The sequence below is a fragment of the Myotis lucifugus genome, unplaced genomic scaffold (genome assembly GCF_000147115.1).
Source record: "Myotis lucifugus unplaced genomic scaffold, Myoluc2.0 scaffold_1196, whole genome shotgun sequence".
NCBI lineage: Eukaryota > Metazoa > Chordata > Mammalia > Chiroptera > Vespertilionidae > Myotis > Myotis lucifugus.
This window is the reverse complement of record NW_005872244.1, coordinates 15,887-71,645: the sequence shown is the minus strand read 5'-3', so window position 1 is coordinate 71,645 and position 55,759 is coordinate 15,887. Positions and strand designations below refer to the sequence as shown.

At 48.7% G+C, this 55,759-nt stretch overlaps 4 protein-coding genes across 4 annotated transcripts; 2 read left to right on the top strand and 2 right to left on the bottom strand.

The window, feature by feature from the left end:
- The first annotated feature begins 18,734 nt into the window (after positions 1–18,734).
- Positions 18,735–28,430, top strand: USP49 (ubiquitin specific peptidase 49). Its single transcript, XM_023748207.1, is given in 6 exon segments — positions 18,735–19,464; positions 19,466–20,096; positions 21,507–21,711; positions 25,575–25,683; positions 26,234–26,439; positions 27,441–28,430. Coding segments are annotated over 6 exon segments (2,049 nt in total). The 5' UTR covers positions 18,735–18,757; the 3' UTR covers positions 27,632–28,430.
- Positions 28,431–32,393: 3,963 nt separating this feature from the next.
- Positions 32,394–35,236, bottom strand: TOMM6 (translocase of outer mitochondrial membrane 6). The gene is made up of 3 exons (XM_006107446.3): positions 35,035–35,236; positions 34,453–34,557; positions 32,394–34,238 (listed from the first exon to the last, which is right to left on the bottom strand). The coding sequence occupies exons 1-2, from the start codon at positions 35,160–35,162 to the stop codon at positions 34,461–34,463; spliced, it is 225 nt and encodes a 74-aa protein (XP_006107508.1). The 5' UTR covers positions 35,163–35,236; the 3' UTR covers positions 32,394–34,238; positions 34,453–34,460.
- Positions 35,237–35,743: 507 nt separating this feature from the next.
- Positions 35,744–42,586, bottom strand: PRICKLE4 (prickle planar cell polarity protein 4). The gene is made up of 7 exons (XM_014449455.2): positions 42,485–42,586; positions 39,165–39,308; positions 38,519–38,626; positions 37,686–37,823; positions 37,237–37,440; positions 36,537–36,741; positions 35,744–36,438 (listed from the first exon to the last, which is right to left on the bottom strand). The coding sequence occupies exons 1-7, from the start codon at positions 42,584–42,586 to the stop codon at positions 35,744–35,746; spliced, it is 1,596 nt and encodes a 531-aa protein (XP_014304941.2).
- A 358-nt stretch (positions 42,587–42,944) lies between these two features.
- On the top strand, positions 42,945–50,838 carry FRS3 (fibroblast growth factor receptor substrate 3). Its single transcript, XM_006107448.3, has 8 exons — positions 42,945–43,282; positions 44,020–44,163; positions 45,130–45,218; positions 46,163–46,349; positions 48,224–48,381; positions 48,544–48,559; positions 49,146–49,303; positions 49,620–50,838. The coding sequence occupies exons 3-8, from the start codon at positions 45,153–45,155 to the stop codon at positions 50,529–50,531; spliced, it is 1,497 nt and encodes a 498-aa protein (XP_006107510.1). The 5' UTR covers positions 42,945–43,282; positions 44,020–44,163; positions 45,130–45,152; the 3' UTR covers positions 50,532–50,838.
- The last annotated feature ends 4,921 nt before the right edge of the window (positions 50,839–55,759 follow it).

Sequence of the window (55,759 nt, the reverse complement as noted above, 5' to 3'; positions counted from 1 at the left end):
GATTTAATTGTGGTATTATATAGCTGAGTAATCTTTCATTGTATATATGTACCACAGCTTTTTTTTAATTGTCACCCGAGAGTATTTTTCCATTGATTTTTAGAGAGATTGGAAGGGAGGGGAAGAGACACAGAGAAAGAAACATTGATGCGAGAGAAACACATTGATTGGTTGTCTCTCACATGAGCCCCAACCAGGGGCTGGGGATCAAGCCTACAACTGAGGTACATGCCCTTGACTGGAATCAAATCCAGGATCATTCAGTCCGCGGGCCGGCGCTCTATCTACTGAGCCAAACTGGCTAGGGCATACTCTCTACTCTTAATTCCTTCCTACCTATTTAATCTATATCATTGTATAAACTTTTTCTTTGTTCACACTTTGTTAGCTTCTCTGGTTCTTAAAGCAATAATTGTCTATACATTTCAATGCCTTCCATTTTCCACACTTAAGTAACCTATCAAAACCAAATTGCAATCAAGTTGGCTTTTATTATTGCATTTCAGAATCTTGTAATGGAGGTGCTAATGGCATGGCATTTCTCAGAGCTGGCTAAAATCTCCCCTGCATGCTAAATGTGTACTTATCATTCTTCCATCTACTCATCTCCTCATTCTAAAGACATTATTAAGCCTTTGCTACTTGCGGAAGTACCAAATAAGTATAAGACATAACAACCCATAAAGCTGTGCTCTCTAACCTAAGGAGTGTCCCTCTGATGGTGGGTAAAGACTCTGATTGAAGACTGTAGAGTGGTTTCATTTCAGAATGGTGCCATCTTCCCAAGAATCACCACCACTTCTCTTTTCCTTGCCTACATCCCCCCATTACTACTGTTACATTACTTTTTTCCTTCCTATCTCTTGGATATAGTCAAGTATTATAGAAGTTGAAGATAGGATTAAGGAGTACTACATTTGAATCTTGGCTCAACTGTTTTCTAGCTGTGTGTTCTTGAGAAAGTTATTTAACACTGCTGAATCTCAGGATCCTCATATATTCAATGAGAATAATAGTACCTGGCTGTTTTAGGACTAGAGAAGTTGTGAAAAATACTTGCTATTTTGTGTACCTCACTAAATACTATTGCTCTTATTATGTACTAGAGGCCTGGTGCATGAAATCCGTGCATGGGTAGGGTCCCCCTAGGCCTGGCTGGCAATCAGGGCCGATCAGTGGGGCACCCGGCGGGATGATCAGGGGGGCCCCCCGCTGGCAACCACCTTGGCTGGCCTGGGGCCTGCAGGCTGGGGGCAGCTCTTGCATTGAGCATCTGCCCCCTGGTGGTCAGTGTGCATCATAGCGACCGGTCGTTCCACCGGTCGTTCCACCATTCGGTCAATTTGCATATTAGATTTTTATTATATAGGATAGCCATTGTTTACATTTCTCAATAGCATGAGAGCTTTCTTAGACAGTATTCGATGTTATAGAGTGAAGTAAAGTATGAAAATCATATGAATGAAGTACATAGTTCTAAACTTGAGAATCATGGGGTCAGACATCGCAAGAACATGGAAAACCTAAGAATGCTCCATACTACAGAGGAACTCATGAAAACCTATGATGGAGCAAATTCTGTTAGTTGTCCACTTCGTTTTCTTCCTAGTGATGTACATGCATGTTTTAATATATTTTTAAAAATATATTTTTATTGATTTCAGAGAGGAAGGGAGAGGGAAAGAGAGATAGAAACATCAATGATGAGAAATAATCATTGACTGGCTGCCTTCTGCACGCCCACTACTGGGGATTGAGCCCGCAACCCAAGCATGTGCCCTTGACCGGAATCAAACCCATGACCCTTCAGTCCACAGGCCAACACTCTATCCACTGAGCCAAACCGGCTAGGGCCGTTTTAATATCTTTAGCTATTGAAATATGTGAGCATTTGACTTTAAAGCCCTGTTTGTCGATATGCCTGAGAACCTGCTACATAATCAACACATTTTTCTAATTCTGTGATCATTTTAGCATCATTGGCAGTGTTTTATCAAAAGGGCAGAATTCTACAACAGTTATTTACTTATTTAATCCTCATCCAAGGATATGTTTTTTATTGATTTTTGGGAGAGAAGAAGGGAGAGAGAGAGAGAGAGAGAGAGAGAGAGAGAGAGAGAGAGAGAGAGAGAGAGAGAAAAACATTGATGTGGGAAAAACATCAGTTGCCTCTACTGGGGATTGAACCACAACCTGGGTAGTGCCCTGACCGGGAATTGAATCCACGACCCTTCAGTGCAAGAGATGACATTCCATGACTGAGCTACAACAGCTTTTTAGGAGACTGCCAAGTCAGTTTTTAAATCAGACACTAATTGCCTGGGGTAGGTTATTAATAAACTAGAGGCCCGATGCACAAAATTCATGCAAGAGTAAACCTTCACAACCATGGCGGCTGCCTGGATCCCTCCCTTGCAGCCGTGGTGGCTGCCTCGATCCCACGGCTGCAGCCCCCAGCTTCGTCAGGAAGGATGTTTAGTCTAATTAGCATATTACGCTTTTATTATTATAGACTAGAGGCCCGGCACATGAAATTCGTGCACGTGTACTGTCCCTAGATCTGGCCTGCGATCAGGGCCATCTTCCCCAGCTGCCTGCAGTTGACCCCCACCCCCTGCTGCCACCCACCCCCAGCTCCCCGTTTGCCATCGGGTGCTCGGTGCCTGACAGCTGGGGGAAGGGACCGAGAGGTCGGCTGTTCCTGCCCGCTCGCCGGCCCCACCCCCACTGCGAGTGGCCATCAGGTGATCAGAGCCTGCCATCAGGTGATTCAGAGCCTTGCTAGCTGGGGAAAGGGGACCAAGAGGGGGGTCCAGTGCGCCCTCATAGGTGACTGGTCCAAGCGGGTGGTTCTGGGTCGGTTCTGCCCATTAGGGTCAATTTGCATATTACCCCTTTTTATTATATAGGATAGAGGCCTGGTGCACGGGTGGGGGCCAGCTGGCTTGCCCTGAAAGGGGGCCTCAGATTTGGGTGGGAAGGTCCCCCGCTGAGGGCGGGACCGGGTCTGGGCAAGGGGGTCGCAGGTGGTTTACAAGCCAGCCACCCCCCTGATCATGGTGGGGGTCCCCGCTGGGGGGCGGGGCCAGCCTGCAAACCCCGTGGCCCCTTGCCCAGGCTGGCCCCGTCCTCAATCAGGGTGGGGATCCTCACTGGGGGCGGGGCCAGCCTGGGCGAGGGGCCATGGGCAGTTTGCAGGCCGGCCATGCCCCCAGCTTTGTCCGGAAGATGTCCGGTCTATCCAGTCTAATTAGCATACTACCCTTTTATTAGTATGGATGGGTTTTTCCAGATGAACTGTCAGCCTACTTTTTGTCACTTGGCTCCTTTGGGGATACAGGAGTCTTGCTACTATTTCTTACATTTCCCCCATACCCATAGTGTGATAATCTTGTTCACTTCTATCTTATTTGAGCCCAGATTCTCACCCATGATGAATGGCAGATATGAGGAAATATCTCTCATACCAATGATAACTAGTAAGAGAGAAGCCTCAGTAGGTTCTTCATATAGAATTTTTGCAATTGTTTTTGAATTTCAAAAATGAGTCACTTTCCAAAATCGTATATTGTTAGAGTATGAGAGAACCTATGAAACAGTGTTGCATGTCAGTGCTTAAACATTTTATCACCTGTAATAATTCTTAATTTATTATTATCATTTGTTGTTGTTGTTGTTAACCCTCACCCGAGGATATTTTTTCCATTGATATTTATGTTTTTTAGAGAGAGTGGAAGGTAGGGAGTGGGGGGAGAGAGAGAGAGAGATTCATGTAAGAGATTCACACTAATTGGTTGCCTCCTGCACGTGCCCCGACCAGGACCGGGGATTGAACCTGCAACCCAAGTATGTGCCCCTGACCAGGAAACGAACCCGCAATCCTTAGTGCAGGCTGATGCTCTAACCATTGAGAACACCAGCCAGGGCTCTCAAATTATCAATCATTTATTTCAACTATGAGAATTAATGAGGAAACATTTTATATTCAATAACAAACAACAAAAATATACTTCCCAAAACATAAGTCTAAATTTTTCTTAAACTAGAATTCAAGTAAAAGGCAATTTCCCCACTCTCCACCCCTCCAACCCCCCAAAAAAGGGGAGCAGAAAAGGTAGCTGGAAGTACCATAGGATCTTCAGTCACAAAAGAGTAAAATATATATTTAATTATATTTATTCTAGTATTTTAGGACATCAAAGTAGTCGATAGTTTTCTTCAAAAGTTTTTAATTCGATGCAATACCAATCAAAATTTCAAAAGGATTTAATTTTACAATTTTACAAGTTCATCCTCAATTTCATACAGTAAAGAGGCAAGAATGGCCAAGACTAGTTTGAAGTATAGGTTGGCCAGATTTATAGAACTTGTCTCTGTAGTAATCAGAACAGTGTAATCCAGGCTATTTAAATAGACCAACTAAACAGAATAGGAAAAAAATCCAGATATATTAATAACCTAATTGTAAAACTTTTAGAAGAAACTATAAAGGACTATCTTTATTACCTTGAGGTAAGAAAGGATTTCATAAAATATAAAATAAATAAATTACATCATATGATTATATTAACTAAATCTTATCCATGACAAAAGATACCTTAAACCAAAGAAAAGCCATAGACTGAGAAAGGATGTTTATAACACATCTAACCAGCAGAGTCCTTAAATACAAAATATATAAAGAACTCTAATCATTTAATAAGGAAAAGACAACCCAGTCAAAAAGCAGGCAAAGGTTCGTTGATCTCTTGGAATATGTAATTGCCTATTATTTTATTTCTGCCAATATTTTTTTTTATTTTTTATTTTTTAAAAACATTTTGTTTTATTGCTTAAAGTATTACAAAGAGTATTACATATGTCTTCTTTTTTTTTTCTCCCCTTGACCTTCCCCTGGCCTCCCCTACCCCCAGTGTCTTGTGTCCATTAGTTATGCTTTATTTCTGCCAATATTAAATATATTTTTATTGAGAGCATCTTCAAAGCACTTTAGTTCATACTGATTCTGGAAAATTCCTATTTGAGTGGTAGGTATAGAGCAGTGATTCCCAAAGTGGGCGCTACCGCCCCCCGGTGGGCACTGCAGCGATCCTGGGGGGAGGTGAAGGCCACAGGTGCATTTGGGGGCGATGAGAAACTGCGAAAAAAATTTAAAAAAAATTAATTTCCAGGGGCTGAGTAATATTTTTTCTGGAAAGGGGGCGGTAGGCCAAATAAGTTTGGGAACCACTGGTATAGAGAAAACAAAGATGACCAATGTATGGAGATGTTCAGCCTTAGTCTAATCAAGAAGATGAAAACAAAAAGATCTTACAGCTCAGCCATGTACCAGCAATGTGACCTTGGATAAGTTTCTTTACTTCTCTGAGCTCCTTTTTATGTTTTAAATGGGGTTTAAAAGTACTACCTCAGCATGCATATAAGCCTAACCAATGGACACAGACAACAGTGGGGTGAGGGCATGAGTGGGGGGTAATGGGGGGATAAGGACACATATGTAATACCTTAATAAAGAAATTAAAAGTAAAAAAAAAAAAGTACTACCTTATCAAGTTGTCATAAAAGATAAGTGATAATATGTTTTAGAACAGGCCCTGGATGTAGTAAGTGTTCAATAAATGAGAGTTGACTTAATTATCTAGAATGCAAGTTAATTATAAAAATACTGAAAAATCTAGCCTCAGCCAAATTTTGTTCATCTGTATTCTACTTGGAGAGATCCTAAGTAGAGCACTACCCCTGAAATTGCCTGCTAGTTAGCTTTTTACTTCAAGCCCTCTCAGGTGGCATTAGCTTGAAGTCATAACCAGGGTCTACACCTTATCTCTAAAGGTTCAGAATGTCAATTTTGTGAGAAAAAAATATGGTGACCAGTTTTTTAGGAACTGACTTATATGGTCAAAATATTCAGAATGAAGCCTCATTTCCAGTGAAAAATATAACCTTTAAGCATATTCATACTTGAGTCTTGGTGGTTATTGCATTCTCTCCCTGAAGGCAAGCAACATGGAAAATGAATGTTGGTTTTCTGAGTAAGGAATCAGTGCATAGGGGCCTGCTGAACGGTTTTAGTGTCTAATGGCAGCATCAGACCCCTATATGATATCACCAGGCTCAAGTAGTGATATTTATGAATTGGGGGACCTGCTCCCTTCCGCGATGTAGGAAGGGGACTACCTAATTATTGCTCTGAGGATGCCACCCTTCTGCTGGCTTTCAGTCGGTAGTCAGGCATCCGCTGACAGTCCTCAGTAGTCATGTTCTCCCTGGCTCTCTGAGTTACACCTCAGCTACATTGATTGAGTTTAGGGGTCCCAGAATTCTGCAGTCACTCAGACTTCAGATTTTTGTTATTTTTAACAGATGGATCATTGTGTCCACTCTATTTTTTCCTTTCAAACTTCAATCTCAGAAGATAAGCCTTCTCTCCTATTTTAGAGACATTTTATGTCATTGGCATACACGAGCATGAAGTGACGAGTCCTTATTTCTTGAACCTGCTCAATGGCAACAACGCCTTGATGGTTCTACCCCCTTTTCCAAAGCCAATTGAGGTCCAGATTGTATCTGGAAAATTTCTGTAAGATATTTCCTTTACTGTCAGACTCATAAGCTGGCCTCTTAGAATTAGTAATGAATTCAGTGGTCCCTTAGAGGTCTGTTGGTTAGTCTCTTTGAATATGTAATGTATATTATTTTGCTTCTGCCAATATTGATATGTTTTTAATTGATAGTTTCTTCAAAGTGGTTTAGTTCTTATTAGTTCTTTGTGAGTGGTAGTTACAGCAATAATGCATATATTTTGTTCAATTGGCTATAGCTCAGTTAGGTGGTTTGATGGGGACTTTATTTGCCCTTGGCCATAGGCTGTTAGTGACATTAACTTAAAAATAATAAACTGAAATTTACTGAGATGTCAGGGTCAGACAGTATATGTTCATAAATGAGAGGTTTAACTTTAGAATAATTACTGTTCTAGTTATTCATATGTATTACTCAGTGAATTACATGTATGCCTTGTATCATTATGCCTCACTGGTATTACAATTTGATGAGTATGTGCAATGTTCAGCACAGTTACTACAGGCAACATGGGATAGATGCTGGAAAAAATTATGAAGTCACTGAGGCTTTTTTGTGTGCGTTCTCATATTTTTTTAAGGGACCTCTCTTTTTTGTGTCCATTACGCCTTGACACTCCAGTCTTTCTTCTATGGTGTCTCAGGCAGTTATTCATACTTTTCTCTCCCTCTAGTTTCTTCCTCACTGCATGTACCTGTGCAGTATCCTGTCCTTCAGAGCTCTGCTTTCCACTGCCTGCTGTGGAAATTCATCTGCACATAGTTACTAGTGGTGTGGTTGATGGGCTTTGTGTGTTTACCATATAAGATTCTATATTAGCCCTGGCTGGTGTTCTCAGTGGTTAGAGCATCAGCTCACACACTGGAGGGTCTCAGATTCGATTCCTGGTCAAGGGCACATACCTGGGTTGCAGGTTCAATCCCCAGCCCTGGTCGGTGCACATGTGGAAGGCAACCAATCTATGTGTCTCTCTCATGTTGATGTTTTTCTCTCTCTCTCCACCTTCCTCCCTTCTCTCTAAAAATCAAAGGAAAAAAATATCCTCGGGTGAGGATTAACCAAAAAAACAATTCTGCATTTGCCTTTAATGGGATGTCAGTGCCTTAATCCAAATGGTGGGACTGACTGGCAGGCCAGGAGGGTTGATGTCGTTAAAATAGGAGCAGAGGTGTCTGGGATGTATGGGATTTGAACTACATGAAGTTCATTGCCTGGATGTGCACTGGCCCTCTTTTCTCTTGTGCCTGTTCACTATAGTTGAGTTCCCAGAAGTACTTCTGCTTTATTCTTATACGAGAGATGAGGGTTCATGCACAGTTCACGTCTTTGAAATGCTTTCTGTGCCTCATTGAAAGAAGGCCCCTTTTATGTGTTTGCCATGCAGCACATTCTGTTGGACCTGTAAGTATTCAATGGGCATCCCCCCACTGGAGAGTGAGCTGAGACTGATTCTGCTTCCTTAATTCAACTGCATTTTATGGTTTGTTTTTAACATCTTAATTGGACTTTTACTATCCTTGCACTGTGTTGATATTAAACACAATTTTTAAAGACTTAGGAAAAAATACTAGAAAAATCCTTTAATTTGCTTTGGAAAGAATGATTTTTCTCATTTTTAATATGAAAGAATCCTCTAATGTCTTGTTTAACATTATTTTATTATGAATGTTTTATTAAGTGAATCTAGATAAAACCAAGACCATATAGTCACTGTAAGCTGCTCAATTAGCCTGCCTGACATTAGGCCCTTCGGAGGAAAAATAACTATTTTCAGGGATGGATGACAAGATGGCCAACTTAGCCAATACTTTGGTAAAGCCCGTCATTTTCAGAGTGCCGTTACACAGCCATCTCATTTGAGCCTTCCTCAGAACAACTCTTTGAAGTAGGTATTATTGCTCCCCAATTTTATAGACGGAGAAACTGAGGCATATAGGCGTCCTTCACATTCAGCTGATTACCTTCCCCATCCTCCACATTCAGCTGATTACCTTCCCCATCCTCCAAGACACACACTGTCACACTCATCCTCCGTCAGAGAGATTGGCTGGGTGTTAAGAGAGATTTTGCTGAAATTGGAATAATGTTAGGAATTGTTCCATGAAGGAAGCTAAGATCCCCTTGAAAGTTGGGAAAACAGTCTGCCCACAGAATTCACTTCTATGGACAGTTTTCAGTAGTGGCCCCTGGGGAAATAGAATAGAAATTACTATCTTGGTACTTTGGCTGATATGAAATTTCAGATGATTGACACTTGACTGACTGAGGCTCTCCTATATTGCCCCTCTGCAATAAGCCAAGGAGGTCTGCACTTTGCGGGTCATAAGCTTATGAAAAAAGTGTTAGGGGGGTTCCTTTTCCATTGATTAGTGCTTGTAGAATGTAATTCCTTATGTTCTCCATAAACAGTAAATATCATCAGATTGTCTATCTCTAAATCTTATTTTCTAATGAAAACATTAAAAAACCATATATGCTGTGTTTATCTGCAGTCATCTTGCTGATGCCTGAATTTTCAGATTGTTGAAACAGTCTCCTTAGTGTTATGACTTTTTAAAAAATAGATAACAGCCCTAGACAGTTTGGCTCAGTGGGTAGAGTGTTGACCTGCAGACTAAAGGGTCCCAGGTTCGATTCCAGTCAAGGGCACATGCCCAGGTTGTAGGCTCGATCCCCAGTGGGGGGCATGCAGGAAGCAGCCAATCAATGATTCTCTCTCATCATTGATGTTTCTATCTCTCTCTCCCTCTTCCTTCCTCTCTGAAATTAATAAATATATTTTAAAAAATAAAAAATAGATAACATGATTTCTTCTCTCCACCCCCAAAGGTACAAAGGTTGAATCTCCTTTTTGTCCATCTCCACCCCCATTTTGCTACCACAGGACGTGTGGTGTTACCAGTTTCTTGTTTATCCTCTTAGTTGCATGAGGGAGGGAGGGAGGGAGGGAGAGAGAGAGAGAGAGAGAGAGAGAGAGAGAGAGAGAGAGAGAGAGAGAGATTGATTGATTATGTGTAGTATTGTTAGTCATATGGCATATTATATACCCCATTCTGTCCATTTGCTTTTTTCACATACTGTATTTTGAATTGTGTAACACATAGCCCTGCCTCTCTACAAACAAAACAGAAAACTACAGGTAGTCTCCGTTGCATGGCCAGTTTATAATTTATTTACCCTGTTCTCTATTGAAGTGCTTGAGTGTCTCTGTAGCTTCCCATTTTCTCCTTTTGTGTGTATGTAACAAATACCCCTTCGTATTTGGTCCCTTCTTTTTGGACATTTGTCTTCTTTGCTCTTGAAATAAAGTGCTCAAAAGTTGTGTCTCCATTCATGCAAAATACGATGGAAATCCATCCTCTCAGATGCACTTTGGTGTATTGTTGGGGAGGACACGGGACTAAATATTACTGCTATCATTTTAAGAAACAGGCCATCAGGAAGATGAGTTCCCATTCCTTAGCCACTGAAATAACCAACACTGCATCTAATCCTGACGATCCATTAGTGAATTCTAGTCAGATTTATTTTCTATTCACAGAAATTGTTCCTTTTTCCTCAGTGCGGCAGTTCCTAACGTATGTATGTGTCTTCCATACAAATGGCCATGTGTGGGAAGCCCTCTGCTGCCATATGGGGAAAGTGGGAGGAGGGAGATTCCCAATCTCACTGCAGCTGGGAAGACAGTTCTTGGCGTTTCAAGTTGAAACTTTGAATTAATCTTCTCAGAATAACACATTTGGTAGTTGGCTTCCATAGTAGTAGCACGAGTGTTCTAGTACTGCACTATAAACACATGGGGTCAAAAGGCTTTTCACCTGGGCCAGGTGCTACTCATAATATTTCTATGGGAAACATGTTCCAGAGTCTCAACTGGAAATCAACCTGTTGGTCGATGTTTATGAGTATTATATTGGACATATCTGGCCAAATTTTCTTCACTAAACATCATGTGGGCTGAGAGTAACCTTCATCTGACTGGGGTGAGAGAAACAAAAATATTTGGATTGTTTAAAGTATAATTTTTGTGCTACCGTTTGTTGTGATCAGTTAGACTTAGAAAAGTATAGGATGAGCCCTGGCTGGGTGGCACAATTGGTTGGAGCATCGTCCCGTACACCAAAAGGTTGTGGGTTCGATTTCCAATCTGGGCACATACCTAGGCTGCAGGTTTGATCCCCAGTTGGGTCAGTTACGGAGCCAGCTGGTCGTTGTTTTCTCTCTCTCTCTCTCTCTCTCTCTCTCTCTCTCTCTCTCTCTCTCCTCCCTCCCTCTCCCCATTCCTCTTTCTCTAAAAATTAATAAACATATCCTTGGGTGAGGATTTTTTTAAATGAAATAAATAAATACAAAAAGCATAGGATGAGCTCTTTACCACCTGGATGATCAGAGTTAGTGAGGAAGAAGCAGAATGGTGAAAAAATTAGAGATTTTTCTTTCCCAATACAGGACAAAGTTTCAGAGAGAGAAATCATTAGACTAAGCAAGAACCTTTTAACAGACTGACTAAAGTGGCTTTTTGTCCCCAAAAGACAAAGATACTCAGAAGATTTTTGTGGGGAAAAGTCTGGTGAAGTTATTGAAAGAAATTTTGGGAGGCTGCAAAGAAGTTGCCATCTGAGTCCAAAGGGTATACTTGAGACTCAGACCAAAAAGACTACGTTAGCAATCTCTGCGACTAACACTGTTGAGAAAAACTGCATTGCTTCGATTTCTTGTGTGTCTATGGGAAGTGGGGAAAGTGCATTTCAAAGTAAAGCTAGAAGTGATGGTAAATGATAGAGATGTCTTATAACTTGTCTGATTTGTGAATGGGTTTTTTCTCTTGCTATCAGAGAGTATATTGTTTGCTTTTTTTCATCTTAAAAATTTTATGGAACTTTATAAGCAAATATAAAAATAAAGAGAACAGTATAATGAACTATACATTTCCATCAACCAGCTTCAACTATTATGAACGTTTTGACAGTCTAGTTTCATCTATCTTCCTGCCACTTTCCTTCTAGAGCAGCGGTTCTCAACCGGTGGGTCGTGACCCCTTTGGGGGTCGAACGACCCTTTCACAGGGGTCGCCTACGACCATCGGAAAACACATATATCATTACATATTGTTTTTGTGATTAATCACTATGCTTTAATTATATTCAATTTGTAACAATGAAAATACATCCTGCATATCAGATATATACATTACGATTCATAACAGTAGCAAAATTACAGTTATGAAGTAGCAACGAAAATAATTTTATGGTTGGGGGTCACCACAACATGAGGAACTGTATTAAAGGGGCGAGGCATTAGGAAGGTTGAGAACCACTGTTCTAGAGTATTTTAAAGCAAATTCCATACATCATAATATTTCACCTAAGAATACTTCAGAGATATCTCTAATATATAAAGACTAAAAAAATACAACCCACAGTACCATTGTCACATCAGCCTAATAATAATTTCATGTTATCTAATACTTACTGTATGTTTAAATTTCTCTAGTTATGAACCTGGAGTGGTGGGCGGAAGGGTTCCAAAGGGGCATGAACAAACATTTGGGGGTAATGGATGTGTTCATTATTTTGATTGTGGTGATTTCACAAGTATATGTCATATGTCAAAACTTAACAAAGTGTACACTTTAAATGTGAGCATTTGATTGTATGTCAATTATACCTCAATTAAACTGTTAAAAAATATAGTGGTATAGCCAGAGGCAGGCAGTATTTTAAAACATTTCCCCCCCAGTTATCTCAGAATATCTTTTTATAGTTGGTTTCTTCAAATAAGGATCTAGCCCGACTGGTGTGGCTTAGTGGTTGAGCGTCTGCCCATGAACCAAGAGGTCATCGGTTTGATCAATTCCCGTTCTGGGCATGTGCCCATGTTGCTGGCTTGATCCCCAGTGGGAGGCATGCAGAAGGAAGCTAATCGATGTTTCTCTCTTAACGATGTTTCTAATCTCTCTATCCCTCTCCCTTGCTCTCTTAAAAAAATAAGGGTCTAAATAACCACACGTTGGATTTGGTTGATATGTCCTCTAGGTTTTTATCATTCATAGTGGATAGTAAAGCCATCCATCCACCCACCTACCCCCTTTTTTTCTTCATGCCATTTATTTATTAAACTCTCCAGATCATTGATCCTGTAGCATTTGCCACACTCTGATTTGGTGATTTGGCTAATTGCAGCCTTGCAATAGCATGTTCCTATCTCTCATTTTTTTTTACAACCTGGTATTAGATACAAAGGCTCCATTGGATTCAGGTTCAGTGTTTTGTTTGTTTGTTAATACTCTTCTGAGGATCTTTTTCCATTGATTTTTTTTTTTTTTAGAGAGAGTGGAAGGGACGGGGAGAGACACAGAGAGAAACATCAATGTGAGAGAGACACATGGATTGGTTGCCTCCAGCATGGCCCCAACTGGGGCTGAGGACTGAGCCTGCAACCGAGGTATGTGTCCTTGACCAAAATCGAACCTGAGCCCTAGCCGGTTTAGCTCAGTGGATAGAGCGTTGGCCTGAGAACTGAAGGGTCCCAGGTTCGATTCCAGCCAAGGGCACATACCTGGGTTGCAGGCTCGATCCCCAGTAGGGGGCATGCAGGAGGCAGCCAATTAATGATGTGCACTGACCACCACAGGGGTGGAATCTCCAACTGGTAGGTTAGCTTGCTGCTGGGGTCCGGCCGATCAGGACTGGGCGAGACAGGCCAGACATGCGCTGGAGCTCTCCCGCAGTCCCACCCTGGCCTGATCGTGCACCGGTGGGGTCCCTCAGCCTGGCCTATGCCCTCTCACAATCTGGGACCCCTTGGGGGATGTCAGAGAGCCAGTTTCAGCCCAGTCCCCACGGGCCAGGCCGAGGGAACCCACTGCTGCACGAATCCGTGCACTGGGCCTCTATACTAATAAAAGCCTAGGTGGCCCTTGTGGGTGACGTTATTACAAGATGGCCACCACAAAGCTGGCCATGTGTACAGCCTAGGTGGGGCCCGGCATCTGCTCTGCATGGTGAGGCCTGGGGGTCCCACGGCTCCGCACAGCGTGGAGGAGGTGGATCCTGGCAGAGGAAGCAGGTCGCAGCAGGGGAGGGCAATTATGGGCGATCGGGCTGACAGGGGAGGGCAGTTGGGGGCGATCAGGCTGGCAGGGGAGGGCAGTTGGGGGTGATCGGGCAGGCAGGGGAGCAGTTAGGGGGCAATCAGGCTGGCAGGCAGAAGCAGTTAGGGGCAATCAAATCAGGCAGGCGAGCGGTTAGGAGCCAGTGTTCCCGGATTGTGAGAGGGATGTCCAACTGCTGGATTGGGCCTAAACCGGCAATCGGACATCCCCCGAGGGGTCCCGGATTGGAGAGGGTGCAGGCTGGGCTGAGGGACACCCTCTCCCCCTCCCTAGTGCATGAATTTCGTGCACCGGGCCTCTAGTTATCTAATAAAAACGATACTTGACGTTCTAGTAATAGATGAAATCACTGAGAAGAGAGCCAAGGACAGAACCTTAAGGAAAGCCTAAATTTCAAGGAAGAAAGGTACATATGGAAACAGAAGGTGTGATTACAGACATAGGAAGAAAACCAGAAGAGAACAGTAGCCTGAAATGCAGGAGTGAATGTGTGCAGTGTCTAGTGCCAAATAAATGCGGATGGGGACTGAGAAGAGGCTAATAATGAACTTAGCTGTAAGGAAATTGCTAATGACCTCTTGAGAAAATAGTTTCCATGAATTGAAGGTGTTAAGGAGTGAGTTGTGAGGAACATGAAGCTGCACATTCTACTTGCCAGAAATAAGTAGGCAGACGAAGAGCTAGAGTGTCAAGGACAGTCTAGAGCAGCGGTTCTCAACCCGTGGGTCGCGACCCCTTTGGGGGTCGAACGACCCTTTCACAGGGGTCGCCTAAGACCATCGGAAAACACATATATAATTACATATTGTTTTTGTGATTAATCACTGTGCTTTAATTATGTTCAATTTGTAACAATGAAATTGGGGGTCACCACAACATGAGGAACTGTATTAAAGGGTCGCGGCATTAGGAAGGTTGAGAACCACTGGTCTAGAGGCAGGGCAAACTGGGGTCTGTCTGTGTCTCCTGACAGGAGAGGCTTGAGTGTATTCATACCTGGAGGGGAAGGAGGCAAACAAAAGAACAGAGACCAAACGTATAGAGTGGCCCAGCTCTGGCTCTTACATGGTTAGCGAAGTTGGTATTCCATACAGAGCAAAGCATTTGTTAGAGAAGTTGGTATTGGGTACAAAGCAAAAGCATTGCTGGTTGTTCTGTTTGTCATTTCCCTGCTCTGCAGCAGGCATACCCCCCTTCCCCAGGAACCCAGGGTGTTGTGTGCAGCCCTGCCCCCTAGATGAACTCTACTCTTTTTTTATTGAAGAAAGTGCACTAATGCAAGTAAGAGATATTATCATATGGGCATAACCTTAAATATGTTGCTTAGACAAACTCATTCTTGAACATCAGCACTTGATTATTGACGCCAAATGAGTGACAGCACGGCTCTCGGGGCTCTGGCACACCCAGCACATCAGCATACCATCACCTGTGGCCAAGAGCCGATGTTCAAGTGGCCATTCCAGTTCTCAGGTCAGAAAACTCAGCCTCTCCAGGGGTCTGTGAGCTGCCCTCTGACCTGTAGATTATCTCTTATCCACACACCCACACCCACACCCACACCCACACCCAGGGAGAATAGTAATGAGGGAAGGGAAGTGCAGCAGCCTGGGAGGACACTGCACCCCTTCGCCATCCCCAGCCCCACGCTGCCCCTTCACAAAGGCCTTCTGAGCAGTTTCTTTTCCTATCCTCACCCTGTCTGTCTCTGCCCCTACTTTTTATTAGTTTGTGTTTTTTAAATTTTAACCATATTATAAAAATTCAAAAGGCTGGTTTCATTTTTCTTATAAGACAGCCTTTTAAAGCCCTATAGAGTATTCTAAAATGTAGCATTCTTCCCTTTAGGGTTATTAATTGCATCTTAATATGATTTCTGTGTCATTTGAAAAAACCTTTTTCTTAACTGTTTATTAATGTTATGTTATATTTTCTCATATCTCTTGGAAATAAAATGTTATCCAAAAATAAAATTCATTTTTTAGCACTTGTTATTTGTAAAAATATATTCACTGTGTCTCTTCAAGTAATCTTTGCAGGTTTTGTGGTACATGTAATTTAGGGTACATTTAGTAAGTTGAAGGGTTAAAATATCCTGTGCTGTCGCATATGGCAGTGAGCAGAATCGCAGATGTTGATGATACCACATAATTAGTATTCTTTTATGTAAATGAAGGCTGTCAGCATGTTACCATAGTGTCTACTCTCTCTGAAGCTGGAATTTATGCCACTTGGTCTCACCAAGACCAGGCAGGATTATTCCACTGTCCTTAGTTAAGAACTGAAAAGAGATTAATGCAATGAGAGAGAAGATATGGAAATTTCCTTAAAGTAGATAAATTCTCTTTATTTTTTTTCCTATTTTGCTTTTGCTTATTCCCCCCCCTCCCCGCCCCCAGAAATTTTATTTCTGGTGATGCAAAAATGCATTTAGGATGAGCTAAGAAATTTCCTATTTGAGAATAATTGGAATAGTTCAATTAAAAGACAAATCATATTTTCAAGCTATAGATTTTTGAATGATTATAGTGTTCAGTCATCTCATACAGAATTTTTTTAATGACGTGATAAATCTAGAAATGTCTCATCAGAACAGAAAGGAAGAATTGAAAAGATTTTATCTTCTTTTAATTTATTATTTTAGAGATAATAACCATAGTATGATACTTTTAAATAATCATAGTTTTTAGCTCCAGTTGATTCCGATTTTTAAAATAAAACTGTGGTAATTAAGGGAGCAGACATTCATATTTTATCAGGTTTACTTTATATACAGACAGATCCAAGGTGTGCAAGACATTTATTTAAAGTTTCTGATCTACCTAATGACCGAGAACAGTTCAAAGCACATCATGTTTTTTCCCAGTTACACTGCAAGTTTCTCTCCTTCGGGTTTTGGGTGCCTGTCACACTGGAAAAGGTGTACATGTCAGAAACATGTAAAATAGAGCTCCTTTATGCCTGTGGGTGTTAGGCCTTGTTCTTAAATAAAGTGGAAATATTGTCTTTCTTGGACTGAGTAACCTGAGATACTGTGTTCTGCTTATTCTCTATTTTGTGTGTTGATTAAGGTGGCTTCTTTTTTGTGTGTCACTTTTGGGTGATTTCCGTTTTATGATCAGATATGTTTTTCCTCTAGAGAAGCTAGTCTGCCCAGCTGAAATCAGTGTGGTGAGGTGCAAAGTACCCCTGTGTTCTCCTGAATGGATTTACTCTGCCATATGGCAGGTTAGTAAGTCCCCACGACAGATTTGTAATGGGAAAAGGGCTGTGCAGGAAAGGATGTGCGTGATCAGCAAATTTATAGATCAGAAAATGAAATCAGAAGAAAGTGTTTCCAGAGCGCCCTTTCCATTTGATGGCTCTCCATGGAGAGAGTATGGAATGGTCTTTTTAGTGTTTTTCTACTTTGGCTTTTAGTTATTCCAGCATATTTTTTCTAACACAGGAGTTGATTTCATTAAGGCCTGTGTTCTGGTGTTGTGTTGCTGTATTCCCATTCACGGAAGTATTCTCTGTAGGATTTGAAGTTGTGCTGTGTTTCATGTGATCTCAGTAGCAATTAAATTCCTAAAGACACATCAACCCTCCTATTGGCTAAAATATGGGGACTTGCCAAGTTTTGAGCTATAAGAAGCTATTCTGATATGATTCAGTGAGTAATGAACCTTTCACAGGAAAGAAAACAAAAAGAGAAGCTGAGTGAGCTAAAGATAGTATGTCCTGGTATATTTAAGTCTGTGCTATCTAATATTGCACTTACTAGCTACATGTGGCTTTTTAAATTTAAATTAATTAAAAGTAAATAAAAGTTCAATCCCTCAGTCTCACTAGCCACATTTCAAGTGCTCAGTTGGCTGATTAGTACAGTATTGGGCAGTGCAGATAAAGAACATTCCACCATTGCAACAAGTTCTTTGGGGCATTGCTGGTCTAACTGGAAGATTTTGAGAAAAACAGTTCTTTCTTTGATTTCTATGAGGAGTTCTTCATTCCTATATAATTTACTAGATTTAGTGCAGCTGTTTTAAGGTTTTAATGTACAAATGAATCATCTGTAGACCCTGTTTAAAATGCAGATTTTAGACCCCTCCCCAGACTCTTGATTCATCAGATTTGGAGTCATGACCAGAAATCTGTACATATAAGTACCCTAGGGAATTCTGATGCTCACAGGTGGTTTAGGAACTACATCGATTGGGTGCCTCCTGCACACCCCGACCAGGGCCCCTGCGGGGGAGGAGCCTGCAACCAAAGTTGGGAATCCAACTGGGGACCCTTTGGTCCCCAGGCCGAAGCTCTATCCATCCACTGAGACAAAACGGCTAGAGCTGTTCCTTCATACAACCAGAATCTTGATTAGTATTCCCTCCAGGACATCATCATTTCAGAAATGGTTTGGAATACAAGTTTCTTTCCCTTGTTGACCAGTTGGGTGCCATGTGAAATAAGGGTAATGCCTTTCCTATGGAACACAAAATCAGCCTCACATAAAAATTAGTTGATAGGCCGTAGCCGGTTTGGCTCAGTGGATAGAGCGTCAGCCTGTGGACTGAAGGGTCCCAGGTTCGATTCCGGTCAAGGGCATGTACCTTGGTTGCGGGCACATCCCCAGTAGTGGTTGTGCAGGAGGCAGCTGATCGATGTTTCTCTCTCATCCATGTTTCTAACTCTCTATCCCCTTCTCTTCCTCTCTGTAAAAAATCAATAAAATATATTTTTTTAAAAAATTAGTTGATAGCCAAGAATGAAAACAGGCTTAGAAAATTTGAAATTTCAAATTGGTGGTAGGCCCTTCCTCCTGTATTTTATAATTCTTCGTTTTTAGGGGACTTCACTGTCTTTCTGTAATTCTCATTCCATATTGAATTTGCTTTACTTTTTAAAAAACTTACTTCCAAAGGAACCAATTTTGAATTGAAAACTAATAAGCATTGAGTTGAAAATGCCAGTTGCAAGCCTTTTTCTAGGAAAATATTTTGCTGAAAGCTTTTATTTCTCTTTCTCTCTTTTGGGGGGCCCTGTTGTGCCAGGTTGAAAGAGTGGAGCCTTCTGTGAGACATGGATAGATGCAAACATGTAGGGCGGTTGCGGCTGGCCCAGGACCACTCCATCCTGAACCCCCAGAAGTGGTGCTGTAGGGAGTGCACCACCACCGAGTCGGTGTGGGCTTGTCTCAAGTGCTCGCACGTGGCCTGCGGTCGCTACATTGAGGACCACGCCCTGAAACACTTTGAAGAGACTGGACACCCACTAGCCATGGAGGTCCGGGATCTCTATGTGTTCTGTTACCTGTGCAAGGACTACGTGCTCAATGATAACCCGGAGGGGGACCTGAAGCTGCTGAGAAGCGCTCTCCTGGCGGTCAGGGGCCAGAAGCAGGACCTGCCGGGGAGGCGAGGTCGGACTCTGCGGTCCATGGCCTCGGGCGAGGACACGTCCCCGCCGCCACGCACTCCTCAGGGACAGCCGCAGATGCTCACGGCTCTGTGGTACCGGCGCCAGCGCCTGCTGGCCAAGACGCTGCGGCTCTGGTTTGAGAAGAGCTCCCGCGGCCAGGCGAGACTGGAGGAGCAGCGGCGGGAGGAGGCCCTGGAGCGCAAGAAGGAGGCGGCCAGGCAGCGGCGGCTCGAGGTCAAGCGGCGGCTGCTGGAGGAGCTGGCCAGCGCCCCTCCGCGCAAGAGCGCACGCCTGCTGCTGCACGCGCCCCGCGCCGCTGCCCAGCGCCCCGCCGCCCGGAGGCGCACACCCACCGGGGGCCGCCTCCCACGCCCGGGCACCGGCGGTGGCTCCGGGCGTCACTGGCCTGCGCAACCTGGGCAACACCTGCTACATGAACTCCATCCTGCAGGTGCTCAGCCACCTCCAGAAGTTCCGAGAGTGTTTCCTGAACCTCGACCCTTCCAAAACGGAACAGCTCTTTAACAGAGCCGCCAACGGGAAGGCCCCGCTCGCGGGCAGGCTGGCCAGCAGCTCAGCCACCGAGCTGTCGCCAAGGAGCCACAGGGCTGAGTCTTGCGAGCGGGATGGTCTCTTCTGGAATGGCGGCGCCTCCATCACCAAGAGCCTAGAACTCATCCAGAACAAGGAGCCCGGCTCAAAGCACATCTCCCTCTGCCATGAACTGCACACCCTTTTCCGAGTCATGTGGTCCGGGAAGTGGGCCCTGGTGTCACCCTTCGCCATGCTTCACTCCGTGTGGAGTCTGATCCCTGCCTTCCGCGGCTACGACCAGCAGGACGCTCAGGAGTTTCTCTGCGAGCTGTTGCACAAAGTGCAGCAGGAACTCGAGTCGGAGGGCACAACGCGCCGGATCCTCATCCCCTTCTCCCAGAGGAAGCTCACCAAACAGGTCTTAAAAGTGGTGAACACCATATTCCACGGGCAGCTACTCAGTCAGGTAGGTGTGTGTCCATCCTAACCCCAACTCTACCCATCACATTGGAGGCAAGCTTGTATGTTAGCATTTGGGCTTCTCATGAGTGCCTCCTGCAGGTTGTTGGGTTAATGGGGTAACCAACAATGGCTATAATTATTCATAATGGAGGGTGGCCATTGTACCTTTCATTGTACTATACACTGTGATGGCCTTGTTGGTGAACTTGCCTCCTGTCTCTTTCTGGGCAGATTTTCAGTGTAACTTGCTATATCGCTTCATTTTCAATGAATGTCTTTACCCTTTAATGATGATATGGATAATCTAATATTCTCTTTATAATTAAGTACCCATGGTTGGCATGACATCTTTGATCAGTTTTAGGAAACTGAACAGTTTGCCTGTAACCCTGGTTCCATGATATTTTGAAAGGGTATGTATTCTTACTAACTTGATATTCTTTACACACATGGAAGCGGAGTGGCTAGGAGGATGCCAAAGGCCTAAACAAGCCTCCCTCCTGTTCCCCATTACCTTTCATTTACTGGGTCTTCAGCCATGTACAGACAGAAGCAGTGACTCATAGATAAGGCTTTGTGAGAATATGCAGAAAGAGAATTTTTATTGTGAGAATATGCAGAAAGAGAATTTTTAAAGTTAAAAAGGTGGGCAACTTAAGAGATTCAAGTAAAACCTCTATACTATGCTACTGAGGTTTGTGTTTTGGCATTTAGGGTTTTAAAAGAATGATGTGTAGGATGGGAAGAGAAAGTTTATTTAAGCTTTTAGCATTTGAAAGGGGAGTATTTATGGGCATTTACTTTATCCCTTGAGGGTCAAAGTAAATTGTAGAGAACAATTTAAAATAGTAAATTGTTCTCTATGAAGAATCAGGACAAAGGTACATCTGGGAAGGTTGTAAAGGTGCATCTGAGGAGGTCTGATCACAAGGTACTTTGAGGCTGTGTGGACAGGGATCAGTGTAGGGGTGCTGCAAGAACCAGGGGCAAAAAGAGAGGCAAGTTAGGATCGCATGGAAGGGGCAAAGTCTGGAAGAGGAAGGAGTATAAGAAAAGCAGACAGGAATCTGCAAATTCTCCATCTCAGACTGATTCCCTGATAACTTGCAGTCTGTACCACAGCATTGAGTCTGGTAGAGCATGCTTTGGGTGAGAAGAGAGAAAGGTGTAGGTAATAACCACTGTGCCGGATGGTTTTCCAGTTCCAGCTAGCATTACATAGTTAGAAATATATACAGAAGTAGCATGCTCTAACTCTCTTAAAGTTATATTTATTATTTAATATTACAAATAAAATATTTTTTAAGACTGTATACTTAGTTTTGATCAAGTTATGTGTCTTGTATAAAGCAAGCAAAAACATATGTGGGAAGAATGGAGTTATATAACCTGTAAGTCATGTTTTTCATTCTAGGTCACATGTATATCATGCAATTACAAATCCAACACCATTGAGCCCTTTTGGGATCTGTCCCTGGAATTCCCTGAACGCTATCACTGCATAGAAAAGGGGTTTGTCCCTTTGAATCAGACAGAGTGCCTGCTCACTGAGATGCTGGCCAAGTTCACAGAGACAGAGGCCCTGGAAGGGAGAGTCTACGCTTGTGACCAGTGTAACAGTGAGTGCCGGGGTTGGAGGGGAGAGTGGGGGTGTGCGACTGGAATATCAGTTTAAGGTGCTTTTTTTGCTCCTTTTAGTCAAAAGTAACACTGATAATATTGAGTGGTTCTAAAGCATGTTTTAAAGATTTTTTTCTTCCCATTTTACTGAAAATAAGCATATGGACATTATATATTAAAAAACAAAACCGTTCTGGCTGATATGGCTCAATTGGTTAGGCATGATCCTGTGCACCAAAAGGTTGCCAGTTCGATTTCCAGTCAGGGCACATACCTGGGTTGCAGGCTCGATCCCCGGTAGGGGGTGTGCAGAAGGCAGCTGATCGATGTGTCACTCTCATATCGATGTTTCTCTCTCTCTCTCTCTGTCTCTCTCTCCCCCTTCTTCCTTCTTCTCTCTCTAAAAATCAATAAAAATATTTTCAAACAAACCTAGGAGTGGTGCCTCCTTTGACTTCTGCTGTGATTGACATTAGCTGTTATTTTGGGAGGCATTTGAACGTATGGATCCTGAAATGGGGACTCTAAGAATGTGAATACTTCATAGTACTGCAGAGGTCCTCATGGAACTCATGAATGTAGAATCTGACAGATCTTACTTAAGTTCAGGTGGCATAGTCTGTTGGAGGGCTGTGGCATCAGAAAAGTGTACTTTGGTATTGAATTTGTAGATTTAAAGTGTTAGGAGTGGTGCTGCAGGTCTGCACAATAAGGTCAAGGAAGCAAATCGTAGGGTGCATTGCTCTCTGGAAGTACATTCTGCACTTGTTTCTTCACATGCTTGAAAGGTTGGCACTTTGGAGGCCGTCAAAAGGAAGTATTTCTCTATCATGACATTAATTTAAAATGTTTAATTTTTTTAAAATCCTCACCCAAGGATATGTTTTATTGATTGATTGATCGATAAATAAATAGATAGGGGAGGAGGGAGAGAGAAAGAGAGAGAGAGAACCATTGATGTGAGAAACATTGATTGATTGCCTCCTGTACACTCCCGACCGAGGATCAAACCTGCAACTATTTTGGTGTATGGGACCATGCTCCAACCAACGGAGCCACCCAGCCAGGGCTTGTGGCTTTAATTTAAAAGTGGAACTCATCCTCGCCGGTTTGGCTCAGTGGATAGAGCGTTGGCCTGCGGACTAAAGCGTCCCAGGTTCGATTCCAGTCAAGGGCATGTACCTTGATTGCAGGCTCCTCTCCGGCCCAGGCCCCGTTGAGGGCTTGTGCACGAGGCAACCAATTGATGTGTTTCTCTCACATCGATGTTTCTGTCTTTCCCTCTCTGACTCTCCCTAAAAATCAATGGAAAAATATCCTCGGGTGAGGATTAACAACAAGAAAAAAAGTGGGACCTTTTCCATGTGGTTACATGGGCATCTTATGCAGGGCCCCTTCTGTCTTGCCACACTAAAGCTCAATACTCTGTTAACTCAGCATATACAGAGGAAATGCAGAGCAGATGTTTAGAAGCTCATGTTTGGGTTTTTTGGCATATAAGGATTTGGAAACTAAAATTAATGGATTGTGCAGAGATGTAGAAATCAACTTGCAGCCATATAATACAAGTTTTGTGAACAAAAACCTTAATATATTATTTGCATACGGTTTTTTAAAAATAGCAAATTGTGGGAAACCTGTTCTCTATGAAGAATCAGGACAAAAATCAAAAGTAATACTTGATGTTATTTTGCTATTTTAAAATAAAAATTGAAATGCTATACTTGGTTAACTGTAGACTCACATGACCTGTTTCCCATTATATATAAAGGCAGTGACTTAAATGATCTTATTAGAGCAGTATCAGTTTTGTTTTTTAATATTGATTCATAAGCCTTTTACTTGTAAGGAACAGCAAAAGGATGTTAACAGCTTTAATTTCATCATTCTCAGACATGATAGATAAGGCAAGAAATACTTTTATTTATTTTTGCAAGAAAGGGTTGTTTTTCTGGTTTCCAGATGTTCCAGTTTACCAGGATTTCTCTAGGCAAGTTCAAATAATAGCAGGGAAGGAAAGCTATGGCAAAGGGATGAAATGAATTGATCTTTTGCTTGTGAATTTTCAAAACTATCAGCTTTCTACCTCTCTGTGTGGCCAGCTTAATCAAATGGAGACAGAACTGATCAATCTCAATTGAATCAATAATTTCTTTTTCTTTGTGAATTTCATTTTAGGGAAACAAAGCCAGATTCTATGGTCTTCATCTTAGCTCACACACTCCCTCTGCTGACAGTGGCAGTCACTGCCAGGATTACCAGGCAGAGCTGCAATAATTTTTAAAATCTGCTGGTGAATGGGAATGTAAAATAAGGCCAGGCCCTGCTCTGAATTCTCTTTCTGTTCATGCCTCCACATATCATGACCGCCAGCCCTACTAAATGCGATGGCACATTCATTCTGCGGCAGTCTATTAGAGAAGCTACAGCTCCACATTCTACTGTCACAGAAAGCTCCATGATACATCATCTGCTTGTGATTTGCTACCTTTCACGAGTGGTCTAGAGAGGACTTGGAATCAGATCCCAAGCTCTGAGACCATGATATCAACAGCTCAAAGACAGTCAGCAAGCAGCACAAGTGGACCACTAATTTTACATTCCCATCCATTCACCGATTTAATTAATAGCAGAGCAGTCATCGGTAAATAGTTATAGAGAAGGTTTCTAAAGGACAATAAGAGAACTTTATTTCCATTGTTTATTTGCTGTAAATAAAAAAAATGCATATCCTAAAATTCAGTGGCTTTAGAAACAAAATTGAAGTCTGAACACTGATTCTGCTTTGGACTGGGTGAATTTGTCCAGCATGTCCAACAGTGTGCTTTTATCCAAGAAACATGTTTCAGAAACTAGGTACAGCATAAAAATATAAAACCAGAAAAGGTTATTTTCTAAATATTTGTATATGCCACAAGCATATCATGTTGGAGGGGAAAAATCTGTGTAAATACTTTGTCCTTTAGTAATACTGTATCCTCTTATCTTTTTTTTAAGCCTGAAATACATGCAGCATTCCCCATTTTACAGGAGAGCAAACTGAGATTCAGAATTTGAATAACTTGTCCAATAGCATACAACTATCTATGAACAGGAAATAGAATTAGGCCTTTCTGATGAAAACAAAAAGCCTTTAAGTTTATATTATGGTGCGTCATAATTTAAGTTATAAATACATATTTACTAGTAAAGGCATAGAACCCTAACATGTGCCTCTGTGCATATTATTGCAGTCATCTTGTATTATATTCCATTAATAAGCCCATGACATCAGGAGTGCACCATCCTAAACCCATACCAATTTTGGAAATTGCTGATGGCAAACATTTGAAAGTAGAAGTATCAGGATTAGGTTTAGTTGCTGGTAAGTCAGATCAACTAACAATAAATTAAAACGAGAAGTAATTTTTTTTCCTTCTGTTACATAATAAAGTCCAAAGGACCTTCCGGGGCTTGCATGGTTTTGGGGATCCAAGCTCCTCCCATCTTTCAGCTTTACTACCTAAGTTCAGATCTTCATCCTCAAAATTACCTCATGGTCCAAGGGCAATTACAACAGTTGCAAACAGTGGGAAGGACAAAGGATGCACCTTACAACTGAGTCAGCCTTCTTTAAGCTGCCATCCCAAGAGTACCACACAATCATTCCTTTTATCTGGGCTAGAACTCCCATGGGCACAGCATGCAGACGTGTGGGGCTGGGAAATGCAGTCCTACAGAGGGCCATAGAGCTGCCCCAAATAAAAGTGAGGTTCAAATACTAAGACATAAGAAGAATGCATATTGAGTGGCAAGTCATTGTCTGCCACAGGAGAGAATGAAATCCCTCACTGTCTGTCTTATACCTTCCCAAACCATATAGGCAAACGACGAAAATCCAATCCAAAACCCCTTGTTCTGAGTGAAGCTAGAAAGCAGTTAATGATCTACAGACTACCTCAGGTCCTCCGGCTGCACCTTAAAAGATTCAGGTGAGCTTGCCCTCGGGAGTCCCACGTGGCTGTGAACTGTAGGAACAGCTGCTTCAAAGGCAAATGGTGAGGGCAAATGTCTGCTGTTGGGAGGGGACGCAGGTTCCTTGGGGACCTTGTGCTTTCCGTGGAGATTAAATGAGTCATGCCCAGTGAGACAAGATGTTGGGGCCCACCAGGACTGGGCTGCTGCTCTCATGGCCCCTTTTAATTGGCTAGCCTGCACCAGGTGTCTGTGCTTGAAGGTTTTCTAGCCTCGTTTTGGCTTATATAGAGTCATCTTCAGAATAAAGTATGAGAGAATCTGTGAAAAGGGCAGGCAGTAAACTGTAAAAGATTATTGCCTGGATTGCTTCTTCAGGGATCTGTAGCTTCAGAGTACCTCATGGAACATTCACCAGAAGTATATGTGGACAGTAATTACTACCGTTCTATTAATGTGAAAACCAAAGCTGAAGGTTAAGTTTTCTCAGTTCCCAGTTCTGCCTACCTCTACCTATGATCACTTACGACATCTTTTACTGATAAGAAGTTTCTATCTATGTTCTAGGTGGTCTGGCCGTAATCATCGAGAGAAGATTGGGGTCCATGTCGTCTTTGACCAGGTATTAACCATGGAACCTTACTGCTGCAGGGACATGCTCTCCTCTCTTGACAAAGAGACCTTTGCCTATGATCTCTCCGCAGTGGTCATGCATCACGGGAAAGGGTTTGGCTCAGGACACTACACAGCCTATTGCTACAACACAGAGGGAGGTGCGTGCGCTTTACTCTGTAGGGTGGGGGACACGGAAAAGGGTGGTCTGTCCACATTTCATTGCTTTCCTTTTCATCTCTAGTAGGATAATACATACATGTAAATCCAGTTGGAAGAATTATGGAAGTTTAATTCAAATTTTTGATAAATCACTAAATAATAACATGAGATTCTGAAAATTAACAAGAACTGACACATGTAAAAGTGCTTATTAGCACGGTGCCTAGCACATTATGCTCAATGTTAGAGGTTATCATTATTATTAATACTTCTGCTGCAGACCTGTTTCCTTTTTGGTTGTGCAGAAATTATATGACCCATCTAGCCTCATGGAGGTATTGCATGAATCTCACTAGCCTCGGCTTATAATAAAGTTGAGGACATTTTCTGAGTATTCACTCTATCCTTACTACATCCCTGACCATGGGAGGTGTGGGGATACAAGGGCCCCTCCCGTCTTCAGTCCTTGTCCCGAGAGCAGAGCCTCCCATCTACTGCGCTGGGGCAGGTGCGCTGCGAGGTCTTTTCAGCAGTGTACTGATCTTGAACCCCTCAGCCCTTGGGGCAGCCAGAGTGAGCCTATGAACAAAAACCTTTTTATTCCTTCTAAATGTTCCTTTATCACTCCTCTCTATTTACATATCCCCTTTCATCCTCCTCCTTTTCCCCTCTCTTCGCCCTCAGTCTCTTGGCTGTCTTTGTGGAAGGCCCTAATGGGGAATGAAAAAGTCTGACTAAAATAAGGATAAAATTCCAGTCAGGTGATACTGTAAGCAGTATTGTGGGGTTTGGTGGGGTTAAAGCTAGTGGTTACAGGGAAGTCTCTTGGTTTCATTTACTTGTCTCCCCTGCACTCCACACCACCACCACCACCACCACCAATAGTCAAGGGTTGGCTCTATTCACACTTCTCTGTCCCTTTCTTCATCTCCTGGTTTTGCCTGCTGATTGGAAATGTAAGTTGGTAGTCATTTACTCTTTCTTTCCTTTGGTTTCCTAGGTTTTTGGGTCCACTGCAATGACTCAAAGCTGAATGTATGCAATGTCGAGGACGTGTGCAAAACTCAAGCCTACATCCTCTTTTACACTCAAAGAACAGTTCGGGGCCATGCAAAACCCCCCGAAACCCACCTCCAAGCTCAGGTGCAGCCCAGCAACAACCACGAGGGCAGACCACGGACCTTCCCCTGAAAGGGAGGCAGATCACAGACTGGCTTGCTTTTAAACTATTGGTGTCGGTACATCTTTCCTGATAGGAAATGAGGTTTACTGCAGGAACAGGTTACTGGGTTTGCCTTACTGGGTCTAGAGCAGAGGTAGCAGGTGACTCATATGCTATCATAAAATATGTAGTCACTTTGTTTTGAATGGATTTGGAAAGTCCCTCCTTTGATAAACAAATCAAAAGTAGTAACTTGTATGAAGCTTCATCAGTTACTTCTGAATGGAGAGGGATCTGGGTAGAGCAAAAAGGGAGTAAGCTGATCACATCCAGCCAGGAGAGCAGCCATGTTTTCTTTCCATTATGTGATTCCCCTGCTAATCAGGGCCTCCTTGCAGCACCAGAAAAATCCTCCTGATGTAAGCAGTCCAGGACAAAGCACATGAGGGGGGCCCTGGGCTAGCAGCTTTCCTGATGGGATTGGTTCCGAAGCAGCAGGTAAAGTGTAAGGAATTGTTCCTACAAAGGAAGTTATCTTCAGGGGTTGAAAACTTGCAGACTTAAAGAGTGGAATGAGATGCATGGAGCAAATTTCCCCATGCAAAATGGGAGGCTTTTCACGTGTCATACCTTCCCTGGGGCTTCTGAGACTGGCATGAACATCCCTTCATTCTAAAGGAGAGGTGCATATAGGGAAGCAATAAACTGGCTCGGGACATGTTCTGCGTAGCCTAAAGGACACTCCTGGCTACTCAGTTCGGTAGTGAATCCCTGGTTCAGGTCAAGGTCTAGGACAGTGGTTCTCAACCTTGGCTGCACATTAGAATCACCTGGGAATCTTTAAAATCCTGATTTCTGGGCCTCATTCTCCGGAAATTCTGTTTCTTTGTTACTAATGTTGTGGCCTCACCCCATAATAAAGAAACAGAATTTCCGGAGGGTGAGGCCCAGAAATCAGGATTTTAAAAAGATTCCCAGGTGATTCTAATGTGCAGCCAAGGTTGAGAACCACTGGTCTAGGGTTTAGTTTAATAGCCAGTGGTCCAGGGCTTATCTGAATGCCTGTCACCTGGTCTCACCTGGTGCAGCATGTAGCTTTTCTTAGCTCGCAGCTTCTTTCTTGCTCCTGGAGGGCTAGAACATTACTGTTCACCACAAATTTTGGGAAATTTTGCTTTCCAAGGGCTTAGGAAGCTGCCCCCCATGTGTCTGGAGAGTTTACTGCTGGTGGCTCTGGCTTGTTTCCTCCCAAATCTGATCATCCTTACTGTTTCTTTACCCAGCCAGAGTCCCCCAGAGAAAGCAAGGGTGCCGGGGCCTTCACTCCAGAGCTAGCAAAATAGCCTTTCTACACGGGGTCAGTTTCTAAGTGGAATGAAATAGCCCAGATGGAGACCTTCCTCCTCATCAGGCACCACTGACCTTCCCTTCTTAATCCTTCACTTAAGACTCACCAGTACAGTGAATGCAAACCGAAACTCTTGTGGGGTTGCTGTAGGCTGCCTCAGCTTGTCATATGAATGCTCATCTTTTGACTGAGTATGTCATATAAACATTTCAATTCAGGTAGAAGTAGAGTTGTCACTTGAAGGGAGTAGATATGGAAGGGAGTTTGGGGAGGGATGGGAAGTTGAGAAAAGAGAGGGTAACAAATAAGGGTTGTAGCTTTAGCGCTACTGACGAGCCACATTCTGGAGCAGATCTGGAGCATTTGCTTTTTACCTCTTTTGAGATCAACTCTCCTAGGACCTGCCAGACAGCACTGAAACATGGAGGAAATTCAGAAAGAAAATGGCTCACCCTGCTAAGAAAGGGAGAGTTCCTATATTTTAAATTACACTTGCTTTTTCCAACACTGTGAGGTTTCTGTAATATTTAGCTTTTATTTGGAAGCGATAGCGTATGGCATTTTTTATGCTGTTTGGTTTATATTGTCTGCTGCAGGCTTCTTTGTATAAGCTTGGCCTGGGCTCACCTTCTCCTGGACACTGTTTTAAAGTGTCACAGCTGCATACGCTGCCAGAGGCTCTGATGTGAAGCTATACTCTCCAGATCCACATTTTAAGTCGGAATGATTGGTGATGACTTTTTGTGGCAATAGAAAAGCCCATTAACTAAAAACAATCTGGGAGAGTAAAAAGAAAAGGAAAATATAAATTGTGCCTCGTCTTTCATTGAATGCTATATTTATTGTTCTAGAAAAAGATAATTTACAAATGGAGAACTAATAGAGCATCTACTTCATCCCTCAGGCTGTCCAGGGGGAAATATTTGAGAGAAAAAAAATGAACATTTAATGGAAAATTAAAAGATCTTCAAATTTAATTTTTAGAAATAGTTTTATACCAAATATTATAAGGCATATTACGCAGATTAAAACTGTAAAATAAGGGCTTACCTTAGCTGAACACCCCTGTATCAAATTAACAAAATTGTTCAAAGTGAGTTGGAATAGACACCCATATCAGAATCCTCACTGAGCTGCACATTCATGGAGGTGCCCCTGCAGCCGCAGACTCCTCAGGTACCAGAGGCAGCAACACTAGACGCTATTGAGAAGTTAGTATTTATGAAGATTTTTATTAAAGAGTTCCCTGCTACAGAAGTCAACGGCTGTTGTGAGGGAACTGTCCCTTTGCCTTTAATTTATTTACATATTGGAAGTAGATGAATTTCTTAGTTGCATCTTTAAATTGAAACATTCTAAAAGAGAAGAAAATAAGAACCAGGTAGAAGTTGACTAGATGCTGCCAAATCAAACCCAAGTTATCTTAACTGAACCGTGCGGACCTGCTCTCTCCCAGACAAGTAGTTAGCATCCTGTTCCAAGAGCCCTTAGCAATTGGCTGGTGTGTTTACTTTCTGTTGTAGCCAGCCAAGATGGATGCACCCTGGCCCTCAGAAAGGATTTTTACCTCAGTCTAGCTTGACCTTCATACTTGTGGTTGCCTCGGAGATGAGCATTCATACTAGCGTAAAAAATATTAGGAATGCCCTCAACAGCTAGAAACAAGCTCTATTAAATGGTGGGCAGAGCTCTTGCCAGCTTTGATCCAGCCCCTCAGACTGAGGGGGGTGGTGCCACACCATAAAGAATTTCCAGATGTTTCTTTCAATGTTATGAATAAAATTGGAAACTGTAGAAGTGTTAATGTGTCCTATGGACTCAATAGCAGAGTTTATTTTTGTTTTTAATGACAAGGCTTCTAGTAAGTGAGCATCTGAGTTCCCTTCTCTGGCTTACAGTTCTATCCTATTCCAAGAACTCATGGGGCGAGTTGGCTGGCAGTGGGCATGGCCCTAGAGGCCCCAGCATAAGCCGAAGAGAGGTGGACAGTAGTGCAGAAGGAAACTGGTCGGGTGTGGAGGGTGGGATGTGGGTGGGCAGGCAGGGAAGGAGAAATGGAGTTTGTTTTCTTACTGATAAAGCTTTGTGAACTAATTTTATATAATTCATAAAATTTGGTGCCTTGTACCCAATTATGGTTTGCATGGGATTGAAAAGATTAAGGGAAAGGAATCCTTCTTGTCAAGTGGCATATTGGTCTGTATAGTGTAAAGGACATTTGGTATCAGACTTTTTAAAAGTGTTTCATGTCTCATGTGTGAAAGCAAATTGTTCTTACCAGCAAGATCTGAAATTTTACTGTAATGTTCAAAATATTTGTGATTATTCATGAAATATCTGCTTTTCGAGGCAGACTGTGTATCCCATTCTTTTTCACCACCCCTTTTATGTTCAAAACATGAACTCAAGCCTTTTCAATCAGGCTGGGAGGGCCCCCCTTCTTAACCATGTACTACTCCCCTATCTGGGTTATATCAGGAGCGGAAGGTTGCTTTTCCAGCTGGTTGGGAGAGCACAAATGTTCAGAAGAGGCCTTTTTGTTTCTCTAATGCTGGACGGCTTATGGTAGGAGTCAAACAAAAATGGGTCCCTTGAAGTACTACCTTCATTAATTCTAAATTTCTTTTGCAGAAAATTTCAGAAAGCAATGTAGAACAGTCCCCTGTATGTGAACCTTTGATTTAGGTTGTAAGGCAAGCCAGTGCACTGTGTAATTTGCAAAAGAGAAGGCTCAAAGAACCTGCCACAGCCCTCTTTCCCGGCAGGTGCTGCCTGGGATGGTGCTGAGTGGCTGTGGAAGGTGAGACCCAGCCTGCTCACCTTCGTGCTGTTTACAGCATGTCCTTTTACTCTGCCCTTACGGTTTCACTGAGCTCATGAGACTTCACCAAAGGGTGTTTAAAAAGCTCACCACTCAAAGCACATTTAATAATTGGGTCTCTCCGCTTAACTACTGGCTTAATTAGGTGAGGAGGTTCTATCTTTGGAGTAAAACCTCCCATGGCCACTTAATTTTTTACCAGGTAACTATGTATCTCCCTGGTGGCTCGGACTCTTTCAAGTCAGCACTACTGCCGACAGCGCCTTCCAAATCTGACTGTGAGTTTAGTTTATATCTTTCACATTTAAGTTAACCATTCTTCTGGTCTAGGGCTTTGACTTAACCACTGTGTATTCATTCAATCCACACATTGCCCTAAGTGCACCATAGCTACTATAGCATTGAGGTAAATGGTCATTTTTGTAGACTCTTCCCATACTTATTCTACTGGCAAGTTTCCATTTAAAATCTAAGTAGGAAGTGTAAGAGATTTTCATAGTACTGTGTTATTAGCCAGGGCTGAAAACTGACAGGATGTAAACCTGATTTCCTTTGGGGAAAATGCTATGTGTTGGAATGGTGAAAGCAGCACTTTCATTCATAGAATGATTACTCACCGCGATTTTTGAAATTGTAAATTTGGTAGCTTTATTTGCTAGTCTTATCACTTTGAGGAATTAAGCCAGTTTAAATCAAACTTTACCTTACCAGCATATGGCTTTACAAACCAACCAACAGTGAACACTATTACTTGAAGCTAAAACATTTTTAAACATAATTTAATTACAATTGACATACAATATAAGACATCAAATTGAGTGAAATTTCAATGCTTTTTAAAGCTACCATATCTTAATTTTACTGGGTTTTGATTTTTTTAAAAAATTGATTTCAGAGAGAGGAAGGGAGAGGGAGAGATAGAAACATCGATGAGAGAGAAGCAATAATCTGCTGCCTCCTGCATGCCCCCCCTACTGAGGATTAAGCTCGAAAACTGGGCATGTGCCCTGACCGGGAACCAAACTGTGACCTCTTGATTCATAGGCCGATGCTCAACCACTGAGCCACACCAGCCTGGCTGGGTTTTGATTTTTAACTTTGAAAACATTTATGAAATAGAACTGTTCACAATTATGAGATCTGGTAGCAGACTTCAAGGATGTAAGTTTCACTGTTATAAAGAACAGGAGGTGCTCATACTGGTCTTAGCAGTGGCCTGACACAGGTGGGAAGGGGCTTAGACCTATGCTGTGGCATAAAAGTTTCCTTCCTGGTCACCATTTTTAAAAGAAAATATATTAAAAATCTAATTCTCAAACAGCTTTCTTAATGAGATTTATGCCAGCAGGGTGAAGAGGAATTATTTGGTCTTATTTACCTTTAGTGAACAGGTTGCTAGAGACAACATCTGTCAACCGTAACCAGTACATTTACGCTGACCCGCCTTTCCCATTCATTCCCTTATCCCATACCAGTTCCATTAAGAGACTTGGCACAGAAAAGCAGTATTTTTTTAAATCCCTAGTAAAGTAAATCAACTAGGAAAAAGTTGTCAAGGGGAACGTGTCACTATTTCCACATCTCTCCTACATGAGTCTTCCAGGCCAGTTCATTACAGATCCCATTTGCAAAGACTCCAAGCTCCTGGGCAGCGACACGACTATGAGTTTCAGTGTCAGAAAACACCTATTTCCTTGTGAAGGAAGCAGTTTTCTCAAGGAGACAGATGCTCACTTCAGTGCCCATCGCCCAGGCTTACTTAACACCTAGCCTCCACCTGCCTATCACTGCCCTTTCCACCAATAATTCCCATTCTCTTACAGCAACAATGCCTCCCTGGTGCCTGGAAAACCCACCTGGAGCATTAACATGCTATGCAACACCAAAAGGATTCTTCCCCTAGTAACGCTCAAAAATGGAAATTCCTCAGTAAGCCTCAGGCTATGTTAACATCAATGAATGGTGGCTACAGTTTCCATTTCTTTTTTTCTTTTAATATGAAGCAAGCCACCTCAGCCACAACCGTGTTTGGGCTTGTTCCTATCTCGTGTGTGAAATATAAATCATGTTTTTATGATTTTTGTAAATCAACTTTTTACACCTTGTTTTTGTAAGCTGAAGTTTCTAATTAAAAAAACAAAAACTGGCTGTCTTTGTGTGCAGTCTTTATTGTAGATAATTGTTAAAATACCATCAGGTTATTCCTCAAGAAAAGAGCAAAGATCACTCTCTACCGAAACTTAGGAATTATGTACAGAACTTTACAAAACAGAGGGCAACACTTTAGCTGAAGCCTGACTGCTGACCAGAGAATGAATTCTGAGTAGACCCGGCGAAGGGAAGCAGGCAGGGAAGGGAAGGTAGCCATGTGAATCAAACTTCAGCTGCTATCAGGGAAAGTCTTGTGATGGTCACAGATTGGAGGCTCTGTGTTTGGAGGTTCAAGTACATCCCGGGTTCCATGTGTCTGCAATCAGACAACAGAACAGGAGGTGGCATGTAAAAGCAGAAAGGTAAACGCAGGGAAATGGGTAGACTCGAGTTCCTTCTAACATGGAAACACACGTAACTAGGCAGCTGCCAAAGGTTTTACATCAAGTCTCTCCCCTCCATTTTGTGGACAGTCGATAAAATGATTGCTTCGCCCTGCCTCTCATGACACACAGTGGTTACCTGCTTACCTATCTGGCTACACCCCTGGCTGAGGTGCCATTAAGTCAATGTCACTCAAATTCCTGGCCAGCCAAACTCCTGCAGCGAAAAGTCCCAAGTTGAGGATCAAGTTCCTGGAAAAAGAATTATTCTATTAACCTTGTGGTCAGAGTCCCACCGCCAGCACCTGGAAAAACCTCCCGGAGGCAAACACTTCCAGACCGCGGGAGCGTTGGTCACTATCGCCACATCATGACGCGGCGGCCTGTCCAAGACCCAGTTATTTAACTGAGTGTCTATCTAATAAGAGAAGGTCAGATGCAGAGACCAATGAAGCACCCATCTGGGGCCGAACAGCCCGTTTGGGTGCTGGCGCCGCCTCTTCCCGGGTCCACGCCGCCCTCACCCCCAGCCCACCCCGGTCAGGGTGACACTCTCCAGACAACCGGGTAACTGAAAACACGGCTTTTGCCGGCACCGGAACTCGCCGAGCAAGGCTCTCAGCAAACCACGGTCTAAGCCCCCGGAGGGCCAGCCTGGGCCCAGGCACTGCGGCGGGTTCTGTGCTCGGGCGCGGAGGGAGGGCTGGGGCCGGGCTGCGGCTCCGTTACCTCCGGAAGTCATTCCGGTCGGTGGCGAAGCGGTAGACGCCCCGGAGCCAATCTCCCACGTTGTCTGGGATTTCGGGAGCTTCATTTGCCGAGCCGCCAGCGCTCACGCCGACGCCGCTGGAAGCCATAGCAGCAGCTCCACGCTCCGCCAGGCCTGACCGCGGACGCTGTCCGCGCACGAGGATGACGCACTTCCGGCCTCGCACTTCCGCCGGCTGCCGCGGAATCCAGGGCGCCGCTGCTGGAGCGAGTCCGACACCCGCGCGAGAGGTGGGACCCCGGGCTGAGCGTCCACGTGCTCTGCGAGGGCGGAGCAGGCTCGGCCCTGCGCTCCCGCGGTCCCGTCCCACCTCCCGCTCCCTCCAGGCCTTCGGCTAGCCCAGCCGTCGCGTCACACGTGGCCTCGGAGTGACCGCTTCATTGGCGCAGGAGGAGGCTGGGGATCCAGGTGCCCCGGCCTGTGGGGTCGGGGAGGGGCCAGCTCAGCAGGGGCTGCGTAGCTTTGGGGAATGGGGCTCCCCAAGAAAGTCTCCATCAAGAGTCACAGAATGCGCGGGCTGAGGAGGAAGTACTCAAGCTGGCCACCCCGCCGCCTCTCCCAGCGCGTCCCTGGCTGCGTTCAGTCTAGGATTTTTACGGGGAGAGGAGTCTCGGCCCCCGCCTCACAGATCGCCCCTCCCCTCGACTCCCCCTGCTCCGGGCCGCGCCCCTAGCAAACGGTGCAACGCTTCCTGGAGGTGCCACTGTCATCAGCCTGGAGGCGTCTCAGGGTCGCGCAGGGCCGGGGAAGGCGCTGACCTAAGAAAAAGCCTTCGGGTTCTGAGTCGGAGGAAGAGGAGCAGGTGGGGCAGGGGACGTCCTCCTTGGGACCAATGGACGTTTCCAGGGGGCCCTGCCCGCGTCCTCTGGGCGCCTCCGCCTTGTCCCCAGCTGGGCTGTCCTGCTCCCGGCAGGACCCCAGCAGCCGCCTCTGGGTTTCTGGACTGGAGCTGACGGCCGCGGAGGGTAGCGGAGCGCGGTCCCCTCCTTCAGCTCTGCGAGAGCCCCGCCTCCCCTGCTCCTCCGGGTCAGACAGGCCTTTCTCCGAGGCCTGCGTCTCACACCCGCAAATCCGGGAAGGGCGCCTCCCTCTCCCGGCTAGGGCCCCCCTTCCCCCCACCGGCCACGCCCCGAGGGTGCGCAGGCCGCCGCGCTGGTCCCCTCGGGCTCCTCGCCCTCTCCCCGCCTCCGCCCACCAGAGGGCGGCAGCATCCCCAGTCCGGGAGCCAGTCCCGCGCCGCAACCTCACCCGCGGCGCGGGATGGGCTCGGGAGGCCCTCGGAGCGCTCCGGCCAGGGATGCGTGGTGAGAGCTGCGGGCCCCGAAGCTCGGGTTTGGGGGTGCGGTTGGAGGACGGGGGCGCTGCTGGAGGGACGGGACGGCGTGGGACCGGGGCGAGGGCCCCAGCCCGGGGGAACTCCCTCTGCCCACTTCCCCTTGGATCTGCACCTTTCCTCCCTTACCAAGGGGCGGCCTTCCTTCCAGGGTCGCGGCCAGGCTCCAGCCGGCATCCGAGTAGCGACTCTCAAAGCAAGTGGGGCAGCAGGGGCCGCCCCCCGGCCAAGCATAGCGTCCACCCCCCAAGGGCCCGGCGCAGTCCTGGCAGCAGAAGTGGTTCTCGTGCCAGCGCCATCCCTCCGCCTCGGTGCAGCGTGGGGAGAAGATCAGCTGGGAGAGGGAGAGGGGACCGGCTCATTCATTCATTCACTCATTCATTCATCCAGTAACCACGCCTTATAGCCAGTTAACGCGAAAGCACGTCGACGGACACTCATTTGATCTACTCCACCACTCTCCGACGCAGGGAGGGCTGATTGGCTTAGCCAGGATCCCCAGCTAGCAGGTGGCACAGCCCGGAGTGCGACCCAGGGTTCCGCTAACATTGTGCTAACTCAGGGGAGTTTCTCGCATGACAAGGCACAGCACTGGGCACCGGCATACTGATGGGAACGTCTGTCCAAGAGTCCCTGCTCCAGAGAAATTGTCAACCCCAGAACTTATGGGGGACACTGCAGTGAGGGAGGAGGCAAAGGGTCCCACGTGCCCAGAGCTCAAGTGGAGCAAGGGAGACACAAAGGTCCTAGGCTGTGCCCCTTCTCCCTACTCCACTCCCTTACATCCTGCCAAGTTGGACCCTGAACAGCCCTCCCCTCAGAGCTGTACCTGGTCACAAGCAGGGCAGCGTGGCCTCAACAGCTCAGCATGATGATGGCCGCAGGAGAGATGCCCATCGTGGTCGAAGTAGATGCGGTTCATCAGGGCCTGGCCACCAGCCTGGCAAGCAAAGCAAGCCTGGTGCCAGCAGGGCCGCTCTCCTGCCCTGGCTGCAAACACTCCGTATTCCCCTGGCCTCAGGCGCTCCCTGCACTGCCAGGCAGGGTGCTGGCTGGTCAGAGGCAGCACCACCCTCCTGGCTCTTCCATCCCAGCCCCACCTCCACTGCACGCTCACCAAGAGCCCCCAAACTTGGTTTCTCTTGAAGTTTACCATACTGTCAATCCCCAAACCCTTTTCTCCCCAGAGTCTCAGAAGCTAGCTCCTTCTGCAGAATTGAGAGGGCAAAGTGTGTCGGAAGGGGAATATTTGGGGGGGTGGGGGGAGATACTACATACCTTTTCACAGGTGCATTCTTGGAGCTTGGGAGGTATCAGGCACGCCACCCCCTGTCCCAGGGCCTCACGCCTCCGCTGGGCACAGAAGAGCCGGAGCTCAGCCAGCTCCTCCTCCCCAAGGGCCAGGCGGTATCGCTCCTGCAGAAACAGGTTCCACTGTGACCAGGAGAGCCCCAGCAGGCAAGATTGAAGTTTGAGTGGAGAAGGCTTAGCTGCTGGGTCAAAGGAAGGTTGTAGAACCTCCGGGAGGTGCAGGTGGTAACAGCATAGAAGGGCATTGAGATGGAAAGGGAAAGGGACAGGGACAAGAGTGCCAGTAAACCCACCTCAGTCTTACTCCCCCCCTCCCCCAGGAACGGTCATCACTCAGGTCTGACACTAAGCACTTAGCCCTGTCACCACACATTTAGGTCCTTGCTCCCAGTGAACCATATATATAGCTCAATATCACTTCCCATGGTGTTTGCCCTATTTAGTCCATATTCTCCTGTCTTGCCTACCCAACTGATTATAAGCCTTTAGACTGGGCACACAGAGAGCCTCAATAAATACTTAACCATACTCCCTACATTTGTACATTCCATTATTCGTTTCAAAAGTTGCTCATGTCCATTTTCTCATTTGCTCTTCAACTAAGCATTGTGGCAGGCAGAACGGCCATCGTGTAGGTAACTGTACCCATTATGTAGATGTGAAAACTCGGGCTGAGGTTGGGGGAATGACTTCCCCCAATTAGTGGCAGAGCTAGGCCTTAAATGCATGTTCCCTGACTTCTGGACCAGGGTTCTTCCACAGAAGGTACAAAGGGGGGCGCTGGGGAGAGGGAGACCCACATCGCCGTCCTGAGGAGGGAGCTGCTGCAGGAGCGTCCGGAGCCCAGGCCAGTTGGGGGCTCGGTTGGTGTCCAGGCCAAGGAGCCCCAGGCTCAGAACTTCAGGATCCTGAGGAGACACAGCAGCAGATGAGGAGTGGAGCTAGGTTTTCCCTCTTCCCTCCCCTTCTCATTGCCACCTCTTCTCCAATCTGGGACCACAGCCAAGCACACACACACACACACACACACACACACACCCCTTTTGGACAATCAACTTTAAGATCACCGGGACAGCTGACCCACTCCTGCATTTGTGGTCTGATTGATGGAGGTTGGGGAGGCCTCACAGCCCAAAACAGCTTCCCTTCATATGCTTAAAATCACCCTCTTCACTCAGGGCCCAAACCCCTCAGGTCTGCTTTAACAACACAGACCCCCTTGGAGAGGTAATGTGTATTCATGTGAATACATTTAAAGTCAAACCCTCATGTCCTGGGGGGGTGGGGGGGGATGGGGGTGGTGGTGGCTGTAGAAACAGATTCCTGCAAAGAGGAATCCTGTTCTCCTTTCCCTGAGCTCCACCTCCTCCCAGCTGGTGGAAATGGGAGGAGATCCAAAGGGTGGAGGCTTATTGGTCTCAGAAGGAAGGGCAGGACTCCCACTACCTGAGCAGAGGTCTCCTCAAGGTCCTCCTCCGGCAGGTGGCCTGGGCCACTGTCGAAGTTCGCTGGTGCGTCTGCATCCCCAGCGGTGAGGCCCTCCCCTTGGTGGGGCCAGCCAGGGTTCAGCACCAACACTGATGGCAAAGTCTACCCCGAAAATAACAAGAACACCTCCCATTTATTCAGTTCTTAGAATGTGCTACTAGGCAGCGCTAAGTGCTCTACAGACATGATCTCATCCAACAACCATGTGAGTCAGGTGGCATTTTCTTCTCCATTTTTACAGATGTCCAAACTGAGGCCGGGTGAGCATACATGGTATGCCCAAGGTCACACGGCTAGTAAGTGGCAGAGCCAGATCTTGAGGCCAGGCCTTTCGGCTCCAGAGTTTCTGAAGCTCAAACTCTGGGGTCTCTTAAGATTGGGATGGTGCCCTAGCCGGTTTGGCTCAGTGGATAGAGCGTTGGCCTGCAAACTGAAGGGTCCCAGGTTCAATTCCAGTCAAGGGCACATGCCCGGGTTGTGGGCTCGATCCCCAGTGGGGAGCTTGCAGGAGGCAGCCAATCCATGATTCTCTCTTATCATGGATCTTTCCCTCTTCCTTCCTTCCTCTCTGAAAGCAATAAAAAAATAAAAAGATTGGGATGGAGGAAAGAGGAGGCCCACAGTGGGAGGAGAGGGCATTGCGCCTTTCTGGTGAGCCTTGGGCAGACTGGTCCCTGCTTCCCCACCTTCATGGCCTTAACTCTCACCATTCCTCATTGTGTACTTATCAGGCCAGTGTCTGGCTTCCTCCCCACTCCCTGCACAGGCCCTACCTGCTCCAGCTGTGGGCGTGAGCCAGGCGCAAGGACCACTGCGCCAGGAAGCCCTTCTCCGTCTCTCCAGCCCATCGCTATTCCCTTTCCCTGAGCTCCAGAAGTACAGCCAGTGTCTCAAGATGGAGCACATGTTTCTCTTTGCCCCTGTGTCTCTCTCAGCTCCTCATCTAGTCTCTGAGCTCCTCCAGGACACAGGCAAATCTTGTGTTTCTATCTCCCATCTAGAGCAGCAATTTCATTGGACCATTCTAAGTGCCTCTCTTCAGCCCTCCTCCGGGCAAGCCCTGGAAAGACCACAGGATCTTGGGGGCGGGAGGAGACGACTGAAGTAGAACAGGGATGGGCCCTGCCCACAAGGAGCTCAAAGTCTAGTGGGTAAGACAGAGATGAAGCCGGGCAGAATGGGGCTAGAGCTCCCGGCAGGTACACACAACGCCACAGGGGAAAGAATAACCGGAGCAAACTTTTCTGTTTACTCCGTGCCAGGGGCTAGTCAGCATTTTACATCCTTTACTCCATCCTCACAACAATTGCCTGAAGTGGTTTCTATTATCCCATTTTAAGGCTGAAACAAACTGAGGTTCATTACCTTGCCCACATCAGAAGACGAAGGGGAGCTTTAGGAGGAGGTTGCCTTTGAGAGCTGAGATGGATTCTGACGGGCAGCGGGCACAGGAGGGCCGGCAGCAAATCCCTGGCCTGTAGAAGAGGAGGTGGGAACAGGGTTTGGACTCTAACAGTTAGACTGCTTCCCAGCCCACAGCCCCCTCTGCACCCCCTTTCGGATGTCCCGTGCCACCCTTCCCAGCTTCCTGGCTCCACACCCACCTGCTTCCTTCCCGGTCTGTCCCTCAGGTCCGGCTTCCTGTGGAAGGCAGCAGGGTGGGCCATTCACACTGAGGGCCAGCAGCAGCCACTTTCCCTAACAGCCGTGCCCCTGCTCCAGGCAGCAAGAGGTGCTTGGGGGAGGGGCCCACAGGAAAAGGGGGTACATCTGGGGCCCCAGGGGGACTCTCTTCCAGGTTAGTTCTAGTTTGCATGAATTGTCCCACACAGACAATGCTCAGAAGTCAGCCCTCGCCCCTCACCCTTCATTCCCCTTCAAGGGCAGCCTAACTCCACCTCCGCTTAGCACTGGACCCCACTTTTTAAAAATGCTGATTCCTTGCAAAATCTGCCCCCCCCTGCTCCCCTAGACAAGGGACAAGGCTGAACCCCCCCTCTCACCTGCGCGCAGGTGTAACCAGGCTCATGGAGTTCCACCTTCCCAACCCACCCCTGCCCTAAAGGGCAAAGCCTGAACCGCCCTATATAGTCTGGGGAGGTAAAGGGATGGGTTGGTTTCCCGGACAGTGAGAGGGAGAAGAGAAGTGTCCAGTCCCGCCAAATACCCTCTGGATAGATCCCCAAAGTGTTTTCTCGGTCTTCGCGGGGCCCCCTTGGAGGCAGGCAGCGTGGTGTGGTGCCCAGTCAGCTGGGGTTCCCAGTCTGGCTGCTGGGAGCTTAGAGAAGAGGCGGGACTCTGCTGGGGACTCACCCTCGCGGTGCGCCGGCTTCTGGGCCGTTCTGGTCGTACCCCGCCGTCGGGTTCCCCTCACTGAGTCCCCACCCCAAGGCGCAGCGCCCGCCCCCACCCCCCGGGAGCTCAGCCCTCGCTCCCCCACGTCCTCCCAGGCTGGTAGAGCTGGACGGCTCGGGGAGGGGTCGGGGCTCAGAAAGCCTTTGTGAGATCCGGGGTGGAAAGTGTGCAGGCTCCATTCCCCCCGCCCCCATTACTCTGGGCTCAGTGCCGGTATCGTGCTCCTGCGGGCGCCGAGCAGACATCGGGGAACCTCGTTTATGCGGGTCCTCGGCCACTCGCGGAACAGAACGCCTGATCAAGCACACAGGTCCCCGCAAACCTCCCTCTGGTTTTCTAGCCCCGCCCATCCATCTCTGTGTCCTCCCCCTTCTCCCCAGTGGTCCCTCCGCCCCTTCCCCTTTCTCAGTCTCTTGCCAGAGTCTCTGGTACTGCCCGTCTCTTTTCCATCCCTTCAGACCCCTCCCCGATCTTTCCTGTTTCTCCCTCCACCCCGTGTCCCTTTCTGCTCGTGTAGTGGAACCTCTGGTCTCACCTCCGTCCCTTCAGCCCCGCCCCCGCGCCAGGCCCGCCCCATCCCACCCCGGGCCCCGCCCCCAGGAGCGCTCAGCTGCTGGCCAGGAGCGCCCTCTGGCGGGGCGCATGCTCCCTGCTCCCGACTGCAAAGTCCTCCAAAGGGACCTTCTAGGCTGCCCGCCGGTCGCCCCGAGCGGGTCCGCCCGCCCGCAGCGTCTCGTTGGTAGCGCCGGTGACTCCGACCCCATGACCGCGGGGTGGGGCTGAGTGCAGGGAGACCTTAGCTCCGGGCGGGCGGCGGCTGCTGCAGCGGCACCCGGGAGCGGGGCCCGGCGCCGCCCGGGCCGCGGGGCGATGTGAGTCGGGGCGGGCGGGGCGGGGACGTGGCGGCTCCTGCGAGGCCGCACCGCGCTGCAGTCTCCGCTCCCGTCCGCGGCGGACCGGCGAATGGCGGAGCCCAGGGCTGGGGGCGGGGGTGCAGGGACGGCGCGCGGCCCGACCGCCCCCATTCCTTCCTGAAATCAGCTGGGGATCCCAGTCTAGAAATCCCCTGACAGCCCCGCAGCCTAAATGCTTCTCACGCCACAGAACCACCCCACCCCCACCCGACACACCTTCGCCCGTCCTGGTGCCGTCGGAACCCCTCGTCCTGCGGGTTTCCTTCACTCCCACCTTCTCCCCGGGATGCCCCCAAGGCTTCCGACGCCCTGACATTCCTCTGACCCATGTTACCCCTACCCCGTTATCCTTGCACGAGTTGCCGGCCATAAAACTGTCCAGGGTGCCCGCCACACACAGTAATATTTCTGAGACGTCGGGAACCCCCTCTTAACTCCGTGCCCCGTGCAACCCTATCCCAGCACCAGAGCTCCCTTCTCCCGTCCCATCCACTGTAATGCCCCTCATCGGGCTGTCATCAGATGTATTTACAGAGAAGGGGACAGAAGAGGTGCAGCAGCCGCCCCCATCTTGCACCCTATACTTAGTTCTTGGTTTCACCCCCAGACTCCTTGGGATGGCTCAGGCCCCAGTATTTTCCCCAGCCGCCGCCTGTCTCTAGGCTGTGCACACCGCCCTCAGCCTGCTACCACCTTCCAAAGAAAAAAGCCAGACCAAGAGGGTGGGGGTCTTTCCACCTGGGAAGTTTTCCAAGCATACGAGTACAAGAGGCCCTGGGAAATGATCGTGTTTTTCCAGAAAGGAAGGTGGGATTTCACGAATCTCCGGGGTCCTGCCCTGTCAGCTTGTCTACTTGGGGCTCAGATCCCTGAAATTCTGGGTTTTTGTTAGCATGTGTATTAACATTCTAGGCCTTTCAGAGCTTGGAGAACAGAAAAAAAATCTATCAAGCTTTCAAATGTGAGATTGTTGTGAAAGAGGAAAATTGTAGTGATATTTGTCCTACATACTTCTCTAGAGGTAATTTACGCTGGAAGCGCCACAGTTTACAAATATTTCCCTTTAAAACTAACGCCTCGGGGTGGGACTTGGGGGTGGAGGTGGTGGGACTGACTTGGCCGTCTCCTAGTAGCAGCAAAACAGTCTAGAATATTTGTTTCCTGAATCTTAAGCCAGTGCTCTTTCCAGTACGTCATCGTGTCTTTTTGAGAAAGCTCTTTGTAAAGTTCTCTGCAAAGGTAAGGTGGTGGTTTTGGTGTTGGTCGTAACAGCATTCAGCCGGAGTCTGGCGGCCACTGAAAAGGTCGCGGGCTGCCTCAGACTTCAAACCCATTGATACTAGGAGAGCACCCTTCCCAGAGCTTATGGTGCTCAGAACTTGTGGTCCCTTTGCCCTTGATCTTGCTTTATCCATTGGTGTTTTGGTCCCATTAGGACCTGGAACAGATACGCAGGTGGGATGGACCAACAGCAAGTCAATCTCTTTAACGGTTGGTGAGGATGAATGTTTCCACTAACCTGTGGTCTCTGTCTCTTATGCTAGGTGAGCCCCGGGTGTGTCCCAGAGGGATCCAGGTGACTTCTCTGCAGACTGCTTGCCATGACGCCCCACCAAGAACAGGGGGACTAAAGTGGGGGTCCTTCCCCATGCCCCTCCCAGAGTCAGTTTCCCGATGGCCTAGGTGAGGTGAGAGCTATATATGGGAGCCAGTTTATCCTAGAGTTTCCCAAATTGAGAGGGATGGAGGGTGCAGGTCAGGCTTGTTCAAAGCTTTATACATTCAGTGGGATATCAGATCTTACAGATTCACTTCTTGTATCAAGTTGCAACCCCTTAATTCCGGTTGGAATCAGTCCCTGTGTTTGCTTGCTCCCTTAGGTCACTCAAACCTGGTGGTCAGTATCCCCTCCATCTTAGGCACAGTCCTACTATTGTGACATACAATCCCAGTGCCTTATCTTGGAGGGAAAAGCCAAGATTATGTTTCCCCTTTGACCAAAAGCAAATCCAGCATGTGTTTTTTAAGTCAAGTTTATGAAAAGTGTGCTGTTTTAAATGTTCAATCCTCTGAGTGTATCTTTTGACCGTAATGTAGCACCTCAAATGAAAAGAACATCAAGAAGATAAAGTTGAGGTGGATGTTGGGATGGTGGTAAGGGAGGAAAGGAGAATTGGGATGATGTGGGAAGAATGAGGTGGAAAAGGAGAAAAGTATAGGCCAAAGTGTCTGGGACTCCCCAATTAATTTCTTTGCTGAATTTGGATGAGGCTCAAGTCCAGAACCCAACTCCTGATGCAAATCACTTCTGGGTTTCTACTTGTTTCATGTTTTTCTTGCTGCCCAGGCCTCCCTTCACTGTCACTGCATCGGCCCAAATCCTATATACTTCTCAAGGTCTAGATCAAATGCTATGTCTGAGAAGCACTTTCCATCCCCCATTAGCATTAATCTTTAACACACCCTAACTTTAACACACCTAACCAGTGTGTGTCTGGTCCTGGGTGGAGAGTGGGACTTTCTTGAGGGAGGGACTGTGTCATGCAGCCCCTTGGGCAGCGTAAGTGGTCACAGTGAGATGGCTCTGCCGAGTTCCCGAGCGCAGGGCTTGGGGGAGCTGACCTTGACTTTCTTATCCCTTATGCTTCCCTTAGGGTGGGCCGGCTGCTCTGACACCATGGGGAGCTGCTGCAGCTGCCTGAATAGAGACGGCATCCCAGACAACCACCCCACCAAGTTCAAGGTACCAACAGCCCCTCCTCTCCTGAGTGCCCAGCAGGGCCTACTGGTCTCCAGCCCCCAGCGGTGGCGTTGTCTCGGCCTCCCTCGAGAAGGGGGAAAGACAGGCTGAGGCCGTGGGCTCGTTCACACTTCCTGAGATCAGGCCTCTGAGGTGGCCTGCGGAAAAGGAGCCCAGGCTACTGTGGTGTGTTTGGCTCTTGGTGCCACCAAGAATGAAGGAATGTCATAAACAGTAGCAAAGGTGGTGCTTTTAGATCATTGGGTCCTGTCAGTATGTCTTCGTAACGTTACACGTAACTCTTTTGGACAAAACAACAAAAGTCTGCACTGGTGAGTTAATATGTATAAAGTATTAAGACAGTGCTTGGCACATGGTAATCGCTACGTTAGTGTTGCTGAGAAGGCCAGGCCCAATGGACCTGCGCACCCCTGGTCCCCCCCACCTTTCAGGTGGTGGAGCCCCTCCTGTTGAGGCGTGGTTTCTCCTGCTCACCACAAGAGGGCGCCCTCAGCAAGGTCCTAGCGTTGGGAGGTGGTGGAGGCAGTCTGTATTTGTTCTGCCTTGGGCTTGACTCTCCCAGGGTCTTGAGATTTTGAACTTACAATCGAACACCTTCTTCCATTAACATCTGGTCCTTGGATACTAAGCCATGGACCATCTGAGGTCATCTAACCTTGGTCGTCCAACCGTCTGACTATGGAGGTAACGAACCACCCCTCCACTTACTGTGCAAATGGCAAACCGAGGCCTAGAGAACTGTTGTGGGTCAGTGGCCCTGAGTAATCATGTGGCTGGCGTTCCGGAGAGGCTGTGGTGAGTCAGGTGAGCCCCTCGGTCCCCAGCTGTGGCCCTGCATCCTCAGCCTGCCCATCTCCCAATGGCTCAGGGACCCATACCCACCCTTGTTGGACTCACTCATTGACCCTCTGTCTCCTGCTCCCCAGGTGACGAATGTGGATGATGAGGGGGTGGAGCTGGGCTCTGGGGTGATGGAGCTGACACAGAGCGAGCTGGTGCTGCACCTGCATCGGCGGGAGGCTGTCCGCTGGCCGTACCTCTGCCTGCGGCGCTATGGCTATGATTCCAACCTCTTCTCCTTTGAGAGTGGCCGTCGGTGCCAGACGGGCCAGGGTGAGTACCCACCCCTGCCCCATGCTACCTAGGGCTTGTGTGCCTGGGCCAGGTGCTGGGCTGGAAGTCACAGCTCAGACTTGGCAGGTGTTGCCCAGCGAGGGGAAGGCTCATGGCCGGGAGCACCGGCATGTTAATACAGAACTAAGTGGACTCCCAGGCCAGTGCTCCTTCACTTAGCTCTGGCGGGGACCCCTTTGTGGGGAGGAGCTGGTGCTCCGAGACCAGAGCCTGCTGGGGAAGCAGCTGATGGCTCCTCCCTCTGTGACTCCAGTTTCAGGGTCCCTACGTAGGAAGAAACTTCCTTCTGAGCCCAGGTCATGTACCCTAGGGCCCGTGAATAATGAAAAGCCAGGCAGGAAGCTCTGCCGTCCTCAGGGCTCTGTGGCTGGTAATGGTTGATTTGGGCAGGTCGGTCTCTTGGGTCCCGGTGTGCAAAGCAGCCCTCACGCGGTTATCCGTCGTCACCTGTGAGCAATGGAGTGAGATGTATTCTTCCTCCTTCCCCTTCCTCCCTGTAGCCAGAGGTCAGGGTGTGGTGGGTTGTCCATGAGGTCAAGGCTAGAGCTCTCCATGGCTCTTGAAGCAGTGGCGTGGGTGGGGCTTCTCTTTAGGGTTCAGATATCAGCTCTGGGACTGCGTTAAATGCAGTTTGGGTTGTGACTATGCAGAGGTGAAACGATCGAGCTCCTCTTTTGAGGCTGCCAACGGACAGTGAGTCTCCGAGGTTGTATTGGCTGGGGGAGCCGCCGTCCCTCCGGCATCTGACCTTGGAGCTCATGAGGCAGAGGCAGTAACACTGACTGAGCAGAGAGCGGGGAGGAAGGTGGTGTTTAGTCCATACTTGGGATCCTAGAGGGGCTGCCCTAGGCCCCAACACGGGGCTTTCCCAAAACTTGAGGCTTTCCCAGCCTTTTTTAGCCTTCAACATAGCTTGCCAGTGTAGTCTTTTTTCTCTTCATCTTTCCTGTCCCATTCCTGCACACCTCAGATGTCCCATATCCCAGCTTAGCTTTATCTATCTTTGTTGTACACACACACACACACACACACACACACACACACACACACCAAGTAGCCTCCCCTGAGTCCTGGGCCCACTGTTACGGGAGTGCAGAATCCCAGACTGGCACAACATCCCGAGGGCGACTTCGGATCCCCTGAGTCACAGGTGCTCAGCCCCTCCGGCCGACCCCGGGACTTTGAGTTCCTGCATTCGAGTCTGAGAGGTTATGAGGCGGCTGCTCGGAGGAGCCACACGGTCGCTGTGCTGTGTTTGTCCTTTAGCTAGTCAGCCATCCTTCCTTCCTTTCTGCACCAGAATTTAAGCTCCATGAGGTCAGGGGCCTATACACAGTAGACGTTTGCTCTCTGGCCAGGATCTGGGCTACGTACCCAGTGAAGAAGCAGTGACAGGACAGACTCTCTACCCTCAAAGAGCTTTGGGCTGTTGGTCATAGAGCTGAGGGCTGGTACCCTGGGTGGAGCTCATTTTCTGGGGAGCCAGGGTAGTAGGCAGAGGGAGATGGGGCAGCATGTGAGGAGTGGTCACTGATCTGATACAACCCTTTTCAGTTTGATTTTTACTTCCCTTCCCCTCACCTCTGTGCACATACATCCTTATGAAAATGACTTCACCTCAGAGGAATATAGCTGAAGTATCAGATCTCAGGATGGTAATAGCTAGTGGGAGGCAAGGGAAGGCACCGAGCCCAGCTCCACCCATTTTAGAGTGTGCGGGGAGAGTGCTCCTGATGCGGGGCTCTTCGCTCCCCGCAGGCCTGGGAGTGGGATTTAGAGACATTTCCTGAGCTTTGTGCATTGGTTTAGCCTCTGTGGTCAGAGGAGCCTCATGTCTTCCTCTCCTGCTTCAGGGATATTTGCATTCAAGTGCTCCCGGGCCGAGGAGATCTTCAACCTCCTTCAGGATCTGATGCAGTGCAACAGCATCAACGTGATGGAAGAGCCAGTCATCATCACCCGCAACAGCCACCCGGCCGAGCTCGACCTCCCGCGGGCCCCACTCCCAACGGTGAGGAGACCCCGTCCTCGGCCCCCCAGCACACACGCACACACACCTGTACACACACATGCATGCACACACACGTACACACAGAAGCACAGGCCCAGGAAGCACCAGTGTGGGGGACCTGGGTGAGCCAGCCTTATAGGACCGGCAACCGACCACCATCAGAACCACTCGGGGATGGGTGAGGCCTGGCCTGGGCTGGTCAGGTGACTCCCAGCTGAGCCTGGGGAGTCCTGGAACTCTTCTCGACTGATGGTCAGGGTGCAGATGTTGGGTTTCCATGGAAACAGCAGTCTGGAGCCTTTTTGCTTCCTTCCTTCCATCTACTGGGTCACACCCATATACCTTGTCTACCCATGACCAGTGTTTGGAGAGGTTCTCACAACTGCTGCTGGTTCATTCCCTGAGTCCGCACTGAGCACCTGCTCTGTGTGCTGCACTCATGGCTGGCGGGCGGGGGCAGGAACATGGAAGCAGTCCTGCTTTCAAGGAGCTTCCCTTGAGCTCTTCGGCAGAGCTAGAACGAGGCAAAGGGACAGGCCAGTGATGACAAGCGTTTTAGGAAAGGATGTGATCGGGGAAGTTACGGCGTTCAAGCTGCTCTTTGAGGGAGAGGATCTGAAGAACAGAGAGGTGAGAGATGATGGGGACTGCTGGTGCAGGAGGCTGATTGCTTTGGAGGCCTGGGGAGGAGTCCCAGGATGCTGCACACGCGGTTGCAGGTGGTTGCGGGACCCTTCACCTGGGCTTGTCTTCTCTGTGCCCAGCTCTAGGCTACAGTGTCTCCAGCTTCTCCAACGGCTTCCCTGGATGCCCAGGAGAGGGCCCGAGATTCTCGGCACCCCGGCGCCCCTCCACAAGCAGCCTTCGACACCCCTCACTGGGAGAGGAGTCCACCCACGCCCTCATTGCCCCCGATGAGCAGGTGAGCAAGCAACTGACCCACCCCTCTCTCTTGGTCTGGGTGGGAACGGAGGTCAGGAAATATGGCACCTTCTCCCAGTAAGAATCATGGCGGGAAGAAAATCTATAGGGTCCCTTCCGGTTCCCAGAAAATCTATAGGGTCCCTTCCGGTTCCCAGAAAGGGAGGCACCTGCCCTGGAAGGTTTGGAGGACAAGGAAGAGGAGAAAACTCTAGCTCTTTCCCCCATGCAACTTGTCTCTCAACCTGCTGTCCCTTCTGCTCTCCTTCCTCCCTGCCCTTGGACCTTCCTGCCTCAATTGGACTCTTTCCCCCTAGTCCCACACTTACGTCAACACGCCGGCCAGCGAGGATGACCACCGCCGGAGCCGGCACTGCCTGCAGCCGCTGCCTGAGGGGCGGGCACCCTTCCCCCCACGGGCCCCGGGCCCTGACCAGCGGGACCCACAGGTGTTCTGGCAGCCGGGCCAGGTGAAGTTCGTGTTGGGTCCCACGCCTGCGCGGCGGCACATGATGAAGTGCCAGGGTGTCTGCCCCAGCCTTCGTGACGCCGCTCACCACAACAACAACGAGGGCCCTTCCGAGTGCCCGGCCCAGCCCAAGTGCACCTACGAGAATGTCAGCGGGGGGCTGAGGCCGGGGGCCAGCTGGAGACTGAGCCCCGAGGAGCCAGGCTGGAATGGCCTTGCCCACCGCCGGGCTGCCCTGCTGCACTATGAGAACCTGCCCTCCCTGCCCCCCGTGTGGGAGAGCCATGCCCAGCAACTGGGGGAGGAGGCCGGGGATGACGGGGACTCCAGGGACGGGCTCACACCCTCCTCCAATGGCTTCCCTGACGGCGAGGAGGACGAGACCCCCCTGCAGAAGCCCACCAGCACCCGTGCTGCCCTCCGCAGCCACAGCAGCTTCCCCGTGCCACTGACGCGCTGCCGAGGCTCCCCAAGGGTCTTCAACTTTGATTTCCGCCGGCCGGGCCCCGAGCCGCCGAGGCAGCTCAACTACATCCAGGTGGAGCTGAAGGGCTGGGGTGGAGACCACCCCAAGGGGCCCCAGAACCCCACGACCCCCCAAACCCCCCTGCCCACCACCCACCCTGCCCGCAGCTCAGACTCCTACGCCGTGATTGACCTCAAAAAGACCGTGGCCATGTCCAACCTGCAGAGGGCTCTGCCCTGGGACGATGGCACCGCCCGGAAAACCCGGCACAACAGCACTGACCTGCCTCTGTAGGGGCCTCCTCCGCCGCCCGGGCCAGCTCCGCCCACGCCTGTCCTCCGAACCCACACACCAGGGTTCAGGGGTGCTCTGCAGAAGGCACTGAGGTGGGGCCAGATGCCTCCCCGCGCTGGCCAGAGTCCCCAAAGACACCAGCCACTGAGTGGCCTGGTCTCCCAGCGGGGAGAGGAGGTGACCAGGTGAGGAGGGAGCCACGATGGAAACTGTGAAGGGCCCTGTGACTGCATTTAGCGCCCTCCCTCACGTCCATTTGTCTTGTCTGTCATCTGTGTATTTTTTTGGTTGAAATTTTGAAACATTTTGTACCTGTTGATTTTATTTATCAGTTTATTTTTCTATTTATTGTTTCAAATGTAATTTAACATATTTATTATTAATATAATTATTTTTAAATTCTGGCTTGGTGAACGGTGTCAGATGCTGAGGGAGTCTTTTCTGGGATGGTTCTGGGGCGGGTAGAGGAGGCCTGAGGGGCTTCATGCTGGGCAGTTTGGGGCGGGGAGGGGGGGTGGTTTCTGTGATAAGTCTTTGACCATTTCCTTTTCTCTTCCAAGAAGCCTCTCCCAGAACTTAGAGTTGCCGGCGGTGGGTGCTCCGTCACAGTCAGGCACTGGGGTCCCAGAGGCAGGAAGGGGGTTTGTAGGGAAAACTGCCTCAGGGAGTTAAAGCCTGGCCCTCAGGTGGGCAGTGGCTGGTGGAGGAGGGGAGGGCTCTACCATCTTCACCTTCTGGAACCCTCACTGAGTCTGCCTTCTGCTCCCAGGTGGGGGACAGTAGGTACTGTTCTCCTTTAACACCTGGGCCCGAAGGTGGACCCTGGGTCCTCTCCCGGCGCCCGCAGCATGGCTCGGCCAGGCTGGAACCTGTAAACAGGACCTGACTAAAAGCCCAGGAATAGCAAAAGGGTAAAACACAGTGTAATATGTAACTAAATAATCTGGCTCCCAGGGAACTGCTCCCCGGGAATGGACGCCTCTACCCTCCCGCAGGGGTGGGCCTGGCAGAGCCTGCATGTGAACACGCCTGGGAGCCCAGGGTCTGCACAGGCTGCACACGCCACCCACCAGGGCTGCTGCTGCGGGAGCTCCTTCCGGGCCGAGGCTGCCTCTCTCCTCTTCCTCCTCTCGCTGGCCTCCCTGCTTCCCAGGCTCCATTTCTATCCCAAGCCCCTGATGGTTCATCTAAAGGAAACCCAGGGACTTAAAAGCCACTAGAGCCCAGATGAGGAGTGGGAGCGAGGCTTGTGCAAGACTTGGGGACAAGCCTTCTCTCTGGTCACCGTGGCCCCTCTCTGTCCTACAGAGAGACCGTCCTCACCAAGGAGACAGGCGCGGCCCACCGATTCCCTCCCCTCCTCCTGCCCCCAACACCACAGCCCGACTTCAATTCTGAGAGCTCCTTTTCCTCGGGATGGGCATTGAGCTGACCAGCTTCCAGACCCTCTCCGTGACCTTGGGTGTCCAGTGACATGACTGACGAGAACTGACCACAACAAGATGTGAAGAGGCCCTTCAGCTGGGGCCCAGCAGGGGCCCAGGGTGCAGCTGCTGCACCCCCAGAGCTGGCACCAAACCCTCCTCTACATCCTTTTGATCTCTGGACCAGAGGGTCACCGCTGCAGGCTGGGTTCGCTGCCCGGTCCCCACAGTGCGTAGGGGCACGCCGTCCTCTGCAGCTCAGCCAGGCGCTCAGCCCTGCTTCCTCCATGTCCTCCCACACTGCCCCTGCTCCTCAGCCTCCACAGCTGGGGGTGCTGGTCTCCCCAAACAGGAGAGCCATGATGGGGGGCAGTATGGCCGTGCCAGGGACTCAGTTTGCTCAGGCTCCCGACATGGTCACTCGCGGGGGAGCCAGAGGCTGGGTTCTGGTTCTGACCCGGCTGTTACCTCTGCTCTCTTGAGCATTTGCTTATCTCATGTGGGCCTCGGCTTTTGCACTTGGAAAGCATGGAGCTGGTTGTGAGAAGTGGCCAGTGAGATGATGAACGTGACACCACTTTGGAAAGCAGAGGGACGGACGGACGGACGGGGCAAGCTGTTAACCACCCAGCTGTTCCCGAGGGAAAACGGCTGGAAGTCCCAGCGCCTGGCAGCGCTTGGCTCCCCAGCCCTCAGGCTTGTTGCTGCTCCTGTGCTGAGCAGTGCAAGAAAAAGCCTCATTCTCCGGGGTGCCCAGACCCCTGAAGATCCTCCGGAGCAAATCAATTGCTTTATTGCACATGTTTGTGGGGCAGGAAGGGGTGTCCGGACACATGTCCCAGGAATTGCTCCCCGCCCAGGGTGGCCGCCAACCTTCCCTGTCCCCTCCCCAGGTCCCTGCCTCTGACCCATGAGGCTGCTGCAGGAATTTTCCGCCGGTGGGTGGGTGGATGGTTTCCTGGTAGGAAGGGGCGGTGGGAGCCATGCCCAGGAGGGTGACCACTGTGTTGGAGCCTGCCCGGCTGACGTCAGGGCGTGGCACACAGATGGAATCCGTTTGTCCAAAGATCATCGCTCACATCGGTGGCTGTTTGCTGAGTGCTCAGTTCTCCTCTTTAGAAACAGGCCGCCCCACTCCCCGGGCTGCCCTCGGGAAAGCAGAGGAGCGGCATCCTGTCCAGGAGTGACATTTCAGGTTAGACGGGAGGGCCCCTTCCAGCCCACCCCTGGGTAATGATAGCACTTTAAAAGGGTATAAACACAGGCAGCTCCACCACTTATCTGGGGCTCACTGGGCTGGATCGTTATCAGCGCCGTGCAGAGGAGGAAGCAGGCCAGGAGGTGAAGTGACTCGCCTGGGGCCATGCAGTTAATTAGTGGCTGGAGCTGGGGCTGCGTGCCAGTCGGAGCCTCTGGCTGCCGCAGCTCCCAGCCTGGCCTGAGAGGCTGTTCCCTCGGGTGGGCTGCAGGGATGGCGTGTTGGGTGCTGCCCACGGCAGGAGGGAGCTGCAGGGCCACACTCCCACATTCCTGAGGGCGCCCACTGAGCGCATTCCCAGCCTGGGCCTTGCCTGGGCAGCACCAGGGGAAGCGGATGCCCCCTGGGGCCTAACCAGCACCTAGCCCTCCCCCTGCACCCCCCCACCCCCACACACACGCTCTCCTGATGCCTTTCATGCTGTCGATGGGTGCGCTCACCTGCCCCTGTGGCCTCCCCTGCCGGCATCTCAGCTTCACAGGAGGCTCCCTCAGGCCAGGACCTCCCTGGGCTCTGGGCTGCTCTCAGACCAATACCTTCAAGGGGAGTCCTCCGCACAGGTGGAGGGGGTTATAATGAAAGACCCCTGGTCCTCCGGAAAGGCTTGAGGACGGCTGGCAGGGAGGGAGCACGGAGGCAGGGGTGAGGGGCAGGGTGGGGCAGGGGTGAGGGGCCTGTGTGGGCCGCTCAGGGCTCTGTAACTACAGAATCAGAGTCCAGGATAGAAGCTAGCAGGTCAGCCGAGCTAGGTCCCACCGGGGATCCCTTTCAAAAGGAAGCCTAGAGTTTGTTAGGTTTCTGCTCACACATTTCCTGGGACGGGAGGCTCACTATGTCACGAGTCCTCTCTCCACCCGGGTCACCTGATGTCCTTAAACTGCCTCTCACTGGGTCCTAATTCTGCCCTCGGATCTACACACCCAGGGGGCTGCACTTTGCTACCTGGCATCACCACCCACTAGCAACTTGGCCTCCCTGCACTTCAGTTCCCTCATCTGCGACAGGGGGAGGGTAACAGCTCCTCCTCAGGAACGTAGTGAGGATCCGAATGCCTGCCCGTGGGACCCACAGCCGCGGGCCCATCGTCAGTGCTCAGTGAAGGGCAGAAGTTTTCACCTGCACATGGTTCTCTCCTTCACAACCAGGGAGCCGTCCACCCTCTGTGCTCTCCTTCGACGACGCGTCGTGAGCCTCACCTGCCTTCGGCCCAGCAGCTTCCTGTTGTGGACGCACTTCTGCTCATGCTGCCTGAGTCAGCATCCCATGCCATGGCCCTTCTGGCTCTGGGGACCTTAGAGCTGGCCTGGTCTCCCCATGCCAACACGTGCAGTCCTCGGCCCTGAAATCAAAGTCCGAACTGTCCACTCGTGCAGGTGACATTTCTTGTTAGTCTGGGTCTGTCCTGACATGTCGGCCCCGGCTCTGGCCGTGACGGTGAGGAGAGCGGAGCGGGGGCTGGCAGCGGCGAGGAGAAGGGTCTGGGAGGAGGCTCCGAGGGCGGGGTGGGGAATGCGGGTTTGCTGGGGCCTCAGCTTAGCTCTTCCGGGAGCTTCACTCTGCCCACCAGCGGTTGGTAGAAGCCTCCCGCCTCTTGCCTTGCTCACCAGGTGGACCCTTCTCTCGGGGTCCCAGTTGCTCCGGGGTTGGCCATTCCTGCCTGTGGCCCCAGGGATGCCCGTGGAGAGGGGCTGGCGAGGTCAGCACGAGAGCATGGCGCGTGCTCCAGGTGCAGGCTGTCATTATGCTCATTCCAAAGGGACTGTTAATATAATGACCTGCTGGGGTCCAACCCCAACGGGTCCGCTGGGGTCCAACCCCAACGGGTCCAGGGATCCCCAAAGGTGTGGACGGAGTCGGCGAAGAAGGAATGACATGAAGGCAGTGTTCAGTTCATCAGCAGAGTTGGGTTCTCTAGCCAGGATCTCCAGCCAAGTTCTGTAGCCATGTTCTCTTGCTAGGTTCTCCAGCCAGGGTTTCCAAATTCTCCAGCCAGGTTCAGTCGCCAGGTTCTATCCAGGTTCTTTTGCCATGTTCTGTCTAGGTTCTCCAGTGAAGTTCTGTAGCCAGGTTCTGTCCAGGATCTTTTGCCATGTTCTCTGGCTAGGTTCTGGTTAGGTTCTGGTTAGGATCTGATGATGAGCTGATGAGGAGCTGATGAGGAGCTGATGTGGATCTGATGATCTGATGATCTGATGTTTATTGTCTTGTTACATCCATATTTATATCAGCCGATTTTAATCCTGTCAATTTCTATTACAAAGGTTAGGGCGTTTCTTATCTCCATTCCAGGGAGTAAAGATTATGTAGCTTAACTACCCGCCTGGCACTTAATTAAGGGGTTGTATCCCCTCCCTAACCTCAGGGAAAGATCCCCACCTGGGGAAACAACCTTTCTCAGAGAGGTGACCTTGGTTAAAACACATAGCACCAAGAAGGTGAGCAAACATATTAAGAACAGTATGCCATATATGCCAGGTCCCTTGAAACAGCAAGGATGGACCGGCTCCCGGCAATGACCGAGTTCATGAGCAGTGCAGGGATGGGGA

What these genes read in the sequence shown, in the direction of transcription:
- TOMM6 (XM_006107446.3), bottom strand. Translation starts at nt 35,162, where the DNA reads ATGGCTTCCAGCGGCGTCGGCGTGAGCGCTGGCGGCTCGGCAAATGAA. An exon ending in GACCGGAATGACTTCCGGAG is followed by an intron (nt 34,558 to 35,034) that starts GTAACGGAGCCG and finishes TTCTTTTTCCAG; the next exon opens with GAACTTGATCCTCAACTTGG.
- PRICKLE4 (XM_014449455.2), bottom strand. Translation starts at nt 42,586, where the DNA reads ATGGGGGCGGTCGGGCCGCGCGCCGTCCCTGCACCCCCGCCCCCAGCC. An exon ending in GCTGCCCTGCTTGTGACCAG is followed by an intron (nt 36,742 to 37,236) that starts GTACAGCTCTGA and finishes TCCCTCTCCCAG; the next exon opens with CTGATCTTCTCCCCACGCTG. An exon ending in GGAAGGAAGGCCGCCCCTTG is followed by an intron (nt 36,439 to 36,536) that starts GTAAGGGAGGAA and finishes CCGTCCCTCCAG; the next exon opens with CAGCGCCCCCGTCCTCCAAC.
- FRS3 (XM_006107448.3), top strand. Translation starts at nt 45,153, where the DNA reads ATGGGGAGCTGCTGCAGCTGCCTGAATAGAGACGGCATCCCAGACAAC. An exon ending in ACCACCCCACCAAGTTCAAG is followed by an intron (nt 45,219 to 46,162) that starts GTACCAACAGCC and finishes CCTGCTCCCCAG; the next exon opens with GTGACGAATGTGGATGATGA. An exon ending in TCGGTGCCAGACGGGCCAGG is followed by an intron (nt 46,350 to 48,223) that starts GTGAGTACCCAC and finishes CTCCTGCTTCAG; the next exon opens with GGATATTTGCATTCAAGTGC.